The sequence below is a fragment of the Brachyhypopomus gauderio genome, chromosome 2 (genome assembly GCF_052324685.1).
Source record: "Brachyhypopomus gauderio isolate BG-103 chromosome 2, BGAUD_0.2, whole genome shotgun sequence".
In the NCBI taxonomy this organism is placed as follows: domain Eukaryota; kingdom Metazoa; phylum Chordata; class Actinopteri; order Gymnotiformes; family Hypopomidae; genus Brachyhypopomus; species Brachyhypopomus gauderio.
In genome coordinates this window covers 45270947-45335894 of record NC_135212.1, presented here as the reverse complement: position 1 = coordinate 45335894, position 64948 = coordinate 45270947, and the positions used below count along the sequence as shown (strand labels likewise).

At 42.3% G+C, this 64948-nt stretch overlaps 4 protein-coding genes across 8 annotated transcripts in view; 3 read left to right on the top strand and 1 right to left on the bottom strand.

Annotated features, from left to right (window-relative positions):
* The first annotated feature begins 4213 nt into the window (after positions 1 to 4213).
* Positions 4214 to 38008, top strand: igf2bp1 (insulin-like growth factor 2 mRNA binding protein 1). Its single transcript, XM_076997510.1, has 15 exons — positions 4214 to 4788; positions 6001 to 6061; positions 31544 to 31592; positions 33015 to 33066; positions 33290 to 33353; positions 33944 to 34234; positions 34393 to 34527; positions 34974 to 35096; positions 35197 to 35332; positions 35489 to 35611; positions 35864 to 35980; positions 36271 to 36345; positions 36593 to 36724; positions 37095 to 37208; positions 37366 to 38008. The coding sequence occupies exons 1-15, from the start codon at positions 4614 to 4616 to the stop codon at positions 37510 to 37512; spliced, it is 1794 nt and encodes a 597-aa protein (XP_076853625.1). The 5' UTR covers positions 4214 to 4613; the 3' UTR covers positions 37513 to 38008.
* Positions 38009 to 44721: 6713 nt separating this feature from the next.
* LOC143508411 (uncharacterized) lies at positions 44722 to 50763 on the top strand. Of its 2 annotated transcripts, none has more exons than XM_076996881.1 (10): positions 44722 to 44846; positions 45375 to 45471; positions 45589 to 45712; positions 45965 to 46122; positions 46572 to 46628; positions 46862 to 47004; positions 47429 to 47594; positions 47737 to 47876; positions 48141 to 48303; positions 49442 to 50763. In XM_076996881.1, the coding sequence occupies exons 1-10, from the start codon at positions 44818 to 44820 to the stop codon at positions 49505 to 49507; spliced, it is 1143 nt and encodes a 380-aa protein (XP_076852996.1). In that variant the 5' UTR covers positions 44722 to 44817; the 3' UTR covers positions 49508 to 50763. The 2 variants fall into 2 exon arrangements, with proteins under 2 accessions (XP_076852996.1, XP_076852998.1); XM_076996883.1 differs by lacking the exon at positions 44722 to 44846 and adding an exon at positions 44884 to 44964 and having other exon boundaries at positions 49442 to 50762.
* A 1652-nt stretch (positions 50764 to 52415) lies between these two features.
* nr1d1 (nuclear receptor subfamily 1, group d, member 1) lies at positions 52416 to 59128 on the bottom strand. Its single transcript, XM_076996876.1, has 8 exons — positions 58758 to 59128; positions 56236 to 56538; positions 56052 to 56140; positions 55812 to 55956; positions 54981 to 55696; positions 54543 to 54728; positions 53652 to 53862; positions 52416 to 53453 (listed from the first exon to the last, which is right to left on the bottom strand). The coding sequence occupies exons 1-8, from the start codon at positions 58777 to 58779 to the stop codon at positions 53245 to 53247; spliced, it is 1881 nt and encodes a 626-aa protein (XP_076852991.1). The 5' UTR covers positions 58780 to 59128; the 3' UTR covers positions 52416 to 53244.
* Positions 59129 to 63394: 4266 nt separating this feature from the next.
* msl1a (MSL complex subunit 1a) overlaps positions 63395 to 64948 on the top strand; it is a 5022-nt gene continuing 3468 nt past the window's right edge. For 2 of the 4 annotated variants that reach the window (XM_076996880.1, XM_076996877.1), the window contains exons 1-2: positions 63933 to 63957; positions 64276 to 64948. The exon at positions 64276 to 64948 is cut by the window's right edge and continues 80 nt beyond it. In XM_076996880.1, the coding sequence (XP_076852995.1) occupies positions 64288 to 64948 (661 nt within the window). In that variant the 5' untranslated portion in view covers positions 63933 to 63957; positions 64276 to 64287. The other 2 variants (XM_076996879.1, XM_076996878.1) reach the window with 2 other exon arrangements.

Here is a 64948-nt window from a genome sequence, read left to right as displayed (position 1 = left end):
TGAACAGTCATACAGTATATCATTTGAGAGTATTAATTATTTGTATAGTGGAAAATATCCCCTAAATATGTTCCTCAGTTCATTATATAATCAAAGATGGAAACCATTTCTTTAAACAACTGTGTCAATGATTGGTCTCAACTCTTTATAACCAATGAATTTGTTCAGTTTTGGAAAAGAAAGATCTCCACCAGTTTGGATACTGTCACTGCAAATAATACAAATGAATAGTAAACTTAGTTATGTCTTCTAAAATAGGCTTTATGAAAATGTTTCTGAACCATTTATTGTGCTGATTTAAAAATCAGTTGTGGAGAAAGCCAAATTCTTCTTTTGTACTTCCATTATAATGACTGCTAACTTTCACATCACATTTTCTACATTCTCTGCTAAGTATGACAAACACATTTCTGAACAGAATATTATACAAAATCCATATCCAGAAACATACTTCTTTATACTAAGTTTAAACGTGAAAGTAAAGAGAAATTGAACAAAGAACATGAACTAAAAGAATGCAGTTTCTGTATTTTGTTTCACATATTTTATTTGTTCTTAAATCTTATTTTATCTCAACATAAAATGGCAATTTCAGTAGCATTTGTTCTAATTATGTTTTTATACATCAGTGATAGATTAATCTGTCTCAACAATTTAATTGAAGCAGGATAACTGGAATAAACCAGCAATAAAATGTTATAGACAGACCAACCACTCAAGTCTGTAAGTAGTGTAATGCTTTACAAATGTTTAATTAAATCTACATAATTCACACAATTACTTGAAACACGGCTCTCTTTGGTTTGATAGCACTTTGCAAAATCATTGCATTCCACTAACAAGTTAATTAATGGTCACGTTATTTTATGGTTACTGAACTATACACTTTGATCTAAACTTCTGTGTCACATTGGAATCTTTTTATTTTTGTTCAACAAATCAATCTTTATATAAACATTACTATAGCTAATTCATAAATCTAATCCTAACAGTTTTACTATCAAATGTATTACCTTTTCAGTTCTGTAAAATTTCAGTCTAATAATAGGTTTACACGTTAACAAAACTTTAACCTTAATTCCATCACCCTGCATCTGTTTCATGTAAAGCCCGGTCAAAGCAAAGCACAAAACATTAAACAAAGAGGTTATCTGTTACCTGTAAGATCTCTGGACTAGAGTATATACTTATGCACAGAACTCCAATTCAGTAGTCTCTCTCCCCCAATAAAAACACAACCCCACCTCCTTCCTCATCTACTTCCCCCATCCCAACCCCCCTCCCTGTGTGTGGTCAGGTCACAATACCAGTGCTAGTAAAGGCTATGCTCTGGTTCTCTGGGTGCTGTATTCACATGGCAATGCATTCAGAGGATATATATAATACATTTACCTATCTTGTTCAGATCAAGCATTCTGTGAAGTCACACCAAGTTAAATTGTTCCTGCTGATGTGAGCACCATAGTTTGAACTGAAGCATGTCCACATGATCAGACTGCATTTTACAAGTGTTTATATCTAGCACAAAGGATTATATTAGAGGCATGAGAACAATAATGATAATGTGGGAATGATATAAGGTGAGTTATCATGACAGCACAAACACATGAACACCTACCAATGCCAGTTACGACAGTGACCTATCCAGGGTATATACAAAACTGAATAGAGAACTGATTGTGTTTTGGCAGGCCAAATTAGATAAATCTTTGGCTGTCTTCAAACACTTGGTTTTTATGCCCTTCTCTTTCATAAGACAATACAAAAAATGTTGCAAATGTTACATGTGTACAAATTCAGTAGGACTTTAAGATCTTTTTGAGATTTCTACATGTGCTTAGTTGTTACAGCTTTAGGACTTGAATGTGGATTCATGTGATATAGAGGAGAATTTAACCTTTTGGCCTCATGGCCACTAGTCCATCCTTCCCAGTGCACTTACACAGGCAACGAGCAGTAAAACGTCTGACTGCCTCAAAATGTGCCTATTTGCTAGGTCTTTGTTAATGTAAGTTATTGCCAAGACAAGTACCTTAGTTTGCAAATGAAAAAAAACATCCTTGTCAAAACATCAACATTTAAAAGAGACATACAAAAGATCCAGTCTATACCACTGATCAATGGTCAACTTAAGATGTATTCAGGAGTAGTTTAATCATCCTTCCAAAGTGAAAAAAACATACATTATGCAAATTTATCAAAGAATAACTTTTCTATACAGTCTCTACTTTGTCACTCACCCTAGGCAAAGATTATGATTTAAACTTGAGTTGCAATTCCTCTCTTGTCTTCTAGACAGCTATTTGTGGGTATACACACGTCATCTTCTTACAAACTGGCTATATACCCCCAGGTAGAAAGTGCCTTCTCTATAACTTTATTTTATAGCTTTTCTTAAAGTTTACAAAGTGCTTTCCAGAAAGAAACAATGCATAAATAAAGAATGCATAGAGGAATAAATATTTACAGCTATTGTTCACTATGACTAACCAACACAGAGAGGAAATGTTATTGAAGCAAATTAAGCAAATATTTTATTAGTTTAAGCGCTAATGAACTTTATATATTAGGTTAGGGGTAAGTACTGTCTTCACTTAAAAATGCAGCACAGATCACTACACGTGTCTTCTGCATAGGCGTCTTTTACAGTATGAAGATCATGGTGCAGCAGGTTATGAGGTTGTTTCAAAATGCACGTAGGCCTCCCATTCAGAACTCAAAAATCCTCTGGACACAACTGCTCGACACCTTAGTCGGTATGGTTTACGTATTGTAACCAAATGAGCAAATGTTGCGTTCTTCTGCGTACATTTCTGAAGATACCTTAAGAAACATGACGCGTACAGGCGACTGTGCTGCACTTTTAAAATCAATATAGCAGACGTTGCATAACAGGAAAACGGTGTACAACATGAGAACCTTATGTTTTCGAGATTCGTATGAAACAAGGAAACCTCGTCCGCTTAGTGTAGCCTGTGCGAAGCCATTTTCTAAAAAATGAGGTCGGTGCTGCCGCCACGTGTACAACCTGCAAGTCTTTCAGAACTACTAGTCCGTTGCTGTATTACATAGTACGGATGCATAGTTTCGACGTGAAAATGAATGTTCGGATTTTTAGCAAATTTAACGTAAAGTAGTTTACAGAAGTCAGCAGCGGTAACCTTCGAGCAATTTGTATTTAGAAGAGCTTGTGCAACAGTTGATTCGCCCACTTCCTCATGGTAGGCGGGATGCTGTAGCAGGCCCTACGCTGTCTCAGACCTCCATTTTGACTCGATTGTCAAACCTATACGCGTCTTCCTGAGGCCCACCGTGAACATTGTGCAGTAAATCTCAAACAGAAGTGGTACATTCGCCGAAATAAAAGACATAAGCGAAACTAAATGTGCAGTTTGAGTTACTTCGACTCTTAAAGGCCGATATGTTCCAATGTGTCAACGTTGCTGGTCCCTGAGAGATTGACGAAGTAACGGATACCATTTTTCAATTTAGTATGATTTACTGTTTCAGTGTCAGTATTCAGCAATTAACAAGTAGAGCACTGGACGTTTTGTAAAAACTTGTGTTATATGCAGACTACATGAATGAATCAAAAATATATATACATATTTTATTAAATAGGAACGTAGGCCTATATCAATTCCTTTGGGCAACGTAGATCATTTGTTTAGCCTAACAAGCTTTACGTCAACGAGCAAATATTTGCCATAGCTCCATACACGCCTTAGTGGGGTATGCTGTGCGTAGGGAAGAAGTAACTTTACGAGTAGCAGACCTGCATTTCACCAGTTCTTTGTTTGTATATGATATTGGCAAAATTTGAGAAAAAAAACAGATGATGGCCTTTTGTCGTCCGCTTTATTGAATCCCGAAACATATCTGCTAGTGTAAACGTACCGACTGTGGGAACCAATAAAACGCAATTTCACGAGCAACACGACATTCAACACCAGAGCTAGCTTGCGTATGCGTTGGGTACGTGTGTGCATATAGCCGGTACCCATAGCCTAAAGCACGGTAGTAAAAGCGCATTGAAGGTTTGCTTCCCTAGCACACCCATATGCTGCTGTGCTGGGCACACACCGAGGAGGACCGGCCCCTTCTTTCGCTACTCCGACAGACCACGTGGTTTCCTCTTTGCAAACAAAAAAAAATTAGTAAATTCGAGTCGGTTTAGAGGCGGTGCCATCGCCAGGCAGTAGGATCTGTATGACAGTGCAGGGTACAGCTCTAGGTTGAGGGGCAGAGAGAAAAGAATTTCTCCCGATCCCGCCATACTTGTACCACTATTCCACCATAACCACCATCAAATTAATTCAGACTGATACGGGTTTCCACACTGTGCAGGAAATTCGGAAGGATTGCTACAGTCAAGGATTCTCCACTCCTCCGCTGGACTTCATCAGGCTGCAACATTACTGTTAGTCGAACTTTCCCCTTTTATGTAGGATTCTGCTTTGAATTTGAAATTCTTTAATTTTCAGTCACAACTAGTTGAAAAATACGTGCTCTTTTTATTGTTGGCGGTATCAATTAATTTTTGCAAATTTACTGCGCTTTGTCGAAGTTTTGTTTTGATTTCTGATTTTTTGTGAGCGCTGCAATTTTTCACGATGAACAAGCTATATATTGGAAATCTGAATGAAAACGTGACCGCAGAGGACTTGGTTAAAACCTTTGAAGACTACAAGATTCCTTACTCTGGACAATTTCTAATGAAAACTGGCTACGCGTTTGTTGATTGCCCGGACGACCAATGGGCTATGAAAGCAATTGAAACATTTTCTGGTAAGTAACTAACTTAATGGACTCAATATTGTTGTTTTACCTTATCGGACTCTTCTCCCGTAAATAAACGAAGAGCTCTTTCACAGTCTCCTGAAGTCTTTATGTTTAGGAATCAAATTCCATTTTATAAAGTGACTATGTGGGGAACGTGAACCAATACGGATCTACTATTTGTAATTTAAAGCAATGGTATGTGGAATTTCTTTGAGCAGTGGCGTGCAAGATAACTTTTACACTGATGAGCTTGCCAAGACAGTTTAATGTACGTAAACACCGACTTTGTTTTTTCTCTATTGACAGTGTTATCTGACTAGGTAATACTGGGAAGAACTGCTAAAATGTATACCAGGAGTAATACAGATTTGGCTTCTTGTTCATTGTGCATGAAGCACTGAAACCTGCCTTCACACTCGGTATAACCTACTCAGTACAGCTATAGAATCAAATCCCACCCCTCCCCCTTTTGGCTAATAGGCCACTATAGTAACACAAAACACGTTTCATCTAGCGTATATAGTAATCATAAAAGAAATGGGTATGTTGACCTGGATGGGAGATTTCAATGCAAAATGTACCACAGTTATTTATGCAGTACAATTTGCTTGCATATGACTTGCTGTCCACAAAAATGTCTCTCTACGATTGTCCACATATGTTGCATGTGATGTGTGCTCAATATAGCACGAAGGTCGCCATGCTGTTACAGTATTTCATTTGAAACAGATTCGCAAGCAAGAACGTTAGTTAATGTCCACCTATGTCTGAGTGAGTGTAAAGTTTTATATGTACATGCCCAAATAAGAGCGAGTGTAGTATATGAATGACTTACATAATACAAATGAAGAGAACAGCATATATAGCCTATCTGTCCAGTGAACCTTGAAAATGCAACAAGAATGTTGCAGGTTTGAATGTAGTTACCAGAACAGTTGGTCGTGAAAAGACTATACACTTTATCGTCATAACTTTCCTAGTTACTAATAAAGAGTCTCGTATAGGCCATTCACAAAACGAGTTATTTAAATGCTGTTAAAGGGTAATTCATTCACACTGCATGTGGCTAACTTGTATCTATGTCAACGTAGTCGCGTTTAGAAGCTTACATTTAGTATACCCTATATTGGTATTAACTGGAAAGCTCGAATTATGGACCAAGGGCCAATATGTGGAATCTGAGGCCTCCTTTTCTTAAACATTTCCTTTTCCTTTTAGGTAAAGTGGAACTTCACGGCAAACGAATTGAGGTCGAACATTCTGTTCCAAAGAAACAAAGGTATTTAGCTTGCTCCTAAATACTCAGTTATTGGAAATGTGAATGTATACTATGTGTAGGGGTCGTAGAGTGGATTCGATCCGCCATTCTACTGTTCTCTGGTTTGGTGTCGAAATTGTGGATCTATTGGACCAGAATATGCGTTTTCTCCCTTAACTCTGGGTCAAAACTCGTCGTTTTTCAATTCGATAAAAACTGTTAATGCCAATGGTAAATTGTGATGGCTGTATCTAGTAAGTGGGGAGGGGGGAGCATTTCATGCAGCACGGCGTGCTTTTATAGTAATGTTTTCTTCTTTATTCGTGTTTGGGTGCAATTCATTCTTATTTGCAATACGTAAAATAGCCAAATGATGGTTGCATGGTCATTACTTGAATGACTTGTTTCAAACACGAAAGCAGGGCCTTGGCCTAATGTAAGGTCTAGGCCTCGATGGATCTTTTGTTGAATTAGTCATAAACACCAGGCTGTTTTGCTTGAAAGATCAACGGATTAATAATCTGTTCGAAAAAGTCAATTAAGTTGATATGGTATAATACACTAAATTCTTTGACGCTTTAATTTGATTTGACGCACAATTCTTGATGTCTAATATTTACTAATACGTACGCGTGTTACGTGAACCCTAATTGATAAATACATAAAATGTTGAAAGAAAGAAATGTTATGTAACGTACGCGTATATATATATATATATATATATATATATATATATATATATATATATATATATATATATATATATATAGTGTTAGTGTATGTATGTGTGTGTGTGTGTGTATACACACAGACACACGGTCAATTTTATTTATTTATTTTACGTCCCTTATCGGTCGATGGGTCGGTTAAAAGTAGTTGTTGTACGAATTGTGGTCAGTGTGGCGTTTGTAAAGGTGTGTCTCCAATTGTTACAATATCTCATGGAAGCTGTAGCCTACCTCCAGTATTTTGTCTTGGTAGAATTTAGCTCGTTGGGATAATGTATAATGTTATAACAGCCCAACAGCCTGTGCTTAAAAAAGTGGGGGTGGGGGGTGGGGGTGAAATCCAAGTCGCTCCACCCTGGCCACCTTTTCTCACCCCATTCTCAACACATTAGAAAATTAGCATAACCATTCAACCAAGATTGATTCACACATGAATACCAATGCACTCCCGCTGTTAGCCTATATGAAATCGAAGACTAGTCCGTATTAAAATCCAAAATTTTGAAGGTTAAAGACTTTGTGCACACCTTGATGACTGGGCACATTCTGGGCCCATTTAAACTATTGCAGGTAGACCGAATGAACGCTGTACTCTTTCCGTCACCTTAGCCTACCTGAGCACTAACTATTATTTAATTAATTGGTTTATTTTATTTATTTAATTTCTGACCACATTTAGCAATAAAGTAGTATGTTTGCTCAGTTTTCGCTCGATATATGATAGCTAAGTAATCGTTATTTTTAATCCATGGCCAAAATAATTTTTACGTTTTAAATATCTGTGAATGTCCTTTTCTTTATCGCCAGTTAACTAACGATGGTCACTTTTGTCTAGTGTGCTGGTTTACAGATTACTATTTACCATCATTTGTGATGGAACTATTAATAGGCTGTTTGGGAGCTTTTCATTGAAAGCTAACGTTTTGATTTAAGTGACACGTGGTCGCCATCATTGCGAATAGTAATCCAACGTCAGCAAAAGGAAAATGGCGTACAATGCAGCTCTCTATCCATTTGGCAGTTGGTCTCACAAACTAGGCTTCGTGGTCATTTTCTAGAAATCCACTGTTATTTAAAATATACGACACGTTGAACTCTAAACATTAAATGTATACGAAATGTCATTGGATCCGATTATTTATTATTATTAGTAGTAGTATTAGTAGTAGAAGTAGTCTAGTAGTAGTTGTATCGGTATACGATAGCGTATGTAATCAAGAAACCAGTGTGACTTCAGTGTGTGAATTAGGCCATTTTCTTTATTCTTATTTTATGAAGTTCACACGCTCCGTTCATTTAGAAGCGGTGTTTTTTAGTTCTTTTATCGTAGGTTTCGTGTAGAAGACCAAGGGTTAAAAACGACCCAAGTATCAGTTGTAGGAAATGTACGTTAAACGTGGAATAGGGCAACAATTCAGTGGTATAGTGACATAGCAGTATCACACGAAAGTAAGTCTTTGCAAAAGTAATCACTCGGTTTACTGTTGTTTTTCAAACAAATGTGGCCTTAATCAGGATTTTTTTAAGGCATGTTAACTTTTTCATGCTTTTTTCAGTGATTTTGGTAAACTAATCAACAAATTAAAAGGTGATGATTTTCTGGGGATGGTAAAGCACACGATTTCAATATGGCACATCCCGTGTGTGAGATATCATGGCTCCTTTTGTAAGGGTTCATAAGTGGAATGAGAAGCTTTTTAGGGATAGTCATAAAAAACACATCTTGGTCATTCAAATCCCTACACAGTCTGCTTGTCCACATGTAATGACGTGTTTAATAAACTTGGGTAACCTGTAGTATGTATGTTTTTAAATTAAGAGAGTGGTTTAAAAAAGTAAGTCTGTATGTATCCATGCATACTGATATGTGCAAGAGTGTGTGGCACACCCATATTCATACATACGGGGCTTCCATACTTGACGTTTGATGAGGAATGTTGTATTTGTATGAACAAGCCTTTTATGGTGCCTTGAGTTCAGTTACTTTTTAAAGTTTTGGTACTTGGAACAGTCAAGCCGACAGTAACTTCCATATGACCAATTGAGAGCCCAGGTGCTGTGGGAAACTCCAGGTGGTCAGGTGTAGCAGTACTGTCCCACGCACCTCTCAAAAGGTAGTCCTCAGTGTCTGCATGGGTTGGTAATTATTATTATTTTGGTATTATTATTAATATGGTTTTAAAACAACCATATTGATGCCAATTTGATTATCAGAAATATTTATTATTAAAATTAGGATGAGGATTAATTGGCTGGAATATCAGATGGTCAGATCATATTTACATTAGAATGAATAAAGTACCTTTTGGTGCAACTGGTAATGGTTTACATTGTGATGTTGTTTTAACAGATGTTTTGGGAGTTTGTAAATATTCCTGTTTGTAGCTAAATCTGACTCTAACTGATGCTCACCTAACAATCATCCGATTGTAATGTTAGCTGATATGTAGTATTGTATTATAATGAGGTGTGAAGGCTCGTGGTGTGAGCAGACCTCCCTTATGCACACACCCCTAAAATGGTCATGGTGACCAATGATTGTTATATCCCCATTGATCACAGACTTGGATGTAAAACGCATCAAGCTTGTACCTTATCAAGTTCATTAACTTTAAAACTATTGCATAGGTCAGCGTACAGATATATGGACATGTGGATATCATGGAAAGAGGTTATTAATTTATTTGTTTGGATTACATGGGTGTTTGTAAGAAGTGCGAGTCAGATTAAGTGTGCAGAAAACACTCTTTTGTGAAGTAACCCCTCAGAGCACAAGTCATCAATGACATGTGCTTCAGAAATGAAGTCATGACTCTGCAGTTTGAAATTTACATCTTAGTAAACTTGGTAATTGACAGAGGCCTGGCCCTCAGGGAAGTGAAGCTGGATAGTTTCTCCTCCCTCGTTGTATGGGGTGGGTGGTTGGGTGGTATTGGTGGGGTTTGTCTTTGCTAAACGTTTGGTGAAAAGGGCTATACTCCCCAGTGACTGATTACATTCATTACAGTAATTGTTTGTTTTGTAAAGCTATTCTGTAATTGCGGCCATTTTGTTCCCAGCCGTCTATTATGAGTGACTTGTCTTTTGGCATTTCTAGAATGTGATAAACTGTCATGTACAATAGTCTGTTTTGAGATGTAGTGTGTAGTGTTGTTTTAGCGATGGGAACTATTTTAGAGGGGCAGTGGGGAGAATGAACTGCCTGTTGTCTTGTGCGTAGAGGGAACTATTTAAATTACTTTTTAAAATCAGCAGATCTCTCACTAGTAAAGGTACTCTTTGGAAATGTGAAAGTTACTATGGCCATTTTGACTTTGAAAGTCAAAATGTGTGCATGAGTATAACAAAAATACAATGACTCTTCAGTGTATTTTGGTAGGTTTAGTAGTGGAATAAAATTTGGTTGTATGTTCTAAACTATTTTGTTGGTTGTTGGGTAAATGGAGATAAGCGTGCTGTGAATGTATGTAATGGCAGTGTTGAGCCACAACAGTTGCCTGCTTTCACTCTCTCCTCCCTCCTTTCCTCTGTCTGTTACTTGCTCCCCCTCTTTCTCCATCTCCATTTGTAATCGTAGTACTACAGAAGGCAGGGGGAGGGTTTCCAGGCAAAGGGGGGTGCGACCAATCAGGAGCCAGGAACACCTGTGTGCAGATTCTGAGAAGCCGTTGATGGTATTGCATGAGAGGCCATCTCTCTCTTTCTCTCTCTCGCTCTCTCTTTCTCTGTCTTTCTCTCACAGGCACGCATGCTCATATTTTTCTTTCATTCCTCCTATTTCTCTCCTCCTTCTGTATTTCTATTTTCTGTCACTCTAGCTCTCTGCGAGGCATACACACGCGTGCGCGCAGACACCCATGCACACCCACACACAATAGCGATGCATCTCCTCCATTGGATTACATTCCAGATCCATGCGACTTTTCTGCCAGGCTAGCAGAATGTACATGTAGGCGTTCATTCAGCTGGGTCATATGACCGGCGTGACTCTCAGTGGACTTGCGTGATCAGGAGAAGAGCGTGGAGGGGAGCCGGTTGTAGGGGCGTAGTACAGTGACACTTCCTCTCTTCCCTTTTCTGCCATTGTGAATTGTCTGAAAACGAGCACTGTAGCTTTGGGTGTGGATAGGGAAAGAGATTAGATGGTGGGAGTAAGAAATCTACGTCTGCTCCAATGTGTATTCATGCACAGTGACGGAGCAGTGGGCTTAAAAACGTGTGCTGCTGTCTCTTTAAGAACACTCCTCCCCTTTTAACCCCTTCCCAATGTACCTTCTTTTCCCCTTCCCCATTTTGAACCATCTGTCCTGCTTTTTTTTTTTTTTTTTTAACAGACTGAGATCCTTCACCACAGTTTGTGCAGCTTTAGGCTGGAAGCCCTCGGTTGCCACCAACTAGCACCCCACACACACAGCATCAGAAACATAAATAAACTACAAACCTCCAATCTACAAACACATTTTTTTATTTGAATGAACTGTGGTAAAATGTTTCGAGCAGTAAGTTGGTAAAGGGTGTTTTGGCCTGGTGGTGGGAATCCTCAGTAGTGTGGCGTGTGTATTCTGGGGAGGTAGTCACCTCCCTCGGTGTAAATCAGTGCAGTGACTTGCTGGTTCCTGTCCACATGACGAGGAACAGGGGTGACCACTTTCCCACATCTGTGGAGTATACTTCACTACACACAAAAAAAAACTCGAGAGATACTGAAAATCTGATATAATGGAGTCATGTTGATTCACACAAAAGCGTGACTGCGTAAGAGAGTAATAAGGTGGAGTAGAAGGAGAGCAGAGGCTGCAGGGTGGAGCTGGCGATGGGGTGCCAAACTTTGTGGGTCTCATTGCTACACCTTCTGATGTGAGCATCAGTCCAGTAGAGCACCCTGTGGTTCTGACTATTGTGATGAAAAGGGAAGATTTGTCCTAAATACAATGCCATCTAAGAAACAGAATTGTGAATTGTGAACATCTTTGCCATAGAATGAGTTGCGTGAATAATTGTTTGTGGATTTTGTGAAGTAGCCATAACATCCACATAAATGGTACAAGTGTTAGATTAGCAGGAAATGGCCTTTTAACTTGCGCATGTTTGTGGCTTATTATTGGCTTGCTTCAGGTCACATGGTTAATGGTCTATCATAGCAGTGGAGAAGGAAGTGGTGGGCACCAGCCATGGTAGGACAGAGCAGGGTTTCACCAGCACTTTCACCTTTGGGCCTTCACCTTACACACTGCCATGTTCCACGCTAGCTGCCTTTATGTGAGGATTCTGCTTAATATTTTATTCATATAAATATTAGTAAAGACAATAAACTGTTTTTGTGTTAAAGCTAATGGATAACAGGGAGGGGCTGGGGTCTTTGTTTCTGTAGTTACAATTTGGTTGCGTTAAAATAAATGCATCTTTTTGCTTGTACTTAAAACTGGGAATTTTAGATTAAGTTCTTTGATCAATACACTGCATAATTTGTACAGTAAATGGAAATGTTAAAGTTGTTCTTAGTTTTGCTATTGTTTTTCTGATCTAATTAGGTTAGGTCTAATTTAAATGTAGTGTAGGAGAAATGAGGTGCGGCGTGAATGAGATGATGGGTCGTCTGACTCCCTGAGAAGGGAATATTCATGGAGGTTTTCCCCTCTGATGTATGGGCCTCAACACCCCCCCGGTGGTTCCCTTTGTGTTTCTGGTGAACTGGCTTCTCTGAAGGCATGGCCATCATAAACACTCATGAAGGAGGGGGGTAGGGAGGGAGGTGCCTCCAGAACTCAAAATTCTTTACATTTTTTACGTAGTATTTTTTTCCCCCCAAACCGAGAGGCTGACGGAGGTGTACTGTGAGCCGAGGCAAAAGAAAGGACAATGGTGACAGGAAGTGACCAAAAAGGTCTTTCTTACATTGATTACACATGTGTTTTGCCAATACATTTATTTGCTATACCTGTTGACCAATACAGTGTATAAATATATCAACTGTATGTGCAATGTTTGGTAATAAGTTGCTAGCAGTGCCTCCCTTTCTGGCCAAGAAGCAACTTGGCAACTTGGTTAACAAATTAAGTGTTTGTTAGACCGTGACCACATTCAGCAGGAAAAATGTGCCTGTGGAGATACCAATGATAAAATGAAAGTGACCTCATAAACAGAACACCAGCAAGTCTAACATTTAAAATCTCAGCAAGTTTAGGAAAATGTGTAATAAAAAAATAAAAAAAAACACACTCCAAAAAAAAAAAACAAAAAAAAAAAAAACACCAGTAAAAATCCTAAAGCTGATTATCTTGTTGGGCTTAGTGAGAACCCCTGAGCAGATAAGAGAAGAAAACGAGGAAGAATGTAACGTTCCCACAGGTTTAGCTCTGCCACATGCCAAGTTACTGTCTCCTTCTTTAAATAATATTTTGGCTTTGATGTGTGTATTATGTTAAATGGTAAAATAATTACCTTAGCTAAAATGTTAGTCTATTCTAAATATTCTTTATTCATCACTTATTTTTAAAGCATAGTGTTTTGTTGTGACTACATGTCTTGTTAAATTAGTTTTTCTGCCTGACTTAGTTTTTCTATATGCTCAAAAGGCTGAGCAAGCCCTTTTCTTTGTCCAGTTATGAACAAAACATTGAATGGTGGGTGGAAAAGATATGGGTATGGAATATTTATGGATAATCTGGGTTTTTTGGAAAGGGGATGCAGTCAACATTCACTGAGATTACAGGATGAAAACATCACACTTCAAAAATAAAGACATCACCAATTTCCAGTATTATTGAAAAGTGCTAAACAGGATTTTAACACTTCCAGCCAAGTGTTTCTGGATATCATTCAGTGGCTGTTGGAGCCAATTAGAATCCTCTCCACTCACTTCCAAAGTACGTTTGTGCAGTGTCCAAAGGTGCAGTCAGATTTGGCTAAACGCAAACATGTTAGAAGCAGCTATTTATCATGAGCAATAGATTTGAATTATTTCAGAAAGAAAAACTATTAACAAACCACAGTTGTATTATTAAAATCACATCTGATGCTCTAAACTTTTAATTTAATGTTTTATCATTTAATTTGACCGTCTGCTCTATAGTTGGCATATGAGCATGAAAAGGGGGGGGGGGGGGGGGGTGGCTTGCCTGCAGACTTCCTCAGACTTTACAGACAGCCCAGTTTGAACAAGCCTCCGATGTCTTTACTTTCCATCGATGCAGACATTTGACTGGTCTAATCTCTACATCACCCTCTTGCTTTCTAAAAGGGCAGATCCACCAGTTTTAACTAGGCGCATAACGCATGATGTGTTGATCACTGATATTTGCAATATATCTTTGCAATACATCATGACTTGAGTGCATAAAATGCGCTAAACTGTTATAACAAACCAAGGCATTCTTGCTTACAACAGCAATCTTTAGTATATAAGCACAGATCCTAGAAAATGTCCATCGTGTGCTGTGACCACCTTCAGCTGTTACTGGTGAGAGTGGTGTGAACATTCTGACACCAGGCATTCACGAGGTTTTACAAGTGTAAGGTCACTACTGCACCCTTATCTTTAGCCATGTCACGCTGTAGGTATTTACCCATGTGTTTTATCAGATTACAGTCAAAATTAGAAATGTCTTCCATACTGTATAGTTATAGTTTTATCACTGCAAACATTTTGTTTGTTTTCATGCATAGCATTACAATTGTCGGAACAAAAATGTGTTTTCATTCAGCTTTGGAGATGGAACATTTGAAAAGCTACTATAGAAACAACGGTCTATAGTGACATGTTATGTTGTGAATTTCATTAAATAAATGTGAACAATTATGATATTAACTGCAAATTTGAGAGCTGAAATATGAAAGAGAAAAAAAACCCACTGGCACCCTGTTGACACCTTGCTATAAAATGTATGTAATCATTGAATGTATTGTTTGGACATTGCTAACACGGAGTGTTTAAAAGCATGTGGGCCACGTGTTTGGAAAGTTGCATTCTTGAGGTGTTCGAGCTCACATTGTGATAACCTTATTATAGTGTGAATGCTGTCCAATGACTGGTATATTCGGTCAAGGAACTGACGACTCGTATTCTGGCTGAGACGTAAATAACTTTAATGCAGAGTCTGAATTGAAACGATCAGATATTTGAACAAAAAATGAACTTATTTTATGTTTAATGCGTTTTTCAACCTTTTATAAGTGTGAAAGTTTAGTGAAGACCATATTAAGTATATCTGGAGACATGATGAGCAGGGTTGCGTTGCACTTTGTTTCATGAGCCTAATTTTCCTGTCTTGTATTTCTGTGGTGCATATTAAACACACTTTTCAGGTGCAAAAGTTACATGCCAATATCTTTATTTTAGTTAAGCCATATTTACCTTTTTAGTAACACACAAGACATTGTAATTTCTCCCTGAAGTGTTAACGTTTAGATTTAGAAATTCTGTGAACTGTTTTTCCTCTGGCTAAGGTGAAATGCCCTGCCTTCTCATGGGTTTTCTAACAGCTCATAGAGGATATAACATGAGAAACACTTACAATAGTGCACAGTCCATAGCACAAATATTTGCATTTTAAAGTTTATTCCGTTTGCTGGTTGTTTTTTAGATCACAATTATAAAACGTGTCTCACTGAAAATGAGCAACTTATAAATATGTACACATTTTTAAAGCTATTCTTTTTCTCTTTTTTTGCTTTTTTCATTATTGCATTTTATGTCATTCGGAAGGTCATAGACAATAATTTGTTTTACCTTTTATTTACTGGTTGGTGCTCATTTGAAGTCATTCTAAAATAACTCCAAAGACACCTGAGCATAGAGCAGATTTTTGTTTTGCTGGCAGAATTCTCCTTCATGCAGTTTATTCAGTTGATTGATAAGTGTGGTGTTGATTTTTGTGTGTGGGGGTGGAGGGACTCACTACCTTGTTAGATAAACACATTCCAGGAATTTTTACAATTTCTAAATAAAGTTCAATAAACCAAAGGACCACTAATTTAGTTTACAGGGTAGTCCTGGCATTATGAGCGTAAGACATTGTTATAAACATGTTGCTTGTACATATATCATTCATAGACTCTTCCACATGCAAAGTCAAGTATGTAAAATGGAAGCATATGTACATGCGTATTGGGCTTTTTTTTAACTGCTGTTTAGGGTATAAGACAGAGTTGTTGCCTTGCAGGACAATATGGGTGCGTGTAGCGCCAAAAAAGTGCAGGAGGGATCCTCCTTCTCCCCCTTACACCCATACAGCAGAATGCTGCTCTGCTCTGCTCCGTTAAAATGGAGCCTCTGGGTCACATGGATTCCGAACAGGCATGTGCTGGTGTGATCATACTATGTCCTCCTCTTCAACGCATGCTCGCTCATGCTAAGGGCACAGGGAGGAGGGGGAGGGGCTGGCAATCCCCCGCCCCTGCGGAAACACTTCCTCCTCCTCCAAACCTATATAGAAGTTCCCCTCACATAGGCATTTCATGAGCGGAAGACATGGGGCCTGGCCTCATCAGCTCTGGTATAGCGTTGTGTTTGTTCACATGGGTTTGGTGCCTTTATACTAGAATAATGCCACTCTGGAGATCGGTTTGGGGTGCATATTCTGCCAAGATTTGTTTGTGGTTGTGAAGTATAGGACAGATACTATTATGACTTCTTAAACCATTTCATACGGAAAAATCATTTTGCTAGTTTGTATCATGTCTTTTGGTGATTATTTTTATGCCTTCATTGTATTATAATTTTTAGGGTCATTTTGAACATTAAAAATATGGTCACTTTTTTCTTTATGCTTCTTTTATTTCATTTAGATGTCTGTTCAAACAATAAATCTTTCAGGTCACCACTGGGCATTTAATGTTGTGTATTATCCATTTACAACTGCACATACCACTAAATAGCATCCCTCCTATTTTTAGAAGATTCTTTAATCATATGCTGATAGTTTTCAACAAATACATGATAGAGTTTTGTGTTCTGCTCCAGTCAGTCAAAACTGTCAGTTCACAACTTTAATGTTATGGAGCTTAAGTGTGAGACCCCGTATTAATCCTGTCTGAAGAAGCTCCGTTTGACAACATCATGTGTTGACTGATCTGATGCCCTGTGTTTTGTTTGTGTCTATGTGTGGGCTTTGTTTGTTTGTGTTTTGGCATGGTGTGTGTTTTTTTTTTTTCTGCTCTCATCTAAATCTTAATAACGATTAGGAAAAACTGCACCATTCAGCATAGACATGTCAACAGACAGAGAAAATTAGCTTCAAAGGTCTAAAATGAGAGAGATACAAAGGGCGCTTCAGAGGGGAGGAGAGTTAGGTGGTGTTTACAGCTTATTCCCAACAGTCTAATGCACATAGCATTCAAATTTCCAACTGTCTGGACATTCTATAGGTCTGTTGGGTTTACTAATTCAAAAAGAAGTCATGGGCTTATGTCATACACACTCAGAAAGAAAGCCCCTTGTGCTGAAAAGGAAGAAACGATGGCTCAGTCTTGCTCCAGTTAAGATCTTCCATGGGAGAGGAGACTCTTCATTGAGGGAGATACTTGCTTGGCATGCTTCACATTTCAGAAAGAACATGTAAAGTTTGTGAGCTATATGGAAATGGTGCAGAAATATTGGTTGGTTACAGATTGTGCACTAATGAACAGCAGAATCATGTGCCCTTACTGTATCTTGTATATTGAAATGGATAACCAACATTTTAGACCATCTTTTTATTTGTCGGTAGTAATCAATATTGTACATTTTCACAATATGCTTGAAATGATACTAATTGTTTAATTTTAAAGAAACAGAATGTAGGCAGTTTGCTTTATTAAAGTCTGAATGTGAAATGTTTAGCCTCAGTGATAACTGCCCTAGAGCTGTTTTAACTAGTTGAATATTTTTGCATTTCTCCACAAACTAAGTTCTATGTTGTCCACAATTCCCTTTATGTAAAGGTAATTCTTACTCTATCTTTATTTATAGATATAATAATTTCCCTTAAATAAAGTGGTTAAAGAAAGTTTTTTTTTTTTTTTAAGTGAATTTAATGCTTTCAAGTGTTTGCACTTTATTAAACTACTCTGGGTTTGAGATGAAGGCTTTATGATTCTTTCCATTAGCTGGGATGAAATACACGTAGTTTTATTAGATTTGTTTGTTTGGCCACCTATGAGTCATTTGAAAGAAGTCTCTAGATTCAAATACTTTTGATTCTCTCATATACACTACTCTGGACTCTCTTCGAAAACATCCATTTCAGTCAGCATATACAGATTGGGACATTTTGATCACGTGTAGTTTACAATAGCATTGTATCAAAAACGTTGTTTCCCTTATTGTTTAAGCTTCATTCAGGACACCCTAAAGAGTTTTGAAACCTTCCTGTCTCTTATGGTAACGTTTGCTTTCTACCTCCCCCTCGCTTTCTGCTGCAACAAACCCGTCTACCTTACTAGCAAATCAGAGGATATAGGCTAGTAACCCTACATACGGTGCAATGTATGCATGGATTTGAAAAAAAAATATGTAAAAAGTGCTACTCTCTCAAACTGTTTTTTGAGACAAGCCCGTATTTCTTTGCGGGATTTTGTAAGGCTTTCGTTGTAACGCAGCAGAATTACTCAAAAGATTGTGCTCAGGTGCCCCTTTAATTTATCTTGGTGGAGAGAACGCTATAGCATTAGTGTTCTGCGTTGTGCTTCTTTACGGTGGATTTGCAACCATGGACTACGACGTTTGAAAGACGAGGGATTTGCGATGTTTAGCCGCGATTTAAATAATCTAATCAAGAACAGACAATTTTTTTTTGTGTAAATCAAATGAGGCATAATAATCAATAGGTGTAAATAACGTTTCAACAATACGACGACGTAATTGCACATCTCAAATATATGCAAGGATTGTGCTGTAGGCTATGGCGTTTCCGCGGTTTAGATTCCAAAGTCGATTTAGCACCTAGATGATCCGCAGTGACTCTGGGATCCTTTTAGGAATTTCTTATTAATGAAGACTGGGACATGTGCTGCGTATTGTGGTGTATTGGTAGTTGCAGCGTGGATGCACGATGGTACTGCGGTCCACTTTTCTACCAACCCCCCCCCTTTCGCGTCTGTGGAGTGGGCGGTGCAGTGACTGCGCGCGCCGCCTCTTTCACGACGCTATAGTATTCTCGAGTAGTTCACTGACTTTATGAATGGAGGCAGGTCTCCACTTCGCTGCCTGCGCGAGCTAGCAGCGAGCATTGCTCGGGGGTGGGGGGCTTCAAGTTGCAGAGAGCCATGAGACGAAACTACAGATCATTTGCGCTACGGCTTCTTTGGGAAGCACTAACGCTGTCTTCTAGTACTTTAACCTACATTTTTTAAATAAACTTGATTGTGCATCGACCATGGTGTGATGCATATTGTGGTTATGGTTAGTCTGCCTTTTGAAATTAAAATGTCTAACGAATAATGTTACTGAAGGTGTAAATAAAAACAATCCTTTTACAGCACAATGGAGATTGGTTTTCGTCTACAAAACGACAGTGTAAAGCCCCAAACACGGATTTTTACTATTTGAGTTATTAAAGTCCTATGTATAGAGATGAATACAATGTAATTGTATTCGTTTGACTGAGAAATTGCAAACATAATTCGACATGTAAATGCAATCTTAACCAGTTTGCAGAACACATGTCTTGGCGTTATATGTGCCTATAACGTACAACGCTCGCACATGTGACCGTGATTCATTGTGGTAATTGGGCGTTGTCAGAAGATGGCTGCTTATGCTCGCTCACGTGCTTGAGACTAATGTCAATTGCACTGAACCAGAAAATCCGGCTTTGTAGACTATGTGATGAGATAACTGGGTATAAATGTACAGTGTAAAATACATCAATTCCTGTTCTCGCAATTGTGACGGAGTTCTTCAAGATAGGCTTTAAACTGGAAGGTTATTAAAGGGCGAAATCTGTAGCTCAAATAGGCTTACCACACCTTCCATTTAAGTGGAAAGCCGTACTGTAGTAATAAGGGCAGTAATAAAGTGCAGGGAAATCAGATTATGACATTTCACTCGACTGGGATGGTGTATGGGGTGTTTTAGATTTTGGAAGGTGAAAGGTAAAATAGAAATCTTTGTTGATTATGTCAACATACTCAAGAGAAAGCTAATCAGTAACCTACGTGTAAGATATGTTACGGGGATATTTGTGCAAGAGTGCAATGTGGGGTCCTCAAGTGTAAATACAACAGGTTAGAATGTATTATACGACTTGTCTGTCCTAAATGTGTAGCTGGCCCATCTAAAAGTAGTGACTGTAAGGCGCGATAACAGGGTTTTAGTTATCGTGACGAATCCATTCAAATGTGTTTTTGCTACTAAATGTTTTGGACGCACAATGCGGGCGCATGTTATTTTGCCCGTAAGGAAGACTGCCACAACAGCTCGTGTCATTTTTTCCCCCATTTACCTTAATATCTTCTTGCAGTGTCTTTAATGAATAGACTTTAATTGTTTGGCCCTATATTTAATTTGGGTATGGGTGTAGGCCTATTGCGACTTGAACTGTAGCCTTTAATGTTTTCCTATACATCAATTTATTAACATCTTACGTTAAGTGTAATTTTCACCAACCAAATATCAGAAAAATCTTGACCTAGACATGATTTTGCAATATTGAGGTAAACAAACAATTATTTTCATGCATATACGAATTTAGTCGGAATTCGTCTGAACAGACTAAGAAAATTACTCAGTTGTGCGTCTGAACGAGCAAAGTGCCATTTTAGCTCTAGCACCTCGGTTGCTCTCGAAATGGCGCGTGTGAGAGAGCAGGGCGAGTGAGAGCAGATGGTATTGTTTTATTCAGATTTATTACATGGTTGTTGGCTTAAAGTTAACTATATTTATTAAATGTTGCACGTGGCCAGCTTCAAAATAAGACATAGGCTATCCAAATACAGTATATGCTTATTCTATTAGTGACACTTTTACCCTTCTACTGCACCAATTATAGAAATTTGTGCAGCTTTCTCTGGGGCGGATGAGTTTATAACTGAATGGAAGAATGTATTGATTGTGGCTATTAGTCAACTTTGTGCTCAAAGTAAGCCGCCCCTTTTTTAGACAACTGCTTATCGGAGTCTGTTGACTCATTCAGTAGTCAGTCACAGCGTCTCGTGTTCTTACCCACAGTCACAAAATGGAGACCATCACAGCTTCCATCTTGTACTGACTTAACTCGCAGCGGAGCGAAACGTGAACTTTGACCCATACTAAGGGCACGTCACCTTAATGGAAATACATGGATACAGAAGTTGTTGTTTTGTAACGAGCTGTACTTCACATACCATTAACAGCACCCCCGAAAAACCGCTTAAACAGACGAAAAGCCGAAAAGACCCAAAATACGCTTGACTGTGAGGCGCCTTCCTACACTTAACCCGTCCATTGACTCGCTGTCATGACGTATATGCATCGGATCGGATATCATCGTCATAGACCATAAATCAAATTCTGAGGGAATTTTTCATTATCTTTACATTGAACGCTATATTCGTCACAACGGCCACTTCGACTGCTTCTTTGTCTTACCATCCGTATATTGCACGTAGTCGTTTATTCCTTAAACTAAATCCTGTTCAGAAAATGTCAGTCATGCACTATGATGGCAAATATCACGGAATGGTCTTTTTTGATGGACGATGCTTAAAACTTGGTTTTATGTACCGAAACCCTCTTTCCTTTTGGCGGAACATGGCGGCTGCATCTCAGCATAAACTGTGGCGCCTTTGTTTGCCTGTAACCCCAACCTCAATCCCGGCCTGCTCTTTTAAACCATCAGAGCATTCCTCCATTTGAGGTCAAATGTTCTGATGTAAGGTTGAGAACTGCTCACAAATCTATTAGCAGATGAGTTGGAAATCTTTCTCTAACTCTCGCTCTCTCTACCATATGTTGCCAAATTCCAGAGCTCCCAAGACAAAAGAGAAAGAGAGGGAGAGGGAGGAGTTTTTTTTAACATGATAATGCAGGAAAGGACCATAGGGTTTTTTTTCCCACCCCCACTGGTTTCTAGTTCAGAAGCATTCCTCAGCTGAGGATGCTCTATGTTCATTGTGACTTGATTGCAGTAGTAAGCATGGTTGCTCCTAGAATCCAAGTCTTCCTCTCCCAATATCTCTCTCTCTCTCTCTCTCTCTCTCTCTCTCTCTCTCTCTCTCTCTCTCTGTCTCTCTCTCTCACAAGCAAGCACAAATGCGTTTTAAGATAATTTTTATTATGAATTTATTAAAGCCATGATACATTTTTGCATATTTTATTTTAAAATATACAGCATGAAAACATTTATTTATTTCTCTAAATTCAAGTTTGTGTTGGTGAATGGGGTAATGACACTATGTGAGATAATTCGTTTTAACGCACGGTTCTTTGCCAATATGTAAAATTGTTTGATGCTGACGGTGATCTTGATGGTAGTTTTATTTTCAACTGTGAGAGATGTGGAACTGGGACTCGGATCCAGTTTGTGTGGAATCAGCAGGAGGATGTGAGGCATGGGACCTGGTCCTAGATCAGCTGCTATGTGCTGGCTTAAGTTATCCACTTCAAGGCTATGTCAGCAAAACATCAAGAAGCACAGATCTGTGATTTGCAAGGCCATTCCAAATCTTGAATAAAAAAAATCTCTATTTTATTTGAATTGTTATAACGGCTGTCAATTTGACTTAAGTTTTGTTCTATGATTTTTATATAGGGTTTTAAATCAGAAACAAATGAAACCAAAGTCAGCTGTCCACAAACATTTGATTTTTGTCCTCTTAAATGAAGACTCAACTTTTGAGACATTGTCATGGGACTTAGGAAGACTAATTGAGGACCGAATTAGTCATCTTTATTACAGGCAATCAAAACCTAGGAAATTAATATATGCCTTGTGCTTCATGTCTTACTTACATCACATTACGTTTCCACAGCTTGAAAGCACAAAGCCTACAGCATGAAACTATACTGCAAGACCAGGGCTAGTGATGATCTGCTAAAATATTAAAAACTGCACTGTTTTTATGCTACCTTGCAAAGCTACTAGTTCGTTTACTTTACACTAGTAATTTTTCCTCTGTATTTTTATGATAACTGTAGTACATTTTGCAAGGCTTAATGAAATCTGATGTTTCAGCTGTATTTAAAATGGGTGTGGAGTTTGAATATTTTTGCTTTGTCAAATTAAGTTCCAAAACTTTGTATGGAGATTCATATTGTGCGATATACACATACAGCATTACATTTGAATACATGTGACTTTACTCAAATTCTATGGTATATGTGGACTCGAGTGGTCAATTCTGATCAGGATGGCACAGTTCTAATTTCATAACAGTTTTCATAACTAGTTTTCCAGTAGATGTATCTGTGATGTATGTATTTCACAACAGATGCCATATTCTTGGAATATGTGAGAAAATCAACAAATCTTAGATGGATAGCAGCACAGAAGTATGTATGGTGGCGAATGATATGTTATGCTTGCCTGCCCCACTGATCCTACTCTGACAGTAGGGAGGGATTTGGAACGACTCGTTAATCTTTGATACTGCTTGTTAGTATTGCTTGTCTTTTTAATTGGTTGTGAGTCTTTTTAGTCAAAAATTTTGCACAGTGCATTTGCATGAACTAATTTCAGCTCTGGAGCTGTGTGTGTTCCTGATGCTTCTTGCTACGTTTGCTTCTTTACAGAATTTAATTGCCATTTTTGTGTAGGTCAATGTTAATACAAATTAGTATTGGTTTAAAAAATTTCAGATTTTTCTTCTTGCTGGTATACCAGCTCTAAGGGCTTAAAGTTAGTCATAAATTGATTTAGTACATCACCAGCTGCCACAACACTTGGATTGAATGGGTTGAAGTATGATCTTGATGTTTGTGCACTAGAAAATGTATAACCTTTCCCAACATTTTCAGTGTCTTTTTTTTCCTCTTTAAATATATGATGGAACGTCTCCATCCGTGACATTTTTGTTTGTTTGCACATGTGCGTTAGTAAGTAGTGCCTCCATTTTTTTTTTATTGCTTAATTAAAACTGGCTGCAGTCCCGATTTTTGATTAAGCTCTGATTTCACTACAGCTTTGGAAGTTGTCCACTGATGTTCTAAGCATTACTTACAACTTTACAAGTTTCTACAGCTACACCTATAGGGAGGGAAAGAGTACATTTTCAACTGTGGTTCTCAGAGTCAGCAAACATTAAATAGTTTTGTTTCAGTCCCTCTTGCCTGATATTAGATGACCTTTTATCTTTTGAGGGCTTAGACCTGTTTGTTAAAAACTCAACAGGTAACGAGGGCATGCTCTATCTCTGAGTTATGCCAACCATATCAGAAGTGTTCAGCAGGAAGAGGCTAGTGTTTCTAGCTATAGTGTTTCTTTCTTCCTGGTAGTGCACAATGATTTCGATACCACATAGCAAGCAAGCCACAGTGATTATGCCCGCCTTTTCTCCCCCTCTGTCTCTCTCTCCCTTTTCGGGCATGCAAAGGGTTAATGTTGCATCACTGTGCCTTGATTGTCATGCTTGTGGAATAACCTTTGACCTCTTAGTGGGGTGGGTTGAAGAAAAGAAAGCAGAGCTGAGTGGGGGATGGTGGCTCTATCAGGTACTGTGAACATGGAGAGGGGGGGGAGGGGATGCTGGTGGGTCCTCGTGATGTTGCCGTGCCTTTGCTGCACTGTTTTCAGCATGAAGAAGAGAACGCTGCAAAAAGCTTGACGGAGGACGAGCGCTAATCTGAGATCTGCTCATCAGTGCCCGTCTCAACTCATTTCAATAGGATGTAGAGGGCAAATTCACAGATCTGGGATCAGCTCTCACAGTGAGAAGTTTGATACACGGGGCCTCCGATCACTATCAATGTGTGTGTGGCCCCTCTGTCCCACCCCTGAAGAGGACTGTGATCCAGTTGCTTAACTGGGCTTCGGGGGAGCAATTTCATTGACTTGAGCAGCCTCTGAGGAAGGTGGCCTTGCCCACCTAGGTTGTAATCAGCTTAGAGCTTCCCTGGTGGACTCCTGCTAGCTAGCTGGTAAGAACTCCGAGGAGCCTCTCCCCTCCTTCCCACCAACCCCCTCAGCCTGCAGTTCAGCGCATGCACTAGGAACATTACTGGGTTCCTCCAGATAGATCTTTGCACGATCTCCTGGAATCTGTTAGCTGGATTTGTGATCTCTCGGAGTAGTCCTCATTGCGAGGCCAGGGGCGATCTGCACACTGCAGAGCTCAAGTCATTCTTTGGGATCCACAGTCCTGCCTCAACATATCAGATAATTGTCAAGTCCTTCACTACAGACTGCCCCTAACTGCCGGTTATCTCGATTAGATAAACCTGTTGGCTTTGGTTTTATTTTAACTTTGTGTTCAAGCAGTTCAATAAATGATTTTTCTTTTTATTTTAGAGACTAGATGGTTTCTGGATGGTAAAGGCAGTGAATATGAATCACACAGTTTGTGTAACAGATTATTTAAGGTCTGTTGCTTGTTATTTACAGAAAGTATTTTTTCAATTCTTTCCATTTTAATTTTGTTTGTAACAAACTAAAACGCTGTATCTCTTATTTACAGATACATGCTTAGGTCATAGCTGACCACATTAACGCTTGTCAATTAATTACAGTTTATTTAGATAATTTTTAATTAATTATCTAATCATGTTCACATACTGAATTTCTAATTTGGACATTTTCTGCTTTAAACAAACCGTAAGAGGCTGCCATGTGCAGCATGCTTGTCATAAGACAGCATTTATCAGTGATTAGGATAATTTGCATTATGGAGACCTAAAAGGGAGAAAAGCGTCCTTGAATCATCAAGCCTTTTAGATTTTTGTTTAGCTTAAGCTGAAGATACTACTGCCTTGCTACAGACTGTAATATAATAGACTATATAGACCACGGCCATCTTTGTTTAAATAAGAGACTGACGTCCTACAGCTGGAGTGCTGTCATTAGGGGTTTTCCCCCAGAATTAGCAGACTTAAATGTTATGAGTGATCGTAGCTCTCACACGACAACGCTGGAATTGTTTTGGAAGCTTTTGGGACTTGTCTTCTTCAGATTAGTGTGTAGGTTGGGAGAGCTGGTTTAAGATTGATGCAGAAGGGGCTCCCTCTGCCCTGAGCTGGTTTTTGCAGGTCTCTCAGAAGGCTGATTCCTTTCCTCCGCTAACGCCGCCATATTGATGGGAGGAGCCCATGCTTAACCTTGCTGTTTGTAGGCCAAGCTATTGGTATCTAAAGCACTGAGCTGAGAGTTTTTGATGGCGTTCACCTATTGGAAAGGTGTTTTGTTTTTTATTCCCTTTGCACATCCGCTTCAGCTTGGATGTTGAGAAGAAGCGTTTGTCTCTGTCTGGCTCTGTGCATACGTGCACATGTGCATGTGTTCTGGGGGGGGGAGAGGTGCCGTAAGAGTGCTGCTTTTCTCTCCTTGGAGGTCCATTGTTTCTTGCTCTCTCCATTCTCCCCGCCTTTTTGCTGCCGCCTCCCCTTGCCCTTTCAACTGTGTTGCTGATTGGTTGAATGAGAAATGGCCAACAGGAAGTGGCGAGGCAAAGGTTGATTGTGTTAACCATGCTGCTTGACTGGGATGCTTCCTGTGTGTTAGGCTTCCTGTTTGACCCATCACTCCTATCGGGGGTCTCGTATGGTTAATTAGTTGGTATGGTCCTCTTTAAGGCGTGTGTGTGTGTGTGTGTGTGTGTGTGTGTGTGTGTGTGTGTGTAGCCGCCCTTTTGGGGTCTGAAATTTTTTTTTTCTCCATTGTACTTGACCATAGAGGTTATGTTGGTGGTGTTACATTGCTGACTAATACATTTAAGTGGAATTATCAGTACAGATGAAATGATGACCTGTCGATCGGTTCATTAAAGTTAGTGTGTAATCATGTTCTTTGCTGGACTCTCCTCTTCAAAAGCCATGTTGAGAATAGTACCTGATTTGTGGGATATCGGTTTGTGTATTGTTCATCAGTGTGTCACGTTTGTGCTTGGTGGGTGAAATATAGCAAGAGTAGCATATTAAGAATGCAAACAAGGTATTTATTTATTCTAGTAAATATAGCTTATATGTAAACCAGCCAGAATGGTAGCTCTGAAAATTGAACTATTCTGCTCTGCATTCTTGTTGTCTTTTATCTGTACAGTGGGATGATCCTGACCAGTAAGGTTTAGCAGTTAATTGTCTTCCATTAAATTGTCTGGGGGGGGGGGGGGGGGGGGGGATGCTTTGGGTGGGGGGAGAGAAAATGACTTGTAAAGTTGAATAAGAGCGGAGTGAAAAATAAGACGTAAGCTTATCCTCCCGTCTCAGCATGGAAAACCTTGTCAGAAAAGTCCTTGCTATTAAAAGGAACTACATTTTTACTGGATGGTTGACCTTGGACTTGTACGGTCAATCACTGTTACATTTATAAAGTATTGCAGTGTTACATGTGTAGAGTATATCCCTACAGTCCATTTGTATGTCACCAATGTTACGTTTGTAAAGTATAACACGACGTTACATTTGGTGCTCCAACAGCTGTGCAGTTTCCATTTTTGGACATCCAGTAAGGCATCCTCAGAGTCTGCTATATAAAAAAACACAACAAAAAGGGCGTTGAGTGGTGGTGGTGGGCGGGGGCGGAGACCCACACATTCAGGAAGCTGCCAAGAGTGTCCTGCAGCTCGTTGTCATTGAGAGAGCAGTGTGGACACGGCTCTGTCATGCGGGTGAGGGTGTCGGGCATTGTGGCGGGGTATTGTGTGTGCTTGTATTGGGCACATGCATTTGTATGCATTGCTTATGTACTTGGTGGGGCAGCGTAGAGTGATGGCCCCTCTGTGGAGGCGTGGCCAGGTACATTCTGATACCTGTTTGCTGGTTTTTGTTTTATTGATATTTGCCGTGTGTGTGTGTGTGTGTGTGTGTGTGTGTGTGTGTGTGTGTGTGTGAGACCATGTCTATTGGGGCGGGTGCTTGTTTGTGCTTCTTGTGTCGGCTGTGTTTGAAAGCATGTTTATAATTACGAGGCATGGAATGTGTCTCATTGTCTGCAGCTCTGAAGGGGGTGGGGGTGAAGGTGGGGGTGGGGTGACCTGCCGGTTCCTCCGCATCAGCTGAGGCTGTCCCATCATGCACCAGGCCATCTCTCCTGCGCTTTCAGCAGCAGAAGGGCCGTCTGGGGGAGCTGGCCTCCGTAACGGCTGCGCGGCAACACACACACACACCTGCTTTGTGGCTTTGTTGTGCACGTTTGCAGGGGCGTATGCATTATGTATGTTGATGGCGGGAGTGTGCACGTGTGTGCGGAGTAGTGGTGTATAACATGAAAGACATTGGCTGGCTGTGTGCGTGCGTGTGTGTGCGTGTGTGCGCACACAAGCCTGTGGGTCTGTACGCCTGCTCCATGCGCGTATGAGCCGAACGCTCCGAACAAGGACGAGCCACATCGTTGGGGGGGGGGGGGGGGGGGGGGGGGGGGGGTTCCTCCCCATGACGTAGGCCCCCCGAGCTGTCCGAGTACTCCGTGTGATGGAGCACACACAGGTGGTGCAGCCGTGCACGTGCACGCGCCGGCGCGTCCGTCCTCAGACTGATTGTTATTCATCTGCACAGACATATCTCATTTTAAGCTGCGTGCTACTTCAAATCTTTAAAGATTGACTAGCCCTGGCACAAAGGGCTGATCCTTTGAAATGCGGTGCTTGACCCTGCCCCCAGTGCTAATGGACAATACCAAAGAATAACCCCCATCCCCCGTAGAACGAACCTCACTGTCTTACTCCAGGGTGTTCTAAAGAGCCTTCACCTTTTGAGCTTTTTAGAGGAACACTGCCCCCCCCCCCCCCCCCCCCCCACCACCCCAGCCTCTCTTTCTGCATTTGTTCTACAGTTATCCTGCCATCTTTCTCCAGAATGTCCGTTAGCAAAGCTCTCTGGCTTCTTCTGTCTCACAGGTGTAGATGTCGATGGAGCCATCTTGTGTGATGTTTGTTTTTGTGCCTCTCTGTCGAGGATCTTCTGCCAGACTCTGTCATGGAAGACCAGCAGTGTTCTGGGCCTCACCTCAAGCTGGTTACTTAAGACCACAGCCATAAGCAGTCTGGCAGTGGAAGCAACATGCATATTTAGCTTTGAAATTGTAATTAAGGCTCCCCCATGCCGGCCATGACCAAACAATAGGAAGAGAGTCTACACAAAAGTGTGTCGTCGTCCCCCCCCCCCCCCCCCCCCCGCCCAAACACCATCCATCTTTTTGTCGCCACACCATTTCTAGCCTATGGCTTAATGCATAAGAAATGTTTCGGGTCTGACGGCCTATGATGCAAAGGGGGGTATGTTTGGTGTTTGTATCTTTGTGGAAGGGAGGGGATGGTGGGAGGTGTGTGTGCGTATGTTTGTGTGTGAGTGCGTGTGTTTGTGTGTGTGTGGGACTGCTGAAGCATCAGGATTGGAGAGGCGTATAGCCAGGAGTTATTGATTATTGGCACTAGAGCAGGCTAGCGATTTTGGGACTTGCGTATCGGTTTGGTTAAGTTGGGCCATTATCTGTGAACACTGTGGTTTCCCCATACCTGTGGAGTCCTGAAGGAGTGTGTTTGGAAAGGCGAGGAAGGAGACATTTCATTATGTAGCTGGTTGACTACCACATGGCTCACGAGAGACAAGGAAGCCAACAAAATGGCCGACACCATGAACTCCGACATCTTGTTTGAAGCGACCCTCAAAGGACCTGATCCTAGATCAGAATAGTGCTCCTACTTTTCTGTCTGGATAATTGGGTTTTACATACAAAAAAAAAACTCAACCAAGACACACTCTCAAGTTATAGTGATTTAAATTGTCTAATCCCTTTGGCCCTGGGTAAAGCTTTTGTGACCTGATTGGTTCTGTTGCCCAGCATATAGGGTGCAGGGGGGTGGGATCTCCATTCTTCAGCCAGTGGGTGTGACCTTCTGGGTTCAGAGGTCATCAGGGTTTCTGCTTTTAACCCTTTCCCAGACTTCACAGCAGAGCCAAGCTGCAAGCTGAGCTCCTCCCCCTGACCCTTTGGCATGAACTTCCTTCCATGTTCTTCTGTCCTCGCTCTCAGTTCCCCAAGATCAAACGCTCCCTCTGCAGGCGCCACCATGCAATAGCAAGAGTTTTTAAAAAAGTGACACTTTTTTCCCTGAACATCAGATAAAATGTTATAGAACACCAAGAATGGTATTTGTAGTGTAGCATTATGGTGCTGCTGGCCAGTTGACCTCCTGACCTCCGCGCTGGGGTGGCCTGGTGTGATGGACACTATCATGTTTTCCCACTCTCCTTGTCAGCTTATTGTTTTCCTCCGGTTTGGAAAGGTGATTTCTTTCTCTCTCTCTCTCTCTCTCTCTCTCTCTCTCTCTCTCTCTCTCTCTCTCTCTTCCCCCTCTGTGTTTTTTTTATTTCTTTATTTGCTTCTTCATCATGTTTGGCTCTGACAGTCACTCTGTTGCTCCTTATTCCCTCTTTTCTCTTTTTCTGTCAGTCTGTCTTCTCTCTCCGTCCATCCCTCCCTCTCTCCCTCCCTCCCTCTCATGTGCTGATTGCCTTCCAGGACAGCTGGCAGTGTACTACAGTCGTCAGTGTCCGGTTTCAATATACCCATTCAATCTCCACTCGCTGCTCCCTCTCCCCCTCTGCCCCGCCCCCTCCCTCTGCCCCGCCCCTCCCTCTCCCCCTCTGCCCCCCCCCCCCTCTGCCCCGCCCCCTCCCTCTCTCCCCCTGCTCATGCTTGCCACATGCAGGAGACCCTGCATGCTGCTACGCTCACACACACCCTCCTGTCTTCCCCCGGCCACTTCCCCCTCTCCGCCTGCATTAGCTGCTCACTTGTGCGTGCGCACCGTTCACTCCTGTTGGCTGTTTGTTTATTCCCTCTCGCGAGGTGTGCCCAAGTCTTTTCGGAAGTCCTATCTTGACTAGTCTGTTCGAAGGTCCTTGGGTGGGGGTGGGGTCTACTTGTGTACTCCGTGTGCTTCTCTTGAAGGACCTTGGTTCTTGCATTCAGTGCAGGCCATTGCGTTTTATAGCGAAGGACTAACACAGGTGAACACTGAGCAGGAGGAGAGCTGCTGAGCTCTGGCCGAGGGGCCGTTCTGTCTTTTAAATGGTGTTCACATTGAGAGGCGTGGGTGTAGCCGTGCGTCCATGCACAGAGGGTGTAGCCATGCAGCCATGCAACCATGCACGGAGGGTGTAGCCGTGCGTCCGTGCAGAACTATGACCAGAAGCAGGAGTCAACTGTGCAGAACTGATCATCAGCGTTTCATTAAGCAAGGCCTACTAATTTATATGGTGGGCTAATTAATAGTTCTGATGCTGCATGAATTGAGATTTTTTTTTTTTGGTCGTCGGTTTCTCAAAATGTTCAAGTCCTCCTGGTTAAATTAACCTCTTTATCAAGTATTAAGTCTTGACCTTGCAGTGTGGTGTAGTGCATTTTATAAAAAGAGGACCAATATAAACAGCTTTAATGGAAGTGTAAGCAGCTGGATATGACTGGGTGACACATGTGGAGGGAGGAATAAAGAAACATCCATTCCTACACTCTGCACTGAGCGCTTCCCCTCTGACAGGCAAGAATATGTCCAGTCACCGTGCTGAAAGTGCCTGTGAAATCTGCCACCCCCTCCTTACTGTTCCTTAACACTTCTTTACATGCAATTACTGGCTTAGGTTTCCCTTCTGAAGTGTAACATTTTTTTGTTTGTTGGAGTAATTAGGCTTTGATCTATTGTCTAACCATTTCTCTGTCTCTTATTACAGGACCAGAAAACTTCAGATTAGAAACATTCCACCCCATTTACAATGGGAGGTGAGTCTACTTTCTTTACCTAATCTATTGATCTGTATTGCTGAGTGGGTTCTGCAGGCTGCTTCCGTCACCTCTCTTGTGAGAGAGAGAGAGAGAGAGTCAGAGTCAGTCTGGACACTGTAAATGCTGTGATTGTACATGCTCCAACATGAAACATGGCTTAATTAAATCACTAAATAGAGGCCCAATAAAAAGAGGTCTTTAAAGGAAAAAAGTGGTTTGGGCTTGTCATAAAATGAAATCCCTTTAGGCAGATGAAATTGCTCCTGTGTTAGTAATTGAGTCACTCAAGAACTTCAACTGGTCTCTTAGTAGGCCAAAAAGAGTTGCTTTCTACAAACAAGTGTTTCTTAAAGGTATGTTTTGCTAACTTAAACTATAATGTTTGGAGATTTAGCTGTTTAGCTATTTGGAATATAAATGAAATTACAATGGGAAATTACACCTGGCATCAGGCCTTCTACACACGTGTTGCATCCACGGTGACGTTTCAGTAAATGTGACAGCCAAACAGGACACACACACACCCCACTCCACTATCCCTCCCCACACCCAAAGCCTTGGGGCTTTGCTGTTATTTTAACAGTTGGTTTTAATGGTTCAACTGCTTCTAATGCCTTTGAGGAATATGATAAGTGTCTGGTAGATTCCACTGCTTCAGACAACCAAAGACACTCCTGCTTTTAGCTTTAGTGCCATTTTTAATGTTCTAAATGCAACATTTTGGTTATTTTAATTTCATTATATATAAAAAAAAAATGTCTGATGCCCTCAAGCTAATACCTTTTGATCCTTTTTTTTCTAGTTTGATAGACAGGGGGATATACAGTGCTTATATGTTCTTAAAACATATTTAAGGGAGCAAAACCTCAAGGTGATATTCTATCATAAATTAGATGAATAAAGAGATGGTGCGGTGTGATGCAGGAGGTGTGTGTGTGTGTGTGTGTGTGTGTGTGTGTGTGTGTGTGTGTGTGCCAGTGTATGAATGTGCGCGTGTGGGGGTGTGAGATCCGTGTGTAAGTGCGGGGCGTGGCATGACGCACGCTGTCTCTAATGGCTGCTGTAGTGAGAGGCTGCTGTTCTGGCAGGGCGGAGCCTCACTCCGCTTGGCCAGCCTCCATTGGGCCATGCTGCTGCTGCCAGCTTCCCCTTCCTCTGTGAGCCACAAGGGGGCGACACGCTCTGTGTCAGCGTACTACTGCTAGTAAATGGTACGGTGGCGCTGGATTTGAGCAGGTCCGGAGTGCTGCACTTCAAGTCTTGATTCTGGCGAAGGCCCATTCGAAGAGCCGTAGCAGTTCTGTCTAAGTCTCCTCGCCAGTGCTTCCTAAATAATCGTTTCAGCGTTGACTCTTTCATCTGTGGTTTTATTGATTTAGTGTTCGCATTTTATATTCTTTCTTCACCCTTGTTCTCCAGGTGCTTGATGGTCTCCTCGCCCAATATGGCACTGTAGAGAACTGTGAACAAGGTACAAGATGACCCCCCCCCCCCCAACACACACCACACACACACACACACCTACACCTTCTAATGGACCGACCAGCACTACACATATGATGAATTTTAAAATCTGTTAAATCTGTTTCTTTCATTCATTCTCTCTCTTGGTGTCTCTCTCTCTTCTTTCTCTCTCTCTCTCTCTCTCTCTCTCTCTCTCTACCACACCCCCCCCTCTCTCTCTCTCTCTGTAGTTAACACAGAAAGTGAGACCGCTGTGGTGAATGTCACTTATGCAACCCGGGAGCAAGCTAGACAGTGAGTGAACTTTGCCTTTTGACCTTTTTTCAGAGCATTACCTGCTTGTGACTTGCTGTGGATATAATAATCCAGTCATGTCCATTTGTTGTCTGTTAAAATTAAATACTGGCGTTTGTTTCATAATAGCAATATGAAAGTCTGAAGATTAATGTTTTAAATAAATCTTGAATCAAACTCATCACAGTGCACCTGCGCTGGGTCTTGATTAAAGCCCACTGTGGTCCGCAGCTTAAAGCGGAGTGCGAGTTTGTGTTGCGTGGCACAGCTGTGACACCTAGTGGTGTGTTAGCATCATTGCAATGCCACTTTCATTTAATAAAGTCTTGTATTTGATGGTTCATTGATTCTGAACTGGAGCTGTCGCCATTAAATCAAAACCTGATGCAGTTCAAAAAGGTTGAAACTGTTTCATTCCTAACTGATTATCTGCATAATAGATTTATTGTCATCTTAGGGTACTCAAAATGTGTTGACTTGCACATTCGTTATGAAGAACTGTTCCTCTCTTTTGGCCCCATGGACTTCCTGGTTTTTGAAGGCAAGATCATCCCTGGTCCTGTCCTGAATATGCTGTTTGTCTGTTGCAGGGCTATCCAGAAACTGAACGGCTACCAGTTCGAGAACAACGCCCTGCGTGTGTCCTATATACCAGACGAGACCTCGGACACCGACTCGCAGCGTGGGCCCGACAACGGCCGTCGTCCTGGTTATGGTCCCCGTGCCAACGCCCGACAGGGCTCCCCGGGCGCCTCCGTGCCCTCCAAACACCAGCATGCCGACATCCCCCTGCGACTGCTGGTTCCCACCCAGTACGTGGGCGCCATCATTGGCAAGGAGGGCGCCACCATCCGCAACATCACCAAACAGACCCAGAGCAAGTGAGTTTGTTATATTATAATGAGTGCGACCATGTTCATTTTAGTGTTGGTAAAGATTCTGTCTTGCACCTGTAAACGCCTTTAAACACATTATGCATTCTGTAATTGACTTCTTCTGTTTCTCGTCCCTGTGACGCCTTGTCTTGCGTCTCCGTCAGGATTGATGTGCACCGGAAGGAGAACGCCGGTGCAGCCGAGAAGCCAATCAGCATCCACTCCACCCCCGAAGGCTGCTCGGCCGCATGCCGCATGATCCTGGACATTATGCACCAGGAGGCCAAAGACACCAAGACGTGAGTGAGCCCCACACCGGGCCAGCCGTCCCACCCCGGCGGGCCTTCCTCTCACGGCCTTCCCCCGCGCCGAGAACGGGGAAGTTCTCACTTTGCCGAGACAAAGCGAGACCTTGAAACCATGTGACCTATTGAGGGCTTTCTGCTTGTTAGAAGAAGAAAAAAGAAAACACATTACAGCTGGCTAAGTAAAAGGCGTTCTTTCCACAACACTCGCCATCCATGTGAAACGTATTAGGCAGTACAAGGTCAGACAGAGTGCTTTTTCAAATGAGCTTTGATCTTATGGGGTCCACTCCACAGAGTAGTTGTTCGGTTCCGCATGTTATGCCATGGGCATTGTTGAGCAGAGCCGGTCCACCTGTCGCAGTGTTGTTACTGGAGGCTGCTGGGAGCCGAGTAGCTCTCCCATATCTCTCGCTTATGGCCACATTCCCCTCTGCCAGAGCTGACGAGGTCCCCCTGAAGATCCTCGCCCACAACAACTTTGTAGGCCGTCTGATTGGCAAAGAAGGACGCAACCTGAAGAAAGTGGAGCAGGACACCGACACGAAGATCACCATCTCTCCGTGAGTGGAGTTTGGGATTTTGGGTGGGGGTGATGGGCTCGGGTGTTCCCTCTATCGCGGGCTGGCGTCTCTCAGTCTGTGCGTTGTTTTCTCTGGACAGGCTGCAGGACCTGACTCTGTACAACCCAGAGAGAACCATCACGGTGAAGGGGGCTATCGAGGCCTGCTGTCTGGCTGAGCAGGAGATCATGAAGAAAGTGCGAGAGGCTTACGATAACGACATCGCCGCCATGAACGTGAGCGAGCCAATGAGAGAAGAGGGTTGGGGTGGGGGTGTGTCCCGTGGCCGCCGCTCATGGGTCGTGTGGGTGTGTCTGATTTCGGCTGACTGGTAGGTGAATGGGGGGGTGTGTGGAAACCTGCGTTTAGATGTCCCTTCTCTCCCTTTCCAGCAACAGACGCACCTAATCCCTGGCCTGAACCTCGGAGCCCTCGGCCTGTTCCCTCCGTCCTCCTCCATGCCCCCTCCTCCCCCCGGAAACCCTGGGCTGGGTGCCCCCTACGGCTCGTTTGGGGTAAAAACGTGCACCCTGGAGGATGTAGAAGTGGTTGTAATGAGGAGTTTGGTTGTATTACACATCACAGCAAGCAAGTAATGTGTTTTTTGGGGTGGGGGGGGGGGGTGTAAAAGCAAGCGTTGGTCAGCTTTGATTCACCAAGGTCATCTGCAGCACAGTAGATGTACAGCTTCTGCTGTGCCTTTAGACAGCGTGTGAACGTGGATGAGGCACGACTGCCCCGTGAGCTTGTCCACTCTCCCCATGCAGGCTCCCGAGCAGGAGACGGTCCACGTGTACATCCCGGCCCAGGCTGTGGGAGCCATCATCGGCAAGAAGGGCCAGCACATCAAACAGCTGAGCCGCTTCGCTGGGGCCTCCATCAAGGTGAGTGCGTTTGACAGCAGGGCACTGCTGTCCTTCACTACTGCTGCAGGTCACCTCAATATTACAGCGGTAGTCCAGCAATTGTCCGGTAATATTAATAGTCCAGTAATGCGCGAGAACTCTTTTGCAGTCCAAGACTTAAGGAGGACTGTGCATGCTTGGCCCAGCTGCCTCAAACGTCCTTAGACGGAGTTGAGCACGAAAAAAAATTACGCAGTACTTGGACGTGTAAATATATAATAAGCTTGCATATCCTGACAGCCGATCATTGAAATGTTGCTCATCTTCAGATTGCACCGGCAGAAACACCTGATTCTAAAATGCGCATGGTCATTGTGACTGGACCACCTGAGGCTCAGTTTAAGGTAAGCTCACCCGGCTTCTTCTGCAGCGTGGCCACCACCACTGCGGCCTCTGCCCTCACTCTTAAAGTCATCCAGTACTTGTCAAACAAATACTCGCTAAAAGCCATTTCCTGGAATGGTAGTGAATTCCGCCTGATTTTTGTCTGTATTCCTGAGGGTTCTTTCCCTTGTTACCAGCCACACGTCTTTCCACGGTGGTTGGCGAGCCGCCTGTGAAGTTTGCGATGGGCTCTGTGCTGTGTTGTAGGCTCAGGGCCGGATATACGGCAAGCTGAAGGAGGAGAACTTCTTCGGACCCAAGGAGGAAGTGAAGCTGGAGACGCACATCAAAGTGGCAGCGGCTGCTGCTGGCAGAGTGATCGGAAAAGGAGGGAAAACGGTCTGTGATTTATCATTTCTCTCTTATTTCTCTCTCCTCTCTTATTTCTCTCCCCTCTCATACACTTCTTAATGGATTTGGCAACATTGCATTTCTGTCACACTAGGGAGAAGATAAAATAATGGAAAATGCATGAAAAGAACTACGTAATTTGGTTGACTGTTTTCTGTTTGATAAACGTGGTGTCAGTGTGCCTACTTTTTTTACTACTAATTTTAATGCCTTTTGCGATCTGGGACATGCTTGCTGAAATTACTTTGTAAACGTCTTCTCGTGCCTAGACTGAAGGGGTGTGGGGGTTTGGCCCCTAAGCACATGGTCCCTAAAACAAGGCTGCTAGAATCTGAGTTTATTATTTGTCCCCTTGCAGGTGAACGAGCTCCAGAACCTGACGGCTGCCGAGGTGGTTGTTCCCAGAGAGCAGACCCCAGACGAACAGGACCAGGTCATCGTCAAAATCATCGGCCACTTCTACGCTAGCCAGGTGGGTTCCACGTGAGGCTGCCTTCACGGTTGCTTTTCCTTTTGCCCCGTTAACGCTGTACGTGGACGGTCCCTAGCTGGGACGAGCACCCAAAGGACTGTACGGTTCATGTGTGAGATGACCAGAGTCAACGAGCTGCCATGTTGTCTGCTTTTAGCTGGCCCAGAGGAAGATTAGGGACATTCTGACACAAGTGAAGCAGCAACAGAAGGGCAGTATGGGAGGCCCCGCCACACCTCACCCACACGGCCTGTCGGAGCTGGGGCCCCACCAGGGAGGGCCCCACGAGTCCCGCAGAAAGTGAGGGGCCCAGGCCTCATCTGGACGGACGGGTGGATGGACAGACGGGGCGGAGACGGCGGACGGACTGAGAGAGCGACACACAGGCCCGGCAGAGAGAAAAATGGGCGCCAAACCGAGAGGGAATAAAAAGAAAAAAAAAATGCCTGAGAGAGGACAAAAAGTTTATAGAGATGAAACTAGAAACATGAGTGATTTAAAATGAGAAGAAATGAACAAAGACAGAGGGGAACTAGAAAACAGAGACCAGATGCCAGACCAGGTCGGGTGACTGGCGACGGCAGAGGCTCCTCCAGAGATGTGCTGAGAGCTGCTGAATAACAGGAATGGCTGCCAGGGAGGGTCCTGAGGGGCGGGGCTAAGACGTCAGCGCACTTAAGAGTAACACACTCGGGAACCTCAGCCATCACCAGTCACTCCAATATTTTAAGGGTGTTTTTTTTTTGTTTTGGTTTTTTTTTTAAGATAGAGATATATGTATAGAAATGTTTATTCAGAGGTATTATTAATGAAATGCAGTGAGGCAGAGATGGAAGGGGGAGAGCGGAGAACCCATTGTGTTAAGTTATTCGTTGAGGGGAGGGGCCATAGCTGTTAACACTGCTCTTTAAGTCCCTTGCAGTAAACTGTTGGGGGGTGAGGGGAAAAAAAGCAAAAAAAAGAAGAACAAATGAGGTTGTAAATATAATCTTCATGAATATGTATTGAAATACTGCGTGCTTCCGTCGGCTGTGACGCGCTCAGCTGGCGAGGATGTGCGAGATTGAGGCCTACCTCAAGGGGCGACCTTTAGCTTGTGCCCCGCTCCCAGGCTGAGTGCTGATTGGCTGCTGGTCCACGCAGTGAGGGTACAGTAAGTGGGCGGTCCGAGGCTGGTCCTGCAGTTCTATTGCAGGGGCTCAGCTCTGAGGCACAAACCCCGCCTCCAGCCCTAAACCACGCCCGCGATGCTCGCTGGTGCGCCGCCCACACCCAAATGGCATATTTTATATATATTATATATATGATATGTGAGTTAACCATGGCTCCTCAGAGGAAAGAGAGAAAGGCTGGGAGAAATTATACGGAGGGTGAGTCTGAGTCTGGTCAATTTTCAGCTTTTACCTACTGCACTTGATTGTGACATGTAAAACTTGCCATTGGTGCTCCCTGCTTTCGGCATTCTGGTTTTGACCATGAATGATTTTGAAAGCCACTGAGAAAGAAACTGGCCCACGGAGCAGGAGTGTACAGTCATGGGGGTCGAGGTCCTTGCCATCAGTGGGGATCTTGATATAAAACCTATTCCTTAATCAGTTCTCCTGCTCTGAAGCGCTGGGCCAGCGGTACAAGTGCACCAGACTCCACTGTGAGTGGTTCAAACTGATGGCACGGCCCGTGAATGCGTTTGGGCCTTAATTTCAAGATTGCATGCAAGACGGACACCTCCAGGATACAGCTCACTACCCTGCCTTAAGGTCAAAGGTCAACATCGGGTGGGGCTAAAATGGCTTCTGCGCTCTGTCTGTTCCCCGCTCTGTTCGAAGTAGGCCAGTGAGGTTGCCAGATGCATGGCCTTCCTCACTGATCCTAGAACAGATTAGATAAAATGAAATTAAGAAAAAAAAAGAAACCTACCTCAGGGTATTGTTACCTCAGTATTCCTAACCGCTTTTTGCATTTTTTTTTCCTTTTTTGTATTTGGGGGTTGTTTTTTGTTTTGTTTGTTTTTTTGTTTTAGTTTTTGGGTTGTTGTGTTTTGGATTTTTTTTTTTGGCTTGCTGATGTTTTATATAAAAGCTGATAGTCCTGAATAATATTTTATTTTTTTAAGGAAGAAATATTTTTTAGTTCTTGTCAGATGTGCTTTTCTCCCCCTTTATTTTCTTTTTAGTGTGTATGAATGTAGGTGCGGGTGGGTGTGTGTGCGGGGGTGTGAGTGAAGATCAACACATCTATTTTTTTTTTTCTCTTGCGATTCCTTTCTTTTTCTTCTTTTCCCCCACCTAAGCTCAGAAGGATCCACAGGCAGGAGTCCTGGCTGTTTTGGTGATTACTGAATCAGTGCTGACCGATTCCTCACAGCTGACATCACTGGCCAAAGGGGAGACGAGACCCCCAATGCCATCGTAGTGGTGCATCCTAGTCATCGCGTTTTGACTTGAATCAGAATTTGATGGCAACGCGTGTTTGTCATACCAGCTTTCCTTCACTGTCTAGAAAGCTGACGGTGGTCCTGACTAGAAGATGCTTCTTGTGCCTCTACCTGCCTCCATATCGTTGGCTTGTCCAGTGGCCCGGGCTCTGTTGCCAGGGCGGTGTTAGGCACCATGTGCAATGCCACGACCATTATATTGGCTGATCGCTTGTTTACTTGAGAGGGCCCGGGCCGCTGCTGCTCACAGGCACATGCCTTTCCTCAGTAGCTGTGTTGAGCTTAAAACACTGAATGTGAAATATCTTGCACCTCTTTCATTGAGTCTCACCCCATTGTCTAGTGGTAGGTGTGTGGGAGTGTGTGTGGGGATTTTTTTTCTAAAAAACAAAAAAACAAAAAAAAACAAAAGCAAAAAAGAAAATGAATAGAAAAATGAGAAGAGTTTAAGTGTATAGTCTTTTGTTGGGGGGGGGAGTGGTTTGGGTGTTTAAGAAAAGGCAGAAAATAGACCTATCTTACGGTATCATTTCAACTTTTTTAAAACAAATCTGAATTTAAAAAAATACTTTGGAAAACGGGAGTCAAAAAATCAAGAAAAGGTTCACATAACACAAACAGATTTACTTGTATATAAGATTCTAAATGAAAACAATTTGAAAGCCTTTTTTGTATTTTTAGAATAAAAAACAATTGGGCAAAGATGGGTAATATGTAACGATTTAAAAGCTGATTGATGATTGAACTGCCAGAATCCTTTTCAACAAGGCTAAGTACACACAGGCACCTGTGTGGGGTTAGTGGGCACTGCACCGTGTGCTTGCTTTCATCCACAGCTCAGGGTCTTTGTGTTTGAGGCTTCCCCCTTTTCTCAGGAGACAGCAGTCTTCTGGTTTCTGCTTGAGTCCTGAACCCGTCATTGATGTGTGAGGTCCGTGGTCTCCACAGAGACTGAACCATGCTCCTCCTCAGGAAGTCTATCTCTCTTCAGCCCATAGATTTCTGTCAAACACCAAGACTCTGTCACAACTTTAGTTTATTCAGACTGCAGCCATTTTGTGTGCAAGTTATTATTTTTTTTGTTTTGTTTTTTTCATTTTTTTTTTTTCACTTTTATTTTTTGGTTTTTAACAGCAAGCTTATATTTGGACATGACATCTGGTTACATACTGTTTCATTAGTTTTAGAGAAAAATATGAAAGTGTGTCTATACATATATAAATATATAAGAAAATCTCCAGGAACTTTGAAAACTGTGGGGAGGTGTTAAACGTTGATGGAAGGAAGGGTGTGAAAAAGATGAGGGAGAAAGGCCAGACCAACCATTTTGTCATGTGAAAGGTAAAGCTAACTTAAACAGAGACAACAGTTGGTTTTTTTCTGTCCTTTTTTGATTTGCTGGTTTTGTCACTAGTCAGTACTCGCGTGGTGCTGTCCGACATGTTTAACGCGACACCCCTCTTCTCCTTTCTCTTTCTCCATTTCTCCTAATTCATCCCTGTACACAACTCACTCCCTTCATCCAGATTTTTTTTGGTTTGTTTTCTTTAACTGCATAATTTGCTGAAGAAAACAAACGTTTTGTTGTCAGGTTTTGTAGTATATCTTCAGCCTCTCTTACGCTGGACTTGGTTGTGTCCGTCTTCTCAGTTCTGTTCAGTCATTTGATGTTTATTTTCAGGATTTGTTTTACAATATTTCTTTTGATTGGATCATATATTTTTTTCTTTCTGGATCAGGTTCTTTTAGAAAAGCACAGAGATCTTATACTGCTACTAGATCAATTAAAATACTAACCAGTTGCTTATGATGCAAGTAACAACTGTGCCAAACAGATTTTTCTCCATACTCTAAGACCCAGAACACGTTGCTCCCAGCCTGTACTGGGTGTAGTGTTAAGACTGACGTTCTGAGAGGGTTCCTCTTTGGCACTCGCTCTGTGTTTTAAAATAAGCCAACAACAACGACAAAATGAAATCCTCTCACTCAAACCTGTCTGCGATATGGACTCATGATTTAAGCAAACTTATTTCATTTTCAAAACCACCACTGCATGTTCTTTACTTATGCAATTGTGTGACTGAGTCAAATTACTGGCTGGCTTTTGTCACAAGGACTGTTAATTGTGTGGGAAGCCACCCTAGGATGACATGACGAGCCTGCAGTGTACAGATTTACCCTTAGACAACAGAACCAACCTCAGACTAGGTGGGTGTCGGCATCAAATGGGTGCGCACCGCAGTTGTTTCTCATAGTGCTAGTTTCTGGCCTTTGCTCAAAGAAAACATTTGGGTGCTAATGACGAATTAAACCTCACATAACCAGGAAATGCTACCTCAAGACTTAGCCATAAGATTGTTTTTATCAATGACACAAGAGCGAGAGTGCATGTTACTTTTTCACTTTAATTTCTTTAATTTATTGTTTGGTTTTTTTTTTCCTTTTATTTTTGGGTTTCTCTTCATCTTAGAGTTGGGGCTGTAACAGAATGAATGGGAGGTGGAGCTTTGGTGAGTAGGCGGGGCTGCGGTTGAGCTGAAGGACAAGTGAAGCTGATTTGGTATTTGGTATTGGGCGGCTTTGGTTTGTAGTCTGGGAGGAGGTGTGAGGGAGACCTGAAGACTGAAGTGTGTAGAACACTGTCAGATTCTAACACCTTAAAATTGCCTCTGAAAAACCTCACATAGTCTGGCATCACATACTTTTCGCAGAGCCCCAGAATTCTGCTGCTCAATAATACACTCGGTCCTTTCTTATCAAACGAAGGAACAGCTTAAATAATCGGGCATCGTTCAGTAGTTGCTTTATACTGACCTGTGAATGCTCACTCTGGGACACACGGCTTGCTTTAGACTAATGGATTCTACTGATATTTCAGTAGATACAGTGTGCCTGTTTCACAGTGCTCGGTATCCTCTTACCCTTAAACACACAGCTCTACCTCCTCACCATGCAGCCTTGACCTCCCATTACACAAATGCATCCTTTGCATAGCCATACCGTTCCCTTTGTTGCTTTGGTAAAGGTTGCCCTTTCACACTGATCTGAGACCGGTGTTGCTGGGTTTTTGTTTGTTTTGTGTAATAACTGAGATTAAGATGTGGAGTCCTGGATCAGCATCAAAGGGTAGCTTCAACCTGAAGACGCTCCCATGATCAGCTCTCTGCCCATAGCCCTCATCCCCCTTTTAATAATCTTCATTTCCTCAGTTGAGGGGCACCATACCTGTAACCAAGTAATTTTTCTTTTTTTTTTTGTTGATCTACCTCTTAGAGAACAAATGAATAAATAGAACAAATGTAAAACTGAAAAAGGACACAAAAAAAGTTTAAAAATATTTGAAAATGCTCAAATTAAAAAGAAGTAAATAATACATTACTTAAGCAACTGGGTAGCAGCATCTCCATATACTGTAGTGGATAGTATATTGAAAAAAGAGTACTTTTACTTCCAAAGATGAATTTTGTTTTCTCCATTAATTAGACATTGCTCAGAAAGGATTATGAAATGGATTTAAATGGAATGGGGGGAGAAAAAAATAAGAAATGTCAGTTTCATTATTCAGTTTTTTTTCCATTCCTCATTAGATTGACTTACTTTCTTAACCTTGCGATTCATTTTCCTTTTATTTGATTTATTTTTCTGATTGCTTTCTAAAATGACATAGGATTGTATCGCTTGTGTTTGAATGCATTAGAATTCTCTCTTTCTCTCTCTCTCTCCTCTCTCTTTCTCTCTCTGTGAACTGCAACATAGTACTCGAAGAGACAGTGCAGAGCAGCATGATATTGAAATAATTTCTTTTTTTTAATCTTTATTGATGCAACAGGCAAGTAAGGGACTATATAGCTGACTAGGGCACAGTTAAGGAGGAGGAAGAGGAGGAGAGGATGAAGAGTACCTTATCAAATCTAGCCCCCCGACCCCCCCAGCCACTCACCCCCTCTTACAGCAGGTGCCATGGACACTATCTGGATTTTCACCTTCTGCCTGCCCGATTTTCTTTAGTTCATTCACATTTGTTTTGAAACTCCTTGTAAACAATACAGAGCATAGATATGAATGTGTTATTAAAAGATGAGAAAACCGGTAACACTTCTTGTCCAGACTCCGTTTTTCTGTCTGTGTTTAATCAGTGCCTCATGTCTCACATCAACAGTAGAAGCAATCGGTATAGGTCAGACTACAGAGTTTCTATAAATGCTTTGTGTAACATGCATTTCACCTGGTTAACATATGTGGTTACAGTGTTTAAGTCCATGTAAACTTGGTGAGCACAAACATTTTGAAAGAAAGGAAGCATTTTCAACATAATGCTTGTAAATACAATCGCTGCAAAAAATGATCCAACTGTGATCCTGCTTCAGTCAACTGTAACCTAATGGGATACTGTGTGGAACACCACAAATGGATTTAAGCCTCACATTCAACAATTTTATGATTGTTATAACTGTCATTTATTATAAAAGCATTTTAGAAATATGAGTACTTTATAAAAGCTGCCCCTTCTGTTAAAAATGAATTGGCTTACAAGAAACATTGAATTAATGGTAAAGGAAGTGTGAATCAAATTTCTAAAGGAATCAATTTCTGAAGGATGCACATACTATTTAGTAAAAGACGCATGCTGTATTCTGTTTAACTATAGTCTTTGTTTAAAGCTTGGTTTAAAATACAGATATTTTCTCCTTTAACAATCTGGTGTTGTGTTCAAGTGTTATGGTTGTTGCCCTAGATGCACGAACAATATTTGGAGTCGAAGCTGAAGCAATTTCGCATTAGCAGAAGTTCCGTCAGCCCTTTGTGGGATGGTTCTTGTAGAGTATTGCGTAAAAGATTCTTTATTTTAATAATTGTTTAGGATTTAAACTTATTTATCAATTTTCGAGTATGTTACACTACATAATTGCGAAGTACACAAAGTTTCTATAGAAACTGAACGTTTCGATATATAAATGGTGAGGGACAGTGAAAGTGTGAGCACGGACTTTTTCAAAAGCCGGTTGTGGTCCCCCCCAGTTTTTACGGTTAAAACCAAATATTTAAATAGCGACGAATCCATGTCCCCCCCCCCCACTTTTGAAATCAAAATTACGTCCACGAGTGTGAGCGAGTGAGAGAGAAAAGAGCGAATAAACGAAAGAAACGGGTTTAACAGATTTTAAAATTCATCATATGTGTAGTGCTGTTCGGTCCATTAGAAGGTAAGTGTGTGTTGTGTGTGTGTGTGAGAGAGAGATTGTCAATTGGTTCCATTTCTAACCAATCAACAGTGAGCGGGTAAGTTTCAAAAACAAAAATGGCGTCAGAGAAAGTAGTTGGGTACGTATCTATTATTTATCAATGAATTAATGAACTAAACAGAAATATTAAGGTGCTTAGAATGCATACTGCCTTAAATAATATGTGCATATCAGACGCTTGATTTGTATATATTAACGATTTGAACTTAAATTCCGTTTCGTCAGGTAGAAAGCGTACAAGAGTTAACTAGCTTGCTAGCCGGCTGTATTCTTTCTTTTCTTCTTAGCTTTAGCTAGATCATCTAGTTATCACTATAGCTAACGCTAACGTGTCTCATGTTAACATTTCACGTTTTGTAAATATCTTACTAGTGCGAACAGTTTTCTTGGAAAGATATTTCCTTTCCAATGTTTACATTGCTAACATATTAGTTAAGCTACCCAAGTTATCTAGTGAGGCTGGTGACATGTAGCTGTTTCTATACGCAGGCTTCTGGAGAGAAGCGACCCATCTCAGTTGAAACCATGGGACTCCACAGAGCTCCAGGAAGCTGGAGAGGGAGAGATTATGGCGTCCTATTTAATGGTAAGCATAGGTTAAATTACATCTGAGTACACATGTTGTGCACATCTGTAATCTGAGAAGTTATAAACTTGGCTACTGTATTAAATGTATGGTTGTTGGACTGTTTGGTTCGAGCAGGACTGCAGACGGAAGCAGAAGCTCATGTGTCAGCAGCTTTGTGTTTTGGATGATATGTTGAAGGTGCTTGGATGTGTAGATTCAGCTGAGCAGTTCCTCAGACAGACATGCCCACCCAACCCTGGTAACCTACGCACACATGAGATGCATTTGTTTTTCTGCATCTTTTTAACATATGTATATGTGGACTTTGGATTAGCTATTCGCTAGTGGGTTTGAGTTCTTCTTTTTAAGCACTGTGATTTGCCATACTTGGACGAATCAAATGCATTTATGTGTGTCGGTTGTGGGCGGGGATAAGATTTACATGGAGGACCTTTTCTCTCTAATTTGCTGAGCACCTAAGGATTTTGTGTTTGTGTGCGTGTCAATGCAGGTCGTGAGGCCCGTGATGCCTGGAAAGCTTTGAAAACAGAGTATCAGGATCAGGTGGAGGAAGTGGAGCACTTGATGTGCATACTGGACAAGCGAATGGGAGATCTCCAAAATAAACGCCAGACAGTGGAGGCCCTGCTGCTGGCCGTGGATAACAAAGTACTGCAGCCAGATCCTGAATGCACTTTTCTGTTGTCTATTATGGCTTATGTTTTCTTTTTTCTTTTCTTATCATGCTTTGTCTGTATAAAAAAAAATGTCTTTACATATTTTCGTCCAGATCCAGGCAGTACTTTGATTAGTGTGTTTGTGGGGGTGTTTTAGTGTGTTTGTAGGGCAGTCATGGCCTGGCGGTTAGGGAACTGGTCTTGTGACCGGAGGGTCGCAGGTTCGATTCCCAGACCTGAGGCCATGACTGAGGTGCCCCTGAGCAAGGCCCTATCCCTCAATTGCTCACTTGTATAAAAATGTAAGTGGCTCTGGATAAGGGCGTCTGCCAAATGCCATAGATGTAGATGTTTTCACTTTTTGTTTGAACACTGTGATTTTGTCAGACATTTCACTCCATTTTGTAATCCACACGACTGACTGGCGTTTCTCTGGTTCAGAGGGAGGAGTGTAAGGAAAAGCAGAGAGTTGCAGCCAAGCAGCAACAGAGAGCAGAGGTAAGCTTCCTGTTGACTCGGCACTAGGGTCCTCGTGATTCCAGCTTGGGCTGAGGAGAGTCAAACCTTAATTGGACTGGGTTCATTATGCTCAAGATTCCTGGGCTCTTCTAGTTGAGACAGAAGATGTTCCACAGATGGGTGATGAAACATCTCTAATTAAACAAACTAGATGAACTGAGTCAACTTTCTGTATGGTCACAGAAAAAAATCATGCTTTCTTTCCTATACAGAAACAGATTAACCTACAATTGGACGATTCCCTGCAAACAGCCCAGAATGCTTTGTATGTTTATGAGAAACGACTGTCCCAGCTCAGAAGCGAAGTAGATGAGCAACTAACAGATGTAGCTGATTGGACCTATTTTACACACAGGTAAGTGACACTGACAAGTTTTGAGCTTGAATTAAAGAATGCAAACGTTTTAAATAAGAATAGTAAAGTTTTGAGTTCTTCAGTAAAGCCTACTTTATTTACATATTTACAGTATGTGGAATAGCAAACGTCTTGTCCCGAATGGTTGCATGGTTTAGTCTCGGCTAATTGTGACGGCTCATCCAATCAGTGGTTTAAGTTTTACTTTTAGGAAATGTGTTAGTCCAGACCATTGTGGTGTGGAAATACCTGAGGGCTCATGGCTGAAATGGGCTTAAAACCTGACGTGTTGGATGGCTGCATGAGGCCAATACACATCACTTCTGAGCTCTGAAAGATATAGAAGATATATACGCCAGGCACTGTAGGTTTATCTTTCTCACGTGGCCACCCGTTTCACTGTGTATGTCCTATTGTCTCTCAGGCTGCAGGATGTACTAGCAGTCACTCAGTCTAAAATGCAGTACAGGATGCTGTCAGGCAGCTCCTCTGAGCTGTGTCTAGAGCTTCTGCCCCGCTCCACCGAACAGTCGCTTCAGCCTCTCCGCCTCTCTGTCTCCATGACATCCAACAATGTCTTCCGCCTTCAGGTGAACCGTCTGGGTTTCATTAGGGTTGTTTTTTTTGGTACCACTATGGGGCAAAAATAAAAAGGCTATAAAAAAGACTGAACCAAGAGATTGTACAGAAATTTTAGCTGAAGTCTCTTGCTCTCAACACCTGCGTGTTCAGGTTTTTCAGGGCACTGCGGGTCTCTTGGAGGAGTCAGTAGAAGGTCCTGTAAGAGAGCTCAGCGCCGCCCTGCTGGAGGTTACGCAGCGCTACATTAGTCAAGGAGACATGCTTGCTGAGATCCAAGCGCTGCACTCCAGGTACAATTACTGGAGTAACTGAGAACTGTCCTTATGTATTTAAATACACATTTTGGGGGGAAAAAAACCAACAGTATTCATATAAAGGAAATGTATTACCCATCATTTTGTGTGCTATTTGGTTAATCTGACCAGTTTTTTTGGGGAAATATCTAATTAAGTCATATATAAAATACACAAGGATTATATATTTTTTGTGAATTGTCTCTTCATTGACATTAATCCCTATCCAAGTTGCTTGATGAATTCAACGTTGTCTCACAGGTTTGCAATTGACTGGTGTCCCGCCAAGCGACTGTTGATCTTCCTGAAGTCTGCAACCACGGTGTGCCACCTGGAGCTGGATGAGGGCTACCCCTCGAGTGGGCATGCCAGGCTGCTTTCTGTGCGCAAAGATGGTAGCCTGCTAAATGTCGACACGCTGCAGGTAAACCTGGGGACAGTGCTGGGGAAACACGTTAGCCGTGCTACAGGGGGGCTGGTGAGGTTGAATGCAAACTGTTCAGCATGTATTCAGCTTCAGAGTTAGCTTCAGGAATCTTGAAGTTCAGCAGCACAGAACAGCCTGCACTCTGCATCTTGCAAAAGAATGCAGCCACCTTAAGTCACTAGAATTTATTGTGCACTACAAACGACAGTCATGTTGTCTTTTAAAATATGGACCAAAAAAATACAAACTGAAAATATTTGTGTTTGTATTGAACCCCAGTAACCCACACAGATGTTTACTCTGATGAACGATACCTAATGAGGTCAAGGAAAATGCTAGAAAGTAAAATCTTAATGTTTGGATACCATATTGAGAGCTGTTAGATCAGCTGTGAAGAAATGGAAGGTGTATCATACCACCTAGGCACTAAGGAGGCCACTCCTCAAAACCCAGCATCAGAGTAAGAAGGTGTTGTGAGGGAAGCCACAGAGAGGCCAGCGAACACTCTGAAGGAACTACAGAGTTCAGTGGCTGAGAGTGGAGTGAAGCTTCACCAGTCAGTAATATCAAGAGCCCTTCATTCATTTGGCCTCAGTAGGAGGGTAGCTAGAAACAAGCCGTTACTGAATAAGTGTTGAAACCACTTCCGAGTTTTCCAGAATGCATCAGTCTGACCCAGATACAATGTAGGACAAGGTTTTGTGGTCGGATGAGACGAACATTCCAAATGCTCTGTATGGCAATATACAAAAACCCACACTGTCCATTCCTCAACAAACACCACCCCAACAGTGAAGTGTGGAGGTGTCAGTGTTTGTGTTGGGGGAGCTGGGCATCTCCTTTAAAATGGAAGGACGGGTGGGTGGTGCAGAAAAGGGGGAGATTCTGCAAGACGTTTCACCAGGACAGTGGTCGGAAGGTCAAAGGAGTAGTTGGAAAGGAAAGGTTGAACGATTAAAAGGTGAATGTAATGGACCAGAGTCCAGGTCTCTGTCCACAAGCCCTGTCAACAACCTGGAGCAAGTCTGCCAGGATGAAAGGGCAAAAAAATACAAACTACAAAACAGTACATATTTTGTGGGGTGTGTCTGGGGCAATTTGATATTTTACTGCCATTTCACTGGTGTGATTTCAGCCCCCTGTAGTGAGTCCTACGCTCACAGACTGGCTTGAGTTTCTGTCTTTCAACCCGGCCTTCTGAGCACCACCTGCAGCACCACGGACAGCACCACCTATAGCACCACACTAATCCCACAGCAGCGGCTACTGAACACTGACCATGTTCAGCCTGTGCAAACATTTGAAGGTTATGTTTAAACTGTGCTAGTGTATACTGAAACTGCTTTATTGCACCATTGGCCATTCAAATAAATTAGTGTTTCGTGCTCTTTGTCTGGCATGTAAGCTCACAGTAATGTTTTTGTTTGTTTGTTTATGCTGATGTGTTATGTGTATGTGATGTAGGACATTGATGTTACATAAAATTTGCTTTTTCTATAAAAAATTTAATTAAGTTGTTGGGGTAAGAGGTCTCACAAATTTCCATTTGCTCTGTTATATCTTACTAACTCATTTTTGGTTTGAATGGTATACAATGAAATTGGCATCTTGTCTCTTAAAGTTTTGATTCTGAATGTTTCATGTTTTAAAACAATCAGTGTCCGGTTTAGCATTTGGACTTTTGAATTATGACTGATTATCCTTGGAGGTGCTGAACTGCCTGAGTACCCCCCCCCCCCCCCAATGTATTTTCTAATTAATAGAGAAGGGACTGCATAAACCAAATATGAAATTTAAAAGAAATATGCACATGGGCTCCCATACACACGTGTACGTGTGTGTATGGTGAGGGGATAAAGCAGCAGGGAGGGAAGGAGGCATGCAGGTGTATGGGGGGTCAAGTGTGAATGTGAGAAAGTTAATAAGGGACTGTATGTTTGATTTAAGTTTAGCATTTGATCCTGTAATCATGTATTTAATCTCCATATGTAAGAGCAGCGTAAGGTCTTGGTTGTACTGGCTTATTTTCAATTTAAAATAATCTGTTTGAAATTGTCCTCATTCTCTGAAACCCCAAATATCTCTTCATTTGTCTTAATTGTCAGGCCACACATGTCAGAGATGTCAGATGTAGTGGACCAGTAGCCTGTAGGCTTACAGCAATGCTGATACATGTGAGCCAAAGCTGCTGCATTTATAAGACATTTTTGCCCCAGTGTCTCTGACCTGTATCTAATTTAATTGTACAAGGATGCTTTTCAACACTAGGAGGCAGCACACACCACTTCAAGCACTGTCTACTTCCAGTAACTCACCAGAAAGAAACTTGGATTAAATAACAACAGGGATGATGTTTATAATAACTGCAGTTGTCTGCTTTTTCTTCTTTTAGTTTGTTAAAATTTGTTTGATTTATTATGCACGTCTACCCACATTATTAGATGTTGGTTTATCAGAAAAACGTTCTAGTGGTACAGTTTGAGATTATTACATATGTTAGATATGTGTTGAGAAAGGTCTACCACCCAAACAACCTGATGTGCATTGCTACTTTGTAATTACAAGTAAGTGATATATGGTGTTGCTAATATTGTACATGACAACAGCTGTAATGATATGCCTTTGAAATGCTGCTCTGAGGTAGTCACACACGTAGAGTCTATGTACATGGCAGTTGCTTCTAATTAAGTATTTAGTGAGTGTCATTTGAGAAAAAAAAGATATTTTCCTTCATCTCTTTCCTCTTTGTCAATTTCAGCCACCGTTCGTTCTACGGCTGTGAGTTTCCACCTATGAAATGCCAGCCGAGGTTCAGGTGTTTCTCCTTTATCTTCCCTCTACTGTCACTCAGAGATGCATCCCACCTCCACTTACCTCTCCATAACGCTCACCCTCTTCTCTCCACTCCCATTGGCTGTTAACGATGTGCAGCATTTTCCTGGCTGAACCAATGGAAAGAGGCCATTAAAAGTTAGTTATGAGGGCAAATTGACCCACTTCTGGAGTCCGTGTGTGAGGAGGACGGGAGAATCTCTTCGCTGAGTCATGTTTGTGCCTCTGCTGCATGCCGTAGGAAGGAGGGCGGGGCCTTGGGCTGCTCTAATACGCCCCCCCATGTCACACCGCGTGTCGGAGGGAAAGTGGAGAAAAATGAGCGAGGCAGCTGGTGATTGTTAACAGCTGAAAGAATCCTTGACTTCCCGAGGAAGGAAGTGATCTCACTGACTGCTGTCGTGCAGACAGGCATGAGCTGAGTGGTCCTCTTTATTGTGGGGTACTTGTGAAAGGTTATCAGTGTTGGTATTTAGTAATGTACTCTGATTCATTTAATTCTTGCTATGTTCAGGACTTTTGATCTTTTGAAGGGGAGAGTAAAGCGAGTAAGATGAGATAGAGGATATGATGAAGAGCAGCAGTGGGGAGGTCGTCAGCTCTCCTCAAGAACTCCAGGCTCAAATACGTTGTTACAAACTCCATGTGTTGGACTTGATTGACACAAGGGTAATTTGGGGTCAGGTCTGGACCTTCATGGCCACATGAAGCTCCAGACTGTCTGCAGGACCATAGTGTTTGCCCAGCTCAAAGTCACCGTCTACTGCGCCGGTGTCTATTTTAAGAGGTGCAGTCTCTGTTATAACCCTTGTTCTGTTGAGAGATGACAGAATCAGGCCACACAACGACAGCAGAGCAGACGCTCGACTTGAAAATCTTACAGGGTGAGTGTTGTGATCTACTTGTTTATAGCCTTTTCTGTATTTATAAACTCACTCATGTATGAAACACAGGAAAGTTAAAATACAAATCAGGTTGGATATATTTGCAAATAATTCCCTTTATTTCTTCTCGTCTTTCACAGACTGAATAATTGCACAATAGTAGTTTAATTTCTGTAAAAAGCCTTAGCATTGCTTCAGAATATTTTAATTTGCCATATGATCGTACCTTAAGACTGTCACTTTGTAACTCTCGAGTCCATGTCAGTGTATGTCTACTATATGACATTTTTGTTCATGTTTATTACTAGGGCAGCACTCATCTCTTTGATTTTATTCTTATAAGCTCATAAGAAAACACTAGGTTACCAAAAAAATGACAAGCACACAATAAAACACGTTTTGCACCTTTTTCAGAAAAAGTCTTTATGATGTAAAACACATCTGAAATGCAAGTTAAATATTATCCTACAGTATGCATATACTTGACATCTTATACATATTTGTGCCCACATAACTTTGCATTGAGAGTTTAAACTTTACAAAAAAATATAATTATTGAATATATTATACATTTTTAAACATTTCAAGTATATTTAGATTTACGCCTATTTACACATTTAGACAAGGTACACATGGATGTTCAGCCACAAATACGATATCCCTCGCCTATATTCATCATGTGCGTTATCAATAGACATCCTGGTCATTCTAGTAAGTGTTTATATCCGCCTCTTCAAGGAGCCCATGTTTGACAGGAATAAGGAATTACAGAGTCCTGATGTCGCGCTGTGGTTCCTTGCAAGGGGCATTTGCACTGGTTCCCTATGGCTTTTGCCCTAGTAGACTGGAGGACCTTTGTGTCCATGTCTTGCATTGTCCTTCAGTTTACAAAGGGACTTTGTGTTCGAAATTCAGCAAGGAAGTCTGTAGGGGCATATAAATTCTTCAATAGGCTGACTTTTATCAACCTTTTCACATGAGGCCAAGAAACATGGTCATTTGACCCTCCTGAAAGCACTTTGTACCGTTGTGTCCCTTCAGGTTCATAATCAGTAATGAAGTCTTTGAGCACCGTCTATGTCAGTCATCTCTTGGTGAACAGTACACTTGGAAGGAGCACCAATGCTTGGATCTCGCGAGGCCTTCCACCAAGGCCCCACAACTACCACACGTCCCCCCTGACCCGGGCGAGCGGGGCGACCCGTCGGCTGGCGTGGGCGCGTCAAGCGTCGATGCGGAAGGACAGCAGCTTCTCGGAGTGCATGTTGTTGAGGGTGCGGAGGTCGGGAAGGCGCAGTAGCAGCTTGGTGAAACGGGAGGCGTCGGGGCTCAGATCCCCAGGGGCCCTCTTACTGAGCAGGGCGCGAAGGGCCCGGATCAAGCTGTCCTGGAGCAGCTCCACCGAGTTCACATTCTCGATGCCAGAGCGGTCTGAACCAGAACGTGAGGAAGAATAACATTATTTACTGCTATTTTGACTCCTACTTGTTATCTGTGGTCAATATAGGAATTGTGATATGCTTAATGGGTAGCTTTTTGTTATTATTTACCAAAACAACCATATTTGAAGTAACCTTAAAGTATTTGGTTGGTAGCCAGATGTATTTAACAAAACTCCACGATGCTTACCTGCAGATACCAGCACCACAGCGGTGAAGAGTCCGAGCTCCTCTGAAGACAGCTCTAATAGACTGAGTTTCTCGCTGAAATCAAACATGGTTCCCAGCAGATCTCCCATTCCCATGGTTTTCAAGGCTTCTAGACTATAGGTGGTGCCAGAGATGAATGTTACAGTCTTCTCTTTGACATTAAACAGGGATGCAAAACGAACCATTAACACCTATATAAAGAGAGAGAGAAAAACAGACAAAATGGTCACCAAAGGTTTCTTCTGTCCAATACTGTGGCAAAATTTTAATGGGCAAATCTGTATTCCCTCATTGTAGCTCTGGCTCCAAAATAATAGATAAATAATTGAAAACCAATCTAAATTGGTCCTACGTTGGGCAGAAGGCAGTGCTAACCAAGCTTGTGTTTGCTTTAGACGAGGAGCATGTTTGTTTTCATTTTGCTTCTTCTGGTGTTCCTACATTCTTGTCAATGATAAGCACCCATAACCATCTTATCAACTCTGAGCTGATAAGGAGTTCTCTAGTTTCCCATTACTGATATCACGCCTGCTGTTATCTCTAATGATCCAGTGCTATCTTTCAGTACTGGCACGTTTGTGAGAAAGCAACTTAAAAAAAGCAATGTTTTGAGTTTCAAGTGTGAGCTAAAACCTGAGGAACGGCATACCTGGCTGTTTCTTTAAATAAATAAACATACAAATATAAATGTCATATAGAACCCTTCGGATTTTCAGGACTTGAAGTTTGGGGTCTGAGTACCCTTGTGAAGACTACATTGTGATTGATTTTGGCACTATGGATTTCCCTGTCTGCTGGAATGCACAAGGTACATTCACAACCTAAGAATGCAAGTTTATTTATACAGAATATCAGATGGTTAATGGCTTACCTCAAAAGTGCCAGCCTTCAGCAGGGTCACTTGATCATTTTGGGACAGAGAGCTAAAACCTGGGATGTGTTTAGCAAATTCCACGACTTCACGCACGGCTGGTGTGAAGCTTAGAGAAAAGTCTTCCCAAATCTCCTGGGGAGTCTTGTTGGGGTCTGCGTGAGGATGCATGTTCATTGGGCAAGCCTAGAAATGGGAAGACAAAGAGGACGTGTCAGGAAAAGCTATAAATAACATTTACAGTGTTTTTGAATTCTAATGAGGAGATCCATATAAAACAAATTGGGTCATTTTTAGTTTTTTTTAGACATCTTATCAGTTTCCTGTCTCCTGATTCCACAAAACAAGGTGGGGACAACTAGATCTACAATATCTTCTTTTTTTTTTTTTATCATTACTGTCCCAGAAACCTACGTGTGATGACAAACAGGAACTCACCAGCAGAATGTCCTTGTGGTTCCTCCATGGGCAGTTCTGCACCTGGGTATTGCTGACGGCTTCGTGATTTTGGTGACCACCGTACACGTTGCTGTTGTGGGTGCGGCGACCGTTATTCTGAGGCGGGAAGCCCTGGTGCTGCTGGTTGGAGACGGGTGTGGAATGACTGTGGCCATTGTCAGGTGTCACTTTGAAGCCGTTGCGCTGCAGGGCTACATTGTTGTCGTGGTAATAGATTGTATTCTGGCCATTGACGTGGTAGCCGGCCAGACAGCGATTGCCGCTGTGGTCATCCACGTCCATAGCGTTGTGAGGCCGCAGGGTTAGACCCAGCTTATCGTGAGCATAGACGAAGGTCTCGCGGTGTGCCCGGGTAATGGCGGAGATGGTGGTGTCCACACCAGGACTAGGGCACAGTGGTGGAGAGGTGGCGATCAGAGGAGGACTCTGAGCAGGTGGAGCCAGAGGTGAGGCCGTGGCCGGGGGGGAGGGAGAGGGAGCTATGGGCACAGCAGAAGGCTGGGGCTGAGGGGCCACTGTCAGACCGGGGCACGGGGATGAGGAAGATGATGGCGAAGAGGACGGGGTGGCGGATTTGAGACTCGCCAGCTGGAATTCACTCTGCAGCTGGTTGTTCACCATGTTGTTCATGGCGCTCTGCATCTCAGCCAGCATCCGCTGCTTCTCACGTTTGGGGATGCGACCGAAGCGGACGGCTGGAGGGGGAAATCGTAAACAAACAAACAAATGTTTACGGTGCTCTGGGTCTTGATTTTGGCGAGCGGTGCTGTATTATGCTAAGGAGAATGGTTGAGTTTGTGCGGCGCTCACCGTCACGGGACATGCCCACGGACAAACATTTCTTGAAGCGGCACTGCTGACAGCGGTTGCGATTGATCCTCATAATCGTGCAGGTCTCGTTCTTCAGGCACTTTTTGTACTGGATGTTCTGCTGGATGCTCCGACGGAAGAACCCCTGTCAGGAGGAGAGCAAAAAAAAAAAACTGTTTACGACGGTTTGAAACTAAATGTAACATTTACATGTCGTATAATGTAAGTTCAGGTTTTTACCTTGCATCCTTCGCAGGCATGGACGCCGTAATGAAAGCCTGAAGCAACGTCTCCGCAGACTTTACAAAGCAGCACCATACCGTTCAGCTCTGAGAGCAGACAGATACGATATACGTTAAGACAGATGGACTTCCAACAGACACTTTAGCTGCGGTAGGTTTTAAGAAGTGGCGTTATTACTCACTCGTGAGCGTAGCGACCGATTTGTTTGGCGAGTTGCGCGCATTGGCGCCTTCGTCGCGACACCTCGGGGACCCTCCGGAGGATGAAGAGCTGCCTTCCTCGCCGGAGCCCGAGCTGCTACTACTACTGCTGGTGTACATGCGCGAGGAGTCGTGGGAGCCGTTGGGGGAAGGCGGGAAAGACGAGCCGAAACAAGGCTGAGTCATCGACTGCATGCTGCTGTTGGAGTTCTCACTGTACATAGATACCGGGCTGGTGCGGTTCGGGGAGCCTCCACACGATCCGATGTATGAGATTACGCCCCCTAGTGGAGAGAAGGAGTGAGGATCATTGTTTGTGCGCTGGACCTGTGCCTACTGTATGCACTCTCACAATGACACTTTGCAACGCAAGATGGTGACTTGGCAGCAGGAATGTGGGAATGGATCATTGTTAGAATTTTGGAGAACACAGACATTTTCTAAGAACTGCAGTTGGCTACACAAGGCTATCTAATCAGAGCTGTCCTTGCCCTAATATGTTTTATGTGTATGACTCTGGCTGGTAGGGCGTTAGGCCACGTGTGTATGCCACGCCTATCTTGTATTACTCATGCATGCCATGCAGTCAGCTCATTCCTAACAGGATGTCAGATCCAGTTCTATTATTTCAGTACACATGCAGGTACATGTGCTGCTTCGTACACATACATTGATATGGTAGTCACAGTTTTCACTTAAACAAACAGTTCAGTCTCCTCTGCACGGAAGACACTAATTGGATGTGCTTGGGCACGTCTCGTCACCAACCCTACCAGTAATTTTTTTTCTAATTCTTCTGTAACATTTCCTCTTTTATTTCTCAACACTTTAAGACAATCTATTTCTTAATACTAATCAATCTAACATGACCTACACTAAACTCAAATACAAAATATATTTTTTTATAAAGTTGATAAGGTTTGCTTTTGTTTTATTAGAATTAGAGGAATATTTATTTTATTTTCTGCTCTTCCAGACGGTCCAAAAATACTGCTCCAAATATGTAACTGCTGTATACTAGTACAAAAAGCCAAAGGGTCACTGTGTCAGGTGGAATCACAACAGAAACACGTGCGGTGGCCGGTGCCTCCCATTGCGGTAATTCACTCCTATCATCATTTTCATTCCATGTTGCTTTATTTTTAACCCTGCATTTATTGACAAGGGCAGGTCACTAACATCCCTAACATTCTTTTGTGCTTTAGCGCGTATGACTAAACCACGTCTGACTAAGTCTGTCAAACTTCATTACCACGGGCGTAAATCTTAATCACAATAAGGTTAAATGACAAAACGTTTAAGTGACGGGAAGTTCCTGTCGAAAACCCGTGTTGCAGACCACGCAGCCGTGTAGGCAGGCTCGTGCGTTCTAAGCACACGCCCATTCCACGTGCGCCTCAGACATGAGACCTCTCAACGAGACCGATTCTCCAAGCCCCGCCCACACAGCCAGAAGACACACGGCTCTCGTGCGTATAAAAAATTACTGTTTAATTGTTACATGCCGCAGTGCCTACCAGATTTCTAATCAAATGCAGTGAATTCACGAATCGATTTTAGATTTTTTTTACTGGAACAATAATTATGACACGGTTGATATTAGATATAGATGTAAATAAAATATATATACATATAGATTTAAACATACACCGCTTGTTTTAAAATCATACGAAACAAAACGACGTATTCGACATAGAGTCTTTTTTCTACGCTGTTTGTTGTCTATGTATTTATGTCAACAGGAAAAAAAACTGTTACGTTGACTTGGACTGACTTCATGTCCTAGTTTTAGAGCGAACATGAGTTAGCGTGCGGCCCCGCCCACCTCATTAGAATATGGTCTTTTTCTGGCCAATCACCGTGCGCACATGGCTTAAATTTCCACGTCATGCAGACTTGTGTGGGCGGGCCGGGACCTTCTGCAGTGGTATTATGTAATGAGCGCCAGCGCTTACCAATAGGTAGAGGCGGAGAGGCAGTATGAAAACAAAACGCACATGGTTGCATTCGGCGGTCCATGTGAATTGGGCAAGGACATGAGTCGCTGCCTTCATCGCAGTGATGTCTGTACACCTGACTTCTCTCTCCTGACCTACTTCCACGAACTTCACGAGAACACCGTGTTTTAAGCTAAGCGGTGTCCTTGGCTTTGCGGGTACTGAAATCCAGTCTGTATTTACAACATTTTGAAGATTGTGCGTATTAATTCACAAGAATGAAATGTATATGTCCCTTTAGTTTTTTCGACTCCAACGTCATGTACAGCGTATTATAACTCGACTCTTAGGTGGCAAAACGTAGGTTATCAAGAACATGCACATCGCAATATATGTTCGTTAGCCTAAACCTAAGCTCTCTAAAACTGAAGTACGTGCGCATCACATGTACAGAACCTTGATGTTATACATTTCAGTTTAACTCTGAAATGACTCAGGATGCAAAAGATCTAAAAAGCACTGAAACATGCACAAATAACACTTATCGAATAATTCAGATTTCTTACCTGTGTTGTTATTTTTGTCCATTGTAGTTGAGATTTTGGATCCCAGTCAGAAAGTTGTCGACAAGAGAGTTAACTGTAAAGCCTACAAAAGGTGCATTCTCTGAAACCACACTTATGTGGAGATCAAATTTTCCTCTAGAAGAACGTTTTGTCGGATTTTGGGATTCAACAGTGTCACACCATATAGCTTACTTTATAAGATTATACATAGTGTATAGGTATCCTACAAACAACCCGATGTGCCAAGATAATTCTCTGAATGTACACGAAAGTATTTCAGTCCGCGGTGCGTCGGTGTTGTCAGTCGCCCTGTCTGTGTAGCTATGAACCGATCTGCCAAAACGTCCCGGTTTTGCAAGGCTGCCTCATCCCAAAGAACTATACATGAGCGCACTTAGCGCATGCGCAGTGTGTCTACTGGCTCCGCACGAGGCTCAAAATGTGTCCATGTGACCCGGGGGTGGGGGGGGCCTCGTGGCCCAGTGACACAGTTTCTCGCGAACACGTTTCAGTACATTTATAAATCTCTGCGTGTTTTTTTTTTTTACAGCGTTGGGATTTTTAGTTCTTATACTCTCCAGGTCAGATATTTTTTTCTATATATAGAAAACATTAGGCCTATGACTAAGGTATCTATTTTGGCGTGTGTGGAACTGACAAGGCTCAAAGTGTGTTTGAAAGGTTGTATTTTTTCTTATGACTTATGGGTTTCGCACAAATAGGGCCTTTAAAAATGCTCTCAAATTATTGAGTCACCAAGCTGAAAACGAAGGCTAAAGAGAGGCCGAAATGAAGTTTTATACCATTGCTTAATAGCTTAACATTCCTTTAATTTAGATCTTTGCCACATCAGATATATATTCTGTTCTATGTAAACAGGATAAATCACATTTATTGTCGTATTAAACTGTTTAACCTACACATGGTGGAATAGCCTTTTACTGTTTTTAACACTTTGGAATTACAGCGCTCTTTGTTTTTAATTTAGTAATTTTATCATAGACCGCCTGCAGGATTTTCACTCCCGATGTAAGTGTTACAACACGGTCGTGGTGGTGGTAAGAAAAAACGCCAACAGAATAAACATGTCGAGTGATGGAGGCTGTACGAACCCAAAAGTATTCCACATTTTTCTCCATGGGTTGAGGCTTGATGTGCATACATGTTCTTCCTGGCAAATATGTTTAATTCTATTGTCAACCCCAAATAGATTTTATTTAGGACCTATTTATGATGTAACTGCACGCTATTCCTGTTTCCATATTATTGTATACATAACTGGCGCATGCCACAATCAACACACAGTCAGCCCCAGTTCATATGATGTAGGTTATTTCTCCTCGAAATAATGTACCTCTGAGCATGTGCCCTAAATAGGATGTGTCCGCTGAGAGTGGCTGACCAAGTTCACTGGACTGTTGTCCTCTTTTTTGGCAACAGCACATGTAAGAGAACAAGAGTTCTGGTTCAAAAATAGAAGGTCAGTAAGATATCTGGAAACATGAATTTATTAATTCACGTTTATATTCAAATGGTCTACCATTCAGCAGTGCTTTTATTGGAAACTCTATATCTGTACACCGCGGACACAAAAATGCACAATTGTTGACTGTGGGCTTAAATGGGATCGTGGCGCCATATCATTCTGAACTCATCATGAATAGTAGAAAAATGGTTGTGAATCTTGAGCTGGTACGTCTGTCAGCACATCGGTGGTGTTCGTGCTTTTACACACGTTAGTGTTTTTTTTTCTGCGTGGAGAGTAGTTCAGCCAGCATAACATGTTGTGCCAACACTGGACTTGAAGCTGTAACACAACACAAATTGTCTATCGTACACGGTTGGCTGTAGTATGGGCGTTGGAGTGAGTTTGATATGGAGAGGGGGGTCATTTGCTGAATCAAAGTCCAGCCCGTAGTTTTTTCAAATGCAACTGTTTCTATATATATTTTTTGGGGGGGGGGGGGGGGGGGCACGTCTCCCACATCCGTGCTTCCTACACATGTGTGTTTCTATAATGCTGTTTATAAGTGGCTTGTCTATGTACGAACGCAACCGTTAATGTTTTACGTGCTGGAGTCCAATTATCGATGTTTTATCTTTTTCCTTAAGGGAGTGTATGACAATACACGTGAACGTGGTGCTTGTTTTGTGCCAGTTGTTATTGCTTACATATAGCTACTGTCAGATGAAATAATTCCACACGTTAACGTTTTTTGTTCGTCTTTGGTCATTTCATGAATCGCCTTGTTTTTTATTATGCGACACATATCGAGTGCATCGAGGCGGTGGAATAAAAAAAAGGTTTCCGGGAATAAGCGAAGCACTCCGTCACGTTTCTACATCACGTTACCTACCTAAATAACACGAGACACGGGCGCACGAGGCGACTATTTAAAGATGCTTCCCTGTCTTGAGCATCCAATCGATGATGATGCCTGCAGTGAAATCCGAATGTCGTATATTTAAAAAAAAGCACAAAAACGATTATTTCTCTTGGATTTACAATTCTTACCGACGATGCACTTTGGCCATTTCCAGCACTGGAGCGCCAGGTTATACGTTGTGATCATGTTACATGAAGAGACGCTTTCATAGCCTTTTACTTTAGTTTAGTAGGTTGTATCTGTTCATTCTGACTCCAAGAATTAAACAAACGCAGAATCTAAAACTAGTAAGAGCTACTCGATATATAATTTTTAATCATAGATTTTCCTCGTTTCAGTGCACACATTTGTGTAAATGAGCTTAAAGAATGAGTCGTGACGGCACGTTTCTTCGTGTGTTTGTCCACGCTGTCCCTGGAGAGACACACCACCCGTGTCTGTCCTCGTGATGAAGACAACCCGGTCTTCATCCCCTCCACCGACTCATCTCACTGTTCTCAACATACACCGCACGGCAGGCTCAATAGAAAACTAAAGCCGGAAGTCTCCTGGTCCAGCCTAATGGCCGTTAAACACCGTAATGAACACAATATTAAAAAGCCGATCCATCTTTATTCTACTGTATCCGTAGATCAGCACGCTTGACACGCCCCAAGTAGCCCAACAACCAAAGCTAGCTATGTAAGGCTGATGGAAATATTCTGAAGTTTCTCCACTAAGCTTAAATAATGAGGATAAGACTTATCTTCAAATGAATCTAGGTCATTTAGCAAGTAAAGCCTCCTCCTAACCTACTGTCCGCCTGACTCAGTAGGCTACAGCACCGCTGCAGACAACGTCTCTTCGCTGTCATGAGAAATAAAGCGTGCGGTGGACATATTTTTCCCCCTGTAAACTCTATAATATTCATAAATTCATCGACTGCACCACGAGTCCGTAAAGTAGATCTAATGTCATATCGCACACAGCCCGTCCAAACCCATCCACTATCGTCGCGTATCATCTGTTCCGCTCTAGTGCCACACGTTGCTGCAGGTCCCCGTGAGCCATGTGAGCGCTCCGGCACCGGGGACGGTGCTGCACGTACCAGGCCGCGAGGAGGCAGTGTCGGCACACAGCACGCGGTCGGTGCACGCGCTCACCGGGCTGGTCCACGTGAGTGGACACACTCTCACCACTACACTGTACTTGTAATATGGAGCAGCGAACTGGGCGGTGACCCGGCGCTCTATTTTCGAGTAGTGGGTTACTGCGGTCCCTAGCCGGAGTAAACACCTCACATGTGAGCAGCAGAGTAGGCGGACGGCTCGTTGGGTCCACAAAACCGTCTCGGACTATTTCCCATCACACCAGAAGGATCATAGCGTGTGTTGCGTGCACAAATATAGCCACACGATCTTTAAGGGAACATAATATCACAATTGTCTCTAAACCAGTCTGCTCTTACATATCCTCCCCAACTTGTCAAACTTATTCTGTAGATTGATATACCTGAAAATATATTTGTTGCGAATTGCAATGTGTAGCTGTGACTATAAAATATTTATAAGTCGATAAGATGTGTAGTAGGCTTGTTAGCATTCTGGCTGTAGCCTAGACCCGAATGCTAAAAAAAACGACAGGACTGAATAATTTTATACTTTCGCAAAACCTGTTTTAAACATTTGAGGGGCGGACACGAACGTCCATTATCGACACCGATATCTGAAATAAGCCCACTATACGTTATTTTCCTAAATAAGGTCCGGAACCTTTTTTTTCAGCTGAAAATACACCGCTTATTTATCTGTCTGATCGGACAGAATGAGCTTGAGCAGCATATAGAAGGCAACGGCGCCCTCTACTGGATACACCTGCACTGCTCGCCGGTGTTCTTCAAATGTCATTTTCAAGCCAACACGTATATATATTTGTTTATAATGTATAATAATATACTTTGCTTTCTTTTAATGTTTTTTTATATTTGCTTCCCTTTAATGTTTTGCTTTATTTATTCCTTAAAGCACTTTGAGTTGTATGTATGTCCGAAACGTGCTATACAAGAACACCACATTTCATGATAATTAGTTTTTATTATTATTATTATGATTATTATTATTATTATTATTATTATTATTATTATTATTATTATTAATAAAGATAAGCTGTGAAGGACGTCCAGCGATCACCAACACAATATTAAAAAACCAACTTTACTCAGCTACTGAGGCTGACTGCACTTTTTGCTCATTCCAGAGAGTCTGTCGCAGGGCGCCGCTGGGTGGATGAAACACGCGCGGGCCGGAGAAAGACCCAAGTCCACGTGCCTGACGGGATCCAATCAGATTTCAAGCTCTCTGTGAATTCAACGCATGCGCGCTATTTGTATTTTTAAAAACACCCGAGAAGCCAGGGGTAAGTTGTCGGCAGTCGTTCGGGTGGGGACAGGAGCAATTCAAATAGCGTGTTATTACAAACCAGAGGCATTAAATTAATCAAAGTTAAAAAAAAAATCTGTAGGTGCAATCAGCTTCATGTTGTGTACTACTGTAGAGCTTAAAATGGCGTCATGAAGTAGGCTTTGCAGATGAAGACGCTGCTGGAAGTGACTGTCATTGTTTTTGCTGAAGATCTAAAATGGTGGACACAGCTGCACGGTGCCCAACATGACGCTGCTTTCATATGACAGAAAACTCGTTATTTCGTGCAGTCTGACAGAGCTTGCTTCTGTGACAGCTCTATAGCCGTGTGTGTACGGGCTTGTAAGTATGAAGTATTGCAACAAAATCATCAGGAAATATATATATAACCTACAGCTGAATAAACCTATTGGCGTAAGTTACACTGTGAGCTAGCAGGCAAGCTAGCTAACGTTAACCATCTTTGTTGTTTTGAACATCCATGCGGGCATTTCGGTTTCTTTGGGTTTACTGGGTTCGGCTTGCATACATGTTAAGTAAGAGACTGAGGCAGTTACCTACTGGCGTGTGTGTGATAAACTCTTACTAGTGGCAAGGGCACCAGTAAGATCTCCAGAAACCAACATAATTTATCCAGTTTTTAGCACCGCTTTCTAAGGAACGGCTACTAAATGGCTTTCTCTAAATTTGATTCTGTAAGGCAGCAAACGTCATGCTTCTTGTTCATTTCAGACCTCAGTATGGATGTGGATGGGCTGTCAAGAACACACTGCAGACACACACAGAGCCCCCCCTGACTGCATGGTGGGTGTTGGTTGGCGACTCTCACTCGCCATGACTACGCCATCCACTTTGTTTATAAGTGGAGGAAACAAGCTGGACACAGACATCTCTGACCAAATAAAACAAGTGGAATCCACTGGATTTACGACTGGATCAAAAAAGGGAAGCTGTAAGTCTTGTGTAAGAGTTCCTGCTGTTTTGAGCAACATTCACAATAGTAGCAGGCAGCGTCTCCTCAGCAAAACAAAGACCCTCTTAAGCAGGCGCAGTGCAGTGAGCAGGCTTGGCCAGTCGCCAGCAGTGAGAAAGGGTCAAGAGGAGAACTGGGTGAACCTGGGGGCCTCGACACTTCCGCTGGCCAACCAGATGGGGGCCGAGGGTACCCCATCCAAAAGCAAATCACTTTTTGGACAGGCCAGTAACAACCACATGGGCAAAATGGATATAGTGGCATCAAATGGCAGTAAACAGCCCAGGAAGTCAGGACCGGTGGGTGGTTTGGCAATGGCGGGAGCACCCTCACCTGAACAAGGTCCTGATGGGAAACGGCGGAATATAATGAAGGCCTCGGTCCATGCTGCCACACAGACTGGTTGCATCCGACAGATACTGCTGCTGCAGC

Bases quoted from the DNA above. Each gene is read 5' to 3' on its own strand.
- igf2bp1 (XM_076997510.1), top strand. From the start codon at position 4,614: ATGAACAAGCTATATATTGGAAATCTGAATGAAAACGTGACCGCAGAG. The intron at 4,789-6,000 runs GTAAGTAACTAA...TTTTCCTTTTAG, and splicing joins AGCAATTGAAACATTTTCTG to GTAAAGTGGAACTTCACGGC. The intron at 36,346-36,592 runs GTAAGCTCACCC...GCTGTGTTGTAG, and splicing joins CACCTGAGGCTCAGTTTAAG to GCTCAGGGCCGGATATACGG.
- LOC143508411 (XM_076996881.1), top strand. From the start codon at position 44,818: ATGTGTAGTGCTGTTCGGTCCATTAGAAG. The intron at 44,847-45,374 runs GTAAGTGTGTGT...TTCTATACGCAG, and splicing joins GCTGTTCGGTCCATTAGAAG to GCTTCTGGAGAGAAGCGACC. The intron at 45,713-45,964 runs GTAACCTACGCA...GTGTCAATGCAG, and splicing joins GACATGCCCACCCAACCCTG to GTCGTGAGGCCCGTGATGCC.
- nr1d1 (XM_076996876.1), bottom strand. From the start codon at position 58,779: ATGGACAAAAATAACAACACAG. The intron at 56,539-58,757 runs GTAAGAAATCTG...TCTCTCCACTAG, and splicing joins GGACAAAAATAACAACACAG to GGGGCGTAATCTCATACATC. The intron at 54,729-54,980 runs GTGAGTTCCTGT...TCCCATTTCTAG, and splicing joins ACCACAAGGACATTCTGCTG to GCTTGCCCAATGAACATGCA.